Source organism: Vanessa cardui, chromosome 3 (assembly GCF_905220365.1).
Source record: "Vanessa cardui chromosome 3, ilVanCard2.1, whole genome shotgun sequence".
NCBI lineage: Eukaryota > Metazoa > Arthropoda > Insecta > Lepidoptera > Nymphalidae > Vanessa > Vanessa cardui.
Genome location: NC_061125.1, coordinates 7,876,676 through 7,948,764, shown reverse-complemented (window position 1 = coordinate 7,948,764; position 72,089 = coordinate 7,876,676). Strand labels below are relative to the sequence as shown.

Below are 72,089 nucleotides of genomic sequence, written 5' to 3'. Positions count from 1 at the left end.
TTTTCATGATTGACGATTGTCATAGTGGCCACGAGCTCTGGTTCTTCTGGATCTTCCTATGTAATGTATTGATCATTTAAATCTTGTTAAATGAGATCGACTCATTATATAGATATATGTGTACTTCGAAACAAACAAAATAAGAATAATAAACGTTATTTTTTCTCTTGAAGTACGCTGTTGATCACGAAATCTAAGCTCTTATTTATCGTAGAATTATTCTTGCTTATCCAGACACATCAATTCAAATAAGATATTCTAGTTTCGGTAACCATAGTAATACTGTGCACTCAGACAAATTAAAACAAAGCCACTGCTGATACACTCAAAGATGTTTCATAAAGTTTATTAAAATTAAATACACGCTTCTAGTTTTCGAATAACTTAACTATAATACTCAAAGAGTCATTGCTAAATAATAATTTAAAGAATACTATAAGTACTTTCAAATTTCAGATTAAAATACCTCAACGTTATGAAGTTCTGAGTTGAAAGAGACTTACGTCTTATATTATTTAGTTAGGCGAGCATAATAGGTCTTAAAAGTTTCGAGTTACGAAACATTCGCTCTAGTAAAATTGTATAAGTTTAGATTTTTATATCATGAGTAAGATTTTTATTAGTTTTGCAAATATTTTGCTCTCTTGTCACCAGTGGATGTAATGAAAAATATTTAAAAACTTTTTTAAGGAATTACAGCATTTGCTTTGCTTAGAGATGTCATTATTATTTATCGTTGCCTTCATATTATGATGTACTTAAAATAATTTAATTTTGTTATCTTAGAAAACGACGCTAACAATGATCAAAGTACTTAGCGCGAGCTATCTTCCTTCAAGTCCTTCAAGACTTTAAAAGGCTTCTGCCTTTCTGAACAGATACATTGTTTCGGTGAAGTAAAATGACCCCTAGATATAAGACAATATTGTCCAAAATCATTATTCATCTTATTATAACCTACGGTATTTTTTGTCTATAACAATAACTCTAATATGTATAGTAAAGGTGATCAAAAGTATATATTGTCTTTTTTTTTCTTTGGCGGATGAGCAAATGGGCCACCTGATGGTAAGTGATCACCATCACCCATAGACAATGACGCTCTAAGACATATTAATTATTCCTTACATCGTCAATGTGCCACCAACCTTGGGAACTAAGATGTTATGTCCCTTGTGCCTGTAGTAACACTGGTGTGTTACTACAGGCACAAGGATATGCACAACATACACACCATACATACATACACCGGTTTGTAGGGTGAGTGAACCATCACTCACCCTACAAACCGGGACGCAACAATACTGAGTACTGTTATTTGGCGGTAGAATAGCTGATGAGTGGGTGGTACTTACCCAGACGGGCTTGCACAAAGCCCTACCACCAAGTACAAAAAAAGTTATTGTCGTATAATAACGTCGAACTCTCAGTGATACGCACAATTGGCCTACATTAAGACTTCGATATCGATTCAATGGTAAAATATTTGAGGTTTTAGGAATTCTGTACGGTATCTCTGTGGTGTATTTGGAGCGAGACGAATAGCGTAGATCCTTTATCATCAGTTGATAGCATAAGCCAGGATGTAAAGGTAACCTTCCAGAGGGACTCCGGCGTCCTTTACAAAACCTAAGCGATGATCACAATAGGATATCAGTAACTAAAGTCCTCTTTGTATGAAAACATGACATAGTTTCCATTTTAACCCCTTTTCACCAACAAGGAAGATGCCAACTACATGGTGAGAAGTCATCAATAGAGATCAATAAACTTCTTACTCCTAAGTTGAGGTGCAATCTCATACATATTTCGTAAATATCTTCAGGTTGGATGTCAATAGGAGGCTAAGATGGTTCGAATTTCAAAGCGGAGTGAAAGTAAACTCGCAGCCACAGCAAAAGCCAGTAGGGCTAAGAGCAATTTTTTTTTATTTAACCCATTAACAAATTTCCTTAATGCTAATATTCACAATAAAAACATATAACAATTATTTGACTTAGAAAATGTAAATCTAAGCTATTAAAATATAATGTGATATAAATAAAGCATCGCTAAGCAGCTCAATTACTATATTATACAATCAGAAAAAGGCAATCTGGAGAACGACTAAAGACTTTGGATCTAGTTCTGACGCCAGTGGCACCCTTCCTGAACACTTCAGATAATTAACTTAGATGCCGAATAAATTAATTAATAATCTTAATCAGAAATTAGTCCATTTACAATTCATAACTTAATTATTGAGTTAAACGTTAATTTTTAATGTCGTAAGTCTCTTCTAGATGCTTGGTAAAATATGTAGTATGGTACAATCAGTCAAACCTTTAATATTTTAGTTTAGGATAGAATACCACTCAATACGACGATGAACCATTATTAACTATTATATGATAGATTTAAATAGTTTTGTTTTAAAACATGTGATCTGGCAAACAAACGGGCTACAGGATAACAACAAGAACAATAATAACAACAGCCTGTAAATTACCCACTGCAGGGCTAAGGCCCCCTCTTCCTTTGAGGAGAAGGTTCCTTTGAAGAGAAAATATATTACAGGATAACATAATCAGTATTTACTACAACATTTTTTGGATCTTATGTTTTCTTTGCATGTAATTACACCTGCTCAATAACCCTTGAAACCGGCACGTACCATGTTTTTTTTCTTATGCTGTAAGTGGCAAACGAGCAGCAGGCTAATCTAATGGAAGATTACCACCGCCCATAGAGATCTGCTACACCGTGGGGCTTGCAAGGGCGCTGCATGCATTTTGTGAAATAAGTACACTCGTTTCTTGTAGCTGTATCGCTTCGGAAAAACCGAATGGTTTACATTAATAAATATTAATGTATGGTGTTAAAATATGTAATACGTATGTGATGCCTCACCTGAAGGGCTTTCACCAACAGCTACCACTAATTTAATATCGATACATGACTTTTTTGATATAAAAGTACTTGAAACTAAGAGACTAAAACAAACAAAATGAAAGAACTAAAACAAAGTAAATAAAAAACGATATTCTTAAATATTTAGTAACTAATTAGACTAGACTATAATGGTTTGTAAATAAAATATCAATATCGAACCAAAATAATACATGCCAATTAACGCCTTAGGTGGAAATAAAATAACATTGGTTGACAATAGGTTTTAATAACGTTCATACGAATGAGTTGTCATTAAAATTAAGATAAATTAAGACACGCGAAATTAATTAATAATGATATGTATATTAGTTATTAAGATTAATCTATTTTCGGAATAACGATCGTCATTAATATTTGATCTTATTATTAAAATTGAATTCAGAGAGCATCACAATGATTTATTTGACGTCAATCTGCCTTTATAATGCCTAAATCTCACCGAGAATTCCAATTAAGGCGCTTACGTGATGCGAATAATTCTCTATACCCACATTTAAACGAGCAATGGCAATCTATCGTAAATATTATAAGTGTGCGACATACTATCCATCAAAGTGACTTCAGTTGGATGAAATATAAAATTAAAGTATTTATTTATTGAATAATACGAATACGATACACACAATTTATATTTTTATCAATCATACTTTTCATACAACTCTTTTGTACATAATGTTATAACTATACATGTAATAAAATTGGAGTATTTGTTTGTAATATTATAATAACCGCTTTATACTAAGCAAGGTACATATATATGGAAATACCATTTTTGTTTCATTTTTGGTATATCTGTTTGTTTGTTCTGAATAATTTCTAGAATAGCTGGACCGATTTTGACGTGATAGATCAGATAGATAATATAAGAATGAGTAACTTAGACTGCAACAATAACTTTTTTTTTAATTTAAAAGCACTCGAAGCACAACTCGTAATTATATAAACACGAAAAATGTGTGAAAAACAGCATTGAAGTTTCATTATGTAATGAATTATGATATTTCTTACAAATAAAAATAGTTTAGTAGTAAGCGTCTTTTTAGTTTTTATGAAATCTAATATTACCTATCGATTGAAAAATATCTCGCTATAAAGACTTTAAAGTAAATTCACGATAATTTCTAATACAATATTTGACATAATTTTTGAAATAAGACTTGATGACATCAAAGAGATTGTGTTCAGTGTTTCGGCATTCAACTATGCGTCCGAGACATGTCCTAGTTATTACTACAACATGTCTCCGACGCATGACTGACTTATGATAATACTAATATATTATTATCATTGCATACTGTCTGTCTGAGCGTATATAGTACTGAAACCAGGACGTATACACCTATAATAAAATTGGATTGTCTGTTTGTGATATTAAAGAAATCGCTTTTAACTAAATTCATAAATACACGGTACAAATATAAATTTACAATTTTCTGTTTGTTCGTCTGTTTGCTCCAGCTAATCTCTAAAACGACTGGACCGATTTTGATGGGACTTTCTTTGCAAAAGGCTGATGTAATGAAGAGTAATTTAGGCTAGAACAACAACTTTTTGTCAAAATCAAACGCTCACGGAGTCGCGGACACAGCTAGCAAATAAAACTTCTATTAGATAATAAGGATATCAAAGGTTTTCTCAATATAAATTTTAAGGAACAAAATTGTGCTTGAGGTATCAAATGAGCCTCTTCTGTATACTTCAATATAAATTGATGTGATATCTTTAGAAATCATACAGGACCAATCGACAAGTATAATACGAATCACAAAGGAATATGAAGTTTGGAGTACATTTTCTCTTAAGGGTACTTATATTCCGTCTATATCTTCATGTTACCATTATTTCCACAAAATTTTCTTTGTATTTTAAATTGGTTTTGAGTATGTATTTTTGAAAAAATATGCCTCAATGGCTTGAATACGTAAATCATAAGACGGATGTGGGTTCATCTCGTACTCAGTAGGGAAGAAAACCTGGATCTGATAAAATTTATTCAAATACATATGTTTTTGATCGTTCTTAAGTGTACAGCGTGTTTATAAATTTTAAATTTATCGTCTTAAAATGAAATGATACAAACATTTTATTAAATTTACTATTTTTAATCCGTTTAACTTTACTTGATTTATGAGTTCTTAATCTTCTATAGAATTCCAATTACGGAAAAGACTGCGTGAATGGAATGACGCTCAGTACCTAATGAATTGAGACTTTAATTTACTAAATCCGATTAGATGATATCGTATTTCATAATGACTACATTAATATGATTATTTCATTACTCTATCCCTTTTCATTTAATTGATGAACAGTACCGAATATGTAGTACTTGTAGTTACTATCTATATCATCTTATTTTCCAAGGTTGATATTGGTGCATTGGTGATTGTTGGCGCCTACGTGTGGACCTGCACTACATTTATTTTACATGACATTTGGTCTATATGAACCAAGATATTCTAATTCATAAAGTAATCCTTTTTTGTCTATGTACTTAAGTTCCTTCCTTTACATTTTAATTTGAATATCTTGTCTTAGTAATACCTGTATCTTCAGATAAAAGTATTTAGCAAAACCAAAGAAGTTTCTTTAACCTGCCTAAATACCGAACAGTGATCTATTTGGCTTATATTTATTGCAGTGCCAAAGTCTACGGACGTCCGTGAACTTACTATTATATGAAGCATTTGCACGTTAGCTTATTGATAAAAAAAAAAAAAACTTACTTATTATCCTCATAAAGTAATTCTAATTTTAAAAATAAAAAAACACTTTCTATTATATTATATACTGTATAATTGGTTCCAATGATGATGAATAAATTATAATACTGTAATATAGTGTCGGGACGTGTAAATATCAGCAACTATAAGGATCGCCCCTTCTCCGTATAACGCAGTGGACTTAGCCAAACTATTTCACGTAATATTCTTGGTATTGTGGCTTAGACTTTCATAACTCGATTCAAAACATTGTTGTTTGGTTTAAACTACAGAACATTGTTCTTAATATTATTGAAATTCAATAGTTTAAAGTTTTTCGTTTTGAATGTTCAATATAAGTTATTCAAGTTTTACTTTTCATTCCAACAACTCGGTAATTTGTTCTAAACTATGTTTTTACTTCCAAAATACTATAATATGTTATCAAATTATCCAAGATAAAGAGTTATCTCTCCCACCGATTGCACCGATTGATTTGTTTGTGAGATGATGTATCATAAACTGTATTCACACTAGTAGTCGCCCGTAGTTTTGCTCGCGTTTGATGGGTGTTGATTGTCATATGTCAGTTCAAGTTTTCTTGATACCAAATTTCATCAAATTCGGATCGACGATTTGGTCTTGAAAAAGCGACTGACGGTCGGACGGACAGTTACTTTCACATTTATAATATTAATATAGACTGCTATTTTGCAACATATGTGTGAGTTAGTTAATACATATACATATGAATCCTCTTTATAACAGGTCTTTATCAATTTTAGGTACGTTTAATAAAGGCGAGGAATTCGGGGTGGATGGCACGCCGGAGTCCAGAGAGCTTAGCACGTACTATGTTATTGAACGATCATATATTAATTATATAATTGTCTGTATTGAAGCAATTAAAATTTCAATGTGAATAATATAATGAATAAAAAACCTATTATTCCACATACGTACAATTAAAGTAATTTAAAGCTCTCTTATATACTATAAACTATTAAGTATATAGCACCATTTTTTTATAGATCATGCCTGTGAGATGAAGGAACACTAATTGATTGTCGGCGCCGTCTTTTAACAATACGCTGTAATAAATTAACTCAATAATAAAGAAACAACTTGATTGAACTTGCTCTTCTTTCAAATAAATTAAAACATTTTAACAATAAAACATTTTTATAAAAAGCTCCTTCATATTGTAACAATAATTTTTTTTATTATATAAAACGTCACTAAAAAGTAAAAGTGTCAATTCGCTAAAATCCTTGCCGTTAGCTCATTTCCCACTTCCTGTATATCAATGTTAGACCCACGATTCAATTTGGCATTTTCTAAAATTTTAATTAATAAAATAAATTACATTTACTTTAAGAGTGCAGTGAAACAATTGTTAAATTAAATTTTATTCACTAATTTGTTAAACTGTTACATTAAAAAATATTTTTATAATTTTAACTTTTTTTTAATTATATGAGACGTTAAAATTATAACAATATTTTTTAATGTAACAATATGATTTAAGAAGAGCAGTGTATCTAGGTATTTCATATAAATTAAAAGATGCCTACATATCCCATTTTAGTTTGATAAATGACTAACATCCACAACTTTCATCCCTTATTTGACCCTCGTCGGTTATAAATTTATTTTTCTTTAAACGGGAACATAAACACTAATTACTGTTTATCTAGCATAAAGATGACGAATATTCATCACTCATTTCAGGAGTGACTTTTCATAAAATATTAATAAACATAATTCATAAAATTTCCACACCATCCACATTTCTATACTTTCAAATATAACTTCCATTAATTTATCAGGTGTGAGTTACACTCATAGGTGATAAATTATATAAATTTTAATTAATAAGTAATGAATTATTAAAGAAAGAAATTAAGTATTTTAATAATTTTGATGTTACGAAAATTTCTTACCTTGGAAAGACAAATTTCCATAAAAACTTTCATTAAATCCTTAGGAAATGAATTTTATCCTCCTATTTATCCTTTTTTATTTCTCACCTACATATTATATTTCATAAGGAATTCTTGTAAATTTCATTCCTTAGACTCACCAGATTGATCATGATAATACTATATTCATTTGATATATTCAACAATAAATTAAATTAAAATAGGTATGTTTTATTTCAGTAACAAGCACTTTTAGATCATCATTTTAAATAATGACATTAAATGCAAAGCGGTTCGGAATGCAGATCCTTTCAAAACCGACAAAACTCAGTAGCTATTGTTCAAATACATTTAACTAGTTAGTGATTTATGTTTTATGAGTATCAAAATTATCTCTACTCGTAAAGCGATTCCCAACAGCATATACAGTCGATATATATATTTCGAAGGATCAACAGGCAAGTCATATTTCATATCGACGTTTCGGTTTATCGTGTTAATTATTCCGCAAAGCACTAGATGAAATATCTTGTTCGTGCTCGATGAAGGAACACATAACAGTGTGCATGAGTAAGACACTATTTTACCATTTGTATTATATATTCATTAACCCAATTTAGCACCGTTAAATGAACATCGAAAACGTACTTTTTAACTCTGATCTCAATGTAAGTAGCTTAATAACTTGTGTTATGGAAAATCAGATGTCGATACTTTGACCAACAATAAACTTTTTCTACATCGGCCAGAAATCGAACCTCGGAGTGGAGTACCCATGCACACTACTCGACCTCGGAACAACACTTCAAGACCACGTCAAATAAAAGAAGCAAAATATAATATGAAGTATGTTTTAACGTCGATTTATTTTTACTAAGAGTTGAAAGCAAAACAAAGTTACCTCTCTATAATTTTTAAGTGAAAGCAACGTAACTTTATTCTGGAAAAGCATCCGACGTATCCCTTTTATAAATTTAATAATGTCATCATATCAAAGACGTTTCCCTGTAATTGCTCGCTCCATTCAAAGTGCTTCAAATACAGAAATACGGAATATGGATGTTTTGAGATAATTAACGGGAGGAAACGATGTATTTGCTTGCATTTGAATTTGGAGTCGAGTAGCCTTGACACTTGCACACATTTGTATTTGACGCAGCGTGTTAACAGAAATTTGCTTGTCATAAGTTGTACACATATTTAATTAATCTGAGTGAAACAGATGTATAAATATCTTCATAGTGTATGAATGAGATCGAATATTATGGAACTACAACATCACTACAGTCTCCTCTCATAAAATATAAGTAAATTAATAAAATAAATATGAGACAACATCACATACATTACTCTGATCCCAATGTAAGTAGCTGAAGCACTTGTGTTATGGAAATCAGAAATAACGACGGTACCACAAACACCCAGACCCAAGACAACATAGAAAACTAATGGTAATCTACATCGACTCGGCCGGGACTCGAACACGGGACCTCAGAGTGGCGTACCCATGAAAACCGGTGTACACACCACTCGACCACGGAGGTCGTCAAAGTGTATTTAACGAAACGCTATACATGACTGAAAATATAACGATCAGCAAGAACAGTAAAGAATAGCCTCATCTTTAAGAGCGATACGGCTTGAGAAAGCCGAAGTGAGTATTATTTATATTTCATTGCAAAATAAATATTAACAAGCTGAGCTTCCATTTAATATTTCAAATTTATGTTCTTGTAGCATTCAACGCCTATTTTCCTCTTAAATTCTTGTAACACACAAGTATCCGTAAGGAAAGCCTTCTAAATCTAAAAGATATTTATGACGCGCACGTGCTTATAACGTGGCGATGTGCGAATTTCTAAAGGAACGTCCTTAATTTATCTTTATAAACTAGCGATCCATCCCGGCTTCGCCCGGGTACAATTTATTAATAAAGAAAATATGAAGTAGGTATATTATGTTTACTTATTTAGTAGTTTCAAGTAAGCAATATAAATAGTGTCAAAATTGTTTTAGTAAAGATAATTAAAAATTAAAAGTCAGTTATCCGAACACTCATTTTGTGACAAATTGTTGCAATCTTTTGGTTGCGTGTAATTTGGTATCAGTGACACATTTTAAAGTAATATAATTTGAATGATATTGTACAGCAGATAATTTTAATCATCATTTAAATAAACAAGGTAACTTACATGTATATTTTTATCTGTATAAGGATTAATCCTTACAATAGTGTTATTGAAATGTTGTAAATAATAATAGTTTTTAATATTTTAAGTGCAAATTTTAATAGATATGCTTTGCGATATATAGATGCGACTTATGCGACGAATATCTAAAGTATATTATTCATAGATATGTTAGCGTTAGCTATGTTAGGTTACGATAACAATTTTCAACTGTAATCACCCCCATAGAAAAGCCGTTTCATAAATAAATTGCAAACAAATTTAATTAATTACTAGTTTCATTAGTAAAAGCTCGTCAAAATACATTATACGGTTAAAAATTTAACGGATAGTGAGAGAAAGAGAGTTTATACTATTAAATTTACGAATACTTTGTGATATATCTATATGTACAAAAAAAATGTTTCTTTAAACTTAAATCAAAACTTAAAGAAAGGATAAAAAGCTTAACGTCAAACTACGAACGAGATTAGCACGCTGTTATATTTTCTCCATTCTCTTTTTTAGCTTTTTTTGAGGGTCGAAGCTTAAGGCTTGAAAATTTACTTGCTCACAATAAAAAAATCAAGCTGTAAAGAGATTAAATTTGATAAAGAGTATAAATAATATATTTTTAATTTAAATAACATAATCGTGCAAGATCTTGTTAAGAAAAATCGGAAAGTTTTATATATTTAAATATTTCATTAACAATTTTGCACACGATTAAAATACCAGGCATTAATTTGTAGGATTTCATGAAATGTTGCTAATTGTGGATGATTTTTTATTTCATAATATTAAAAAAAAATCAAGAGAGTTACTGACTATATTACTACAGGCATCGTTTACTATTCAATTTACCTCTATAATTTTTGTGATTGTGCAAGTGCGTAGGTATTTAAATTTTATTTTATAAATTTGATTGTATTACTACAATGTTTTAGAGTATGAATTACGCCGATTAACATCGTCCAAAGCTGACAATCGGCGTCCTACGCTGAGCTGGAGCATGAACTTATATTTGTTTTAACATGATCTTACTCAACTTTCACGTTCACTTATAAATAGTAACTCATTTTAATTAAAACCTTTTTTTTCAATAAATCCTCATAAACATCTGTTCCTTGGAATAAAAACTGCACTAAGAAATACGAAATTTAAAAAGAACCTTATAAAATATCGCGTTTCACGGAGCAATTTTTATGCTAAATGGCGAAAACTAAATTAATTTAAAACTAGTTCTGAAACTGACGTTTTCTATTACAATTTTGGAAGGCATTAAATTAGCAGCATTCGTACGAAAGTTGAACTATGTTCTCAATAAGCTCTTGCCAATTCAGAAATGAAACTGCGCACGTTGGACGACCGCCAGCGTTTTACGTTCACTTTACCAAAGAAATAAACATATGTACTGATAGGGATTGTCTATAATGGTCTGTAATTATAAAGATAAAAAAAAAAAAAATCAAAATAAATTGTATTGATTCACTTCAGTGAAGTTTAATATATCCCTGTGTGATTATTTATATAAGATAGTTATGCCAAGCTTAAAATATAATACAGAAATTAATAAAGGATAAATTCACAGAGAATATTAATAAGCTACCTAATCTTTATTCCTTTTATTAATAAAGTAAGTGTATAGGAGGTATTAAGTCAATCTTTAGCTGAAACATAAAAAGGTTTTATATATGTATGCACTATAAATAAATAGGATGTCGTAACAAATAATACTAATTATACTTACAGCTCAATATGATGGAATAAATAAAATCTTTAAATGTTTATCACGAATTTATTATAACATATCGACACTTTAACATCAAGGTTATTTTTCAATTCCGTTATAAAAACAATCAACAAATTAAAAGCATAACAAATCGAATGGAATAAAACTCCTGAAAGCATAAAACATTATGGCATTCTTACTACCCACTTTCTGTTATCATTTCACACAGTTGCTTTGAGGTTGTATTACTGGCTGGCAACTTGCCAGTCATGTTGTACTGACTAACGATTGTGTTGCAGCCATATCTCGCAACTGCAGTGAATTACACTGGCAGTGATTTACCTCTAATAATGAATCAGTGGAAGTAATAATGTCTACTGTGATGTATACATTACATTTGATATTTCAACTCCATTTAGTTTAGGTACCTATTTTATATGATAATTTTATTATAAATTTGTATTCCGTGTGCTTGACTAATATTTCGTTTGGTACTTTGTTCAGTAATACTATTATGGCACAGCAAGGATACTAAGCATTATGGGTATACTATACATTGATCCTCGGTGCTAATCATATATACAGTGCTACCATTTAATAAGGTAGTTATCTGTTATCTGTTGGTTTACTTTAATTATAAATTATTTCATGTTTTCAGCTTCTAAATAATTCCACCATCATGAAGGCCATTTTCTGGCATCCAATGTAAGTGTTTCATTGGTCACACATATTTGATAACATTAATTTTATGACAAAAAAGAAAACGAGATAATATTTAGCATAATTCTCTTTAATCAATTACTCAAGACAAATATGAATAACATTCAAGGTTATTGTACATTTCATAAATGAAAATATTAGAGGATACAATCTATGACTATTTAAAATACATTGAGATCAAAACAATTATAAAGCATAAGGTCAGGTCAAATTATTAAAACTAGGAAGAAGTCTTATTTTTACATAAATTAAAGTTTTAACTACTTTAAATTTTATTTACACTTTAGGCCAGCTAAATTTATAAACAATTCATATTCTATACTATTTTTTTTAATTCAAATTACGCTATCACTTAAATATTCAGCGTTCGAAAACATTTACCGCCTGTTATAGAATATTACATTAAATATATCGCTCAAATCATGTTTTGTCTCTGTTCATTGTGTACAATAATGTCTTAGTAAGAAATGGACAAAACATGTACAAATGTTCTTAATTAATAGATGGCGTGTGAAAAATTTTACAATGATGGATTTCAATGCTTATATAAAACACTTGACTTGAACATAAAGTTTTAAATACTACTTATTTACTTACATATTTTCTATGTATATAATATAAATTAAGTACACATCTTTAGTTATATTTGTTTTTATATAGTATTAAGTAGTTTTCAAGGAAATCGACAATGTCCCTGTTGGGACCTCGTTAAAAATGTTAAACGTCACTGATTTTATAAAAATCAATCACCTGTTCTGACAATTGTGTTATATGAAGGAAAAAATATAAAGAACACTATTCTACATAGAAAATCATATCACATTGTGTACGGTTTTTTCTTCGTTAAAATATCAAACATTGAGAAACATAGGGATCGTATAAGTCATTTAAAGTAGGTACTTGACAACGTCTTATTACCATTCAGTAAGAAAAGCTAATTTACAGTATTTAATTAGAATTCAGCAATTTTCACGGCTATTCATTTCTTTTTCTTCACCTTATCTACAATTCAATTAATTAAGTACGTTTCTCGTACAATTTTTATTTTTGATATTATATACAGTTTCAATGCCTTTTACTTGTCACGTTTCTTTTAATTAATTAGAAATCTCGATACTTCAAATTAGGTACTTTATATTTATTATAAACAAAACATTATAATTAAAATAAAATTTACGAATTCCATTCGAAATATTCTGAAAAGATCTACATTTCATTTTTTCATCTGAATTAAAACATATAATTGTAAACTAAACACAAGTTATAGATTTTAATCATAAACATGTTAAAACATGCATTTTCCGAATTCAGTTTTGTTTACCTGTTTACGTGTCCCGCAGTGTAACGAAGGGAGCGATGCCTGTCACTTGACTCGAGCACTGCTTGTGAGCTTGACCGGCTTTTGGTACAAGAACCATTTGTTCTAAATCTCCCTGGCAGAAAAAAAGGCAAAATTAGAGTTCAATTTTCTTTTCTTTTATAAAACAAAGCTTATTATCTGTGGATTATAACTTATTATTAGATTAAATTTGATATAATACGACTATACGAAATGTTATAAATTTATTTAAATACTAAATTGTTACTTATTTATGGATTAATGACTTGACTAAAAATATTTATTTATTTATGATATTGGTAGGAGGATGAGTAAATGGTCCACCCAATTATAAGGGGTTACTTCCCCTCATAGACATATGAAATATTAACCAGTCCTTAGTTGGCCATGCGGCACCGACCTAGAAAGTAAATATTTTGCGACTCATATCATTACGACTTATATCATACATTTGATCATTTACACACAGTTGCAGTACTGAGCATAGTTGTTTGTTTGTGGAACACAAGGTAATAAAATAGGTAAAAGCTTAAAATTATAAACTTGTAAATTAGTGTTCACTCATAATGCCAAGCTATTTGAATTAGTATTTACCAAAAAACAACCTTCAAATAACTTATACCTTTATATAATCTTGGATCGACCAATCTATTGGAAAAACATTCCGTATTCGTATAACGAAGGCAAGTATATTATAAATACATCGAAATTAACTTTTCAATTTTCTGTCAGCAAATATAATATATAAGCGATATAAATATCAAAAACAGACCTCCAATTTGATCCGCCCTTTATTGGAATTGTCTAGAAGCCTGAAGCGAAGCGAAATGTAATAAAGAATGTTGTTTGGGAGAATTCATTATTTTATTTTTATACATTGTCTTATTTCGAACATAAAAGTCCTTATAATAACATTATAATGAAGTTCAATTTTAAATTTGTGACGTATTACATTGACATAATTGTATTGAATGAAATTAATTCCACGTATTCATAATATATGCTATTTAATTAGCACCCAGTCAGAAGATTCCTAACTGGCTTTCGACAATACAGCAAAACGTCTGAAAGCACTTCGAAACCAAGAGAATTAGACTTGCCAAAGTCAAGTTAGTTGCTTCTAACTTTAGTGCTCACAAAGTTCAGATATTTCGGATTTACTTTACAGAAAAATGTAATAGTTGAAAATTATATTATAATTTTAAATATAATTTAGAGCACTTTTCAACTGGAATAATCTGTTTATTGATAAGCTTAATACGAAATATGTGGATACGAAAAAGGAAAATAAATACAAAGTACGCAAGAATGTAACATATAACAACAATAACAACAACGGCCTGTAAATTCCCACTGCTGGGCTAAAGGCCTCCTCTCCCTTTGAGGAGAAGGTTTTTGGAACATATTCTACCACGCTGTTCTAATGCGGGTTGGTGGAATGCACATGTGACAGAATTTTTATGAAATTTGTCACATGCAGGTTTCCTCACGATGTTTTCGTTCACTGCTGAGCACGACATGAATTATAAAGACAAATTAAGCACATGAAACAGCGGTGCTTGCCTGGGTTTGAACCCGCAGTCATCGGTTAAGACGCGTTCTAACCACTGGGCCATCTCGACTCTATGTATAAATGTAACATAATAAATCAAAATCATAACGCACTTACAAGTTCTTAAATAAATTGTATAAATATCATCCTTACATATTTTATTTACAAGGATAATAATATAACACGACAAAATATGAATGTTAATAAGAATTTACATGACGGTGTAATTACTTTCTGTATGTTGTAATATTTCTTACTTTATTAAAAATAATGTCGAGCGATGGGTTTAGAATATAACTCGATTATATACTATATCTTACACCCGTATTTATAGACAAGTAACTACTTGATGCTAAGTAATTTCTTAATGAAGTCATTACTTGAGATTAGAATTCTTAATTACCAAATTATATTCTATAGTCGAGCAACACCCATTACTTACTTGAGCAAATGTTTAAGTCATACTTGACGTATAGTTGTGAATTCTATGTGGCAACACTTCGCGCCTGCGTTTCGTTTCATTAATAGGTAAACATAAAATCTAGATTATTTAACACGATCTAGCAATAACCTTTTGGATTTTACTTTATTTGATATTCATATTAGTAATAGAGTTATTTAAAGTATATCTATTTGTACAAATTAAATAATAATTTAATCGGTACAAAAAATAATGTTAGGAGAGACAAAAGGTTTGACATGATATAACCTTACCAAATTTAAATGTTTACTTTTACCTCCGGGTTATATGACGACTCGTGATTTTTTACTTAGAAAGGTTATGCATTCATTTCTTTCTTAAAAAAAGTCCCTATCGTGTCGGTGCATTGAATTTATTTCTGAATACCTTTTTGCCAATAAAGTATATCTTATTATCTATACTGCGTTAATTTTAAAATGCAAGAAACTGATAGAAAAAGACCGTTTTCTACTTTAGAAAAGGATTTATTTTTAAATTTCATTCAAAAATATGATACAATCCTAACCTGCAAACAAACTGTCACAACAACAACACTGTCGATTGAGAAATATGCATGATGTCTCCACATACAATTTAGAAGCTTCCAGTAGCATAAAAACGTAACGCAGTAAGCAACTGACACAGTGGGGTTATAGGAAGCCCTCTTTGTGTCTCTGATTCTAAAAAGCCTAATATTATTGGTAAAATTATATGAATCACAACATTTTTGCAGAAACGAAACCTCTTCTTAAAACAATCCTCCGAATAGTCATTAAATGGATCCACATCACGAAAGTAAACTTTGGGATTTCTAGGTTCAGGCACTTCTATTTCTTCTAATATATTATTGTCTACAACAGCAAAAACTTCTTCGATGCCATCCAAACTTTCCATTTTTCAAAATATTCAACAAAATAACCTCAAAACGTACAGAGAGAATAGTACTTCACCTCAAAAGTAATGCTTGAGTAAAGAAAACGATGACAATTACTTGGCTGAGAATTCTAACTTTTGACAGTTCTATCTTCGATCAATGACTTAACTATAGAATAAAAATTGTTACTTAAGTAATTACTTTTACTCAAGTACTTACTTTTACTTGTCTATAAATACGGGTGTTAGTGTTGTTGCACGAATTAGGCTAGGTAAGATCCGTGTGACGAGCTCATAAAGTAATTGTAATTTAAATCGTAGCAGTAAAATGATTCGATTATTTCATTCAATTTATTTTAATCGATAAAATTTTGAAATTATATTTTTCTATTTTTACTAATATATTATTTTAACTGTATTAGCAACGAAAGAATAACAAATACAGTCTGCTGAAAGTTCTTAGCAAACATAAAAGAGAAATTAACGAAATGAATAAAAAAAATACAATCTCACGAGACAGATAAGTTGGAGAAACATTGACATATTAAAACATTACGAGGGCTGTACAAATATTTGCCGTGTCCGTTTTATGGTCCGTTAGTTTTTCTATTGAACAAATTAGGACGACATCTTTGGAGTGTACTTTGGACGGAGAAATTCATTTTTTTAAGGGAATTCTTTGACTGCAGCTTAAAAATAACATACTAACACGATGTTTCACATTCAGAGTGAAACGCCACTATGGTTTATAACTGTTTTCTGTGATAACGGTCAGGAGTTTGATTCCTCTGTTTAATGTTTTTGTTTTTAATATAGAGGATTTTATGAGTTTATTGTTGTGTTTTCTTAGGAATAATTAATACGGTGCTTTCTAGCAGTGACATTCAAGTAAAATTTAGTGGTATATTACACCTAATATATAAATAAAACCAAACATATAAACTAGTTTTGATCTTCACAAATCATTGCTCGAAATAAAATTGTATTTTTTTTTATTAAATCTACAGATAAATATATACTTACTGAAAAAAGATAGCCGATAATGAGATCAGCGTCCCTCGGTGTGTCTAAGGCGTCCTTTTCGAGGACGTCGGTTCTCAGCCAGCGGCAATCAACGTAGATTCGAACCGTGTTGTCATCGTGAACGCTAATTGGATGAAGTAATACGAAAGTTTTATCAGCAAAATGGTTAACATTGTGTATTGTAAGGTGATATTAGTTTTGTTATTATGAAAGGACCTAATTAGCCTTAATAATTTTAACAGTATACGGGTCGTCTGGGAATTTAATCATTGGTTCGTTCTCGACCACTCAGTTGTTCTTAATACAAGTTTTTCGTTTAATTAAAGAGCAACATATCATTAGTTCTTAAAACACTGCTGTACGAGGTTCTTGAATTTAAGTATTTTCAAAGTATTGAAAATTTCCTTGCGGCTATTGAGAATTACCTGACACTAAAACCCGAATACTTTTTATTGGTGCCACTCGGAGTTTGCCTTTAAAAGCTAGACGAGACAAAGAGGGCTGGAAAAATCTTATAAAAGAACCGCTACATTACTCGCTCATAGTATTAAACCTTTTTTTATTTTTACTTTGGACGCCTAAATAAATCTGAGAAAAAATAAATTTGTCCTGGTACACAGCATATGAAGGTTACATTGATTCAACTATAAGATTCTTGTTATTGATATACGGAATCTGCCACGAAACTTACTATAATGCTAAACCAAAACAAAGTATACAAATTATCATTTCTGTTCAAATGTATTCAAAAATTATGAATGAACAATAATTTTATTACAATAAAGTAAGCTATCATATACTCAGAAAAAGAAACCTAGGTAGCCTTTCCTTTAAACCTAGCTTTAAAAAAAACCCAATTCAATACAAACAACACTTTTCATCCCAATAAGGATAGTAATAAAAAGTATGTTTGTTCTTAAATCATATACTAAATAAAATTAAAATTAAATCATGTTTTTATACTACTAAATGACACTTTAGTAAATAAATCGACGGCAATAAAAACATGTCTATGTAATAATACGTAAATAAACATGTATATAAATAAATATATTGGGCTATAAAATTTCGATAAATAAAATATTTACATAATAATTTACTACATAGTTTGTTCTCGGAGGAGCTTAAGCACGTCGCAATCTTAGCACTAAAAATTTCAAGGAGTCTTTATAATGTATTCATGATATTACATTTTCCATTTTGTTAAACGTTAAGATGCTTCTTTATTCTGTTATCGCATCAAAAGACTTACTCTTCTATATATAATATAATTGTAAGGTAAAATCTTAATCTCACCTAATGGCAATATGATGCCATCTGAAGTCATACAAAGGTACGGCTAAGTAAATAGATCTGGAAGATCCCCCACCCGCGTGGACGAGGCGAGCAGCACCTCTACCGGCTAGCTCGAGTGATAGGAATGAACCCGTTCGACGACGAGAACGGAGAGAGAATAGAGTACCTTGCCCATAACCGCCACTCTGAAACAAAATATATTTTGGTCAAATTTTGGTTGAAAATAACAAAAAAAAATGTTTATATTTGAATCAGCTTTTACATGATACTATCTTTTGGACTTATCTTAACTTGTTATTTCCTAAACTCCTACGATTATACAATATGCACATTGAAGCCTTTGTCCTTATCATAAGTGTATAACTACAGTCATGTTATACCGAGTCATTGTTTGATAAAATTAAGCTACACGTGTACAATTTTATGTTATCAAGCTGAAGACAAGACTGGGATGTTACATCTTATTAAAGTCTGCATATTTTATAAGTTATAACAAAGATTTAGAACAAAACCTGGGTACTAAAATTTGCTTTACGGTAAAAATGAATTAAAAGTAAAAAAAAATTAATTATTTTATTTACTTGTTTATCTACACAAGTAAAAATCACACATGAAGCTTCCATATCATATGAATTGTGTTAAATCTGAAATGACGTTAAAAGTTGAATGTAAAAGTTTATTTTTCTTATATTAAGCACATCGTAGTAAAAAATTGTTTTTAAAAAGGTTTCTTATTTTATTTTATTTTTTACTTTTTTGTAATTAAAGCCGCATACGTATTCTCAGTAAGTCCTTTCATTTGATACCCATTGTTATCGGCAAACACAAAAACCCCACTCCGCCATATTGGTTTACAGTGACGTCGCTTTATATATAAAAAAATATTCAGTAAACCCTATCATTTAATACCGATATTGTAGAATGAATTAAAATAATAATCCAGCGTCTTGAATGTCAAGCATGCAAGATATAGAATAACGTCAAATGCTCAACCATGCATTGTCATTCAAATTGTACGTGTATATTTGTTGTGTTTGTGTTTTACTTGGGCCTGGGTAGGTACCACTCACTCATCAAATATTCTACCGCTAAGCAGTACGCAGTACTCCACCTGTATTTTTTATGATATGCAATATTATAATCAATATTTTATTATTATTATAAAAAAAAACCGAGTTTTATGTAATCATTTGAAGCAAATTAACTATCTAGTTCATAATTAATGTTTAAAATTTATCTTACTAAAAGTGTCACTTTAAAAAAAAATCTTTGAATGCTTGTTAGCGACAAATTATCATTAAAATCACAGAATCATTAATCACAAAGGTGCGATGCTATATTTTGTCATAACATCATTATATTCTTTAGCTTTATCACTTTATACTTGGCATATAAAATTTCTTTATAGAGGGAAATTCTTTTTTGGGTCCGTAATAACTGCTATAGCCGTAAATTATGTCACGCTCCGGAAAATTTTTCTGCTTACAAAAAAAAAAATCTATTTTGTAATTCGTTTCTCATTCATTTTAATTAAAGCTGTGTAAGTTAAATAAGTTTGCTGTTAGGACCGAATATTTTATATAATTACGTAAGGGTGGCTTTTAAAAATAATTTAGTACACGTTAGATGATTAAGTTTTCAAAGTATTCGATTTCATTGAAATTGAAAGTCGTCGCTTTAGTCTGTAGTCTTATAAAATAACGTACAATAATGTATTTTTTTTTGACACTTCAGATGAAATTAGTACCAAGACGGTCCTTAAAACAGGTTCAAATATTGTTCATAATCAAATGTAAAATTACGTAAGTTACAAAATAAGTAAAATAAAATTTAATTAAATAGCAAAACGTTGCTTATTAAAATAATATATCTACATATTTCATTTATAAATAAATGTATTTTTATAATTTTAAATAAATAAAAATGAAAATAAGTGTGATTTCATTGTTTTTTTCTTAATAGGCGTGATTCATATTCATAGGCATGTATTTTAGTTCATCAAAAATCATATAGTAAGTGAAGCTACCACCGGTTCGGAAAATAGATACTACCAATAAGAACCGGCAAAAAATTCAGTAGTTACTCTTTTTCAACATTTAAAAATACAATAATTTTAGTTAAATACAATTACATATGTATTTAATTTTCCTGCCTGGAAGTGAACAAGTATTAATTCCACGCTACCGATATTAGTATGTCGAAGTTTAAAGCTAGCTCTTTTTGGGATAAACATGAATGTTTTCTACTTTTAAATCAATAATTTATTTACAACACAAAGTGGACATTTAGATTAGTTTTTTTATTAAATTGACATTGTTGATTCATGTTTAAAGTTTCAAACAAAACATTTCTATTTTATTCTAAAGAAAGCCGTAAATTTAAACAACTATTCAACTGTCTACAAACTTACTTACCTCTGGCCTTAACCTCAAAGAAATGAAAAGCGTGAATTCCCTTGGAAATGTCTTCCCTGAGGCGAATAGTTCTGATGACGCAATCCAGATGTATGAGTTTGGTCTTAAGCTGAAAGCATGAGGTCGGTCTGGTACCGGACCCCAGCGCGCCTGCGCAGGATGGAAGTTACGTCTTGCGCCCGGTGCAAGAGGATTTATAGTACCTGCATAATTAATTAATATTGACTCTACATAGTTTGGTGCTAAAGTGGAAAATTTAGGAGTTCAATAAATTAAACTGTAATGGAATGGAGTGTTTGAATTAGGCACATATTCTAGGGAACTAATTCTATTAGCAATTAAGTAACACGTCTGTGTTTTGTTTAATTTATATTTAACAAACTACCTACAACTACAACAGTTGAGTGAGTTAAGCAAGCTGCTACTTTTAATTTAATTTAATTAACTATTTATTCATTATTTGTCTTATCTCTGAGTAGATAGTTTTTTTAGATGTATGAATTACAGATTTTCAGTCATAAAATATTATTCAACACAAGAATCTACAATCGGATAAGTCATCTAATAAATTGTTAGTAAAAACAATCTATTTGATTATATATTCATACTGGTGTGTTTATATAGTAAATCTGCAGTTTGAAATTAATTTCTTTTTTTTTTTTCCACTCTGCTTTGAGGATATTACGCTCAGTGCTTATTTAAGGCTCATTGACATGTGGCAGATTTTCATCCACGTGCAGTTTACTCACGATGTTCTCATGCACCACCAAGTACGAGATAAATTATAAACCCATGTAAATTCGTAGTGATGTCTGTAACTTGACTTAGAATCATCATTTAAGATTTACGTCTTTTTATCACAGGGCTATCACGTAAATGTTAAAATTAGTTATTGGTAACATTTAACAAGTTCATAAAAAAGGACATTAAAATCACCTAGCAATTTTAAATTTTTAATATGTATGTAAATAACAGTTTCTCTAATACTTAATTGAATTGTATTTGAACAAACTTTTTCAATTAATAAAGCAAACTGACCCTCACAGTCGAAGGAGTTACAAGACCTCCCTTGCTCGCCGTAGCCCTCACAAGACGGCTTAGAGCAGTACCTCCTGCGTATTTGTCTCCCTCCCCCACAGGTTTTACTGCAAGGTCCCCACTCCCCCCATCCTGCCCAACCTGCAACAATATAATCATAACAATAATCGTAAAACACGTATTTCTAATGGACGCTTCACTCCATTTCGTAATTAAGTCGTAATATACCAAAGATTTAACAGGACGATAAACACATGTTATTGATGATATCTAATAAAGTGTATATCAGGTTCATAAAAATACTATATATTTACGTAATCAAACTATTCACTTGATATATATCTCATAAGCCTTACAACTCAATCGACAAGACTAATCTTGTTAACACATTTGTTGCTTATATTAACAGGTGCCTGACCAAATAGCCGATGCAATTTACAAACGATAAGCATGAGTAGTATTCATTGACTACACACGACAAGGAAATAGTTTAACAGTCTTAAGATTAGTATATAAAAACAAAAACGATAATAATATTTTATACACTTAACAGATTGTGTAAATTTTTCGTAATAAATTATTTTGTCTACTCAACAATTTTATACAAAAAATCAATTGTGGAATGTAGAACGATATCTTGCTAAAGCAATTCATCAAATCAATAGATAAGTTAAAGATTGGCTAAGCGATTCAGTTTGCGGTTTATAGCAAACAGCTTAGTATTTTTACAGAACGTTTTCAGAAATATTAACCTTAAAAGTATATTTTCCTTTCTCAGAATAAGATAAATAGATTGTGTTTCATTCTTATCGAATATATAGTTAGTTCTATTATTATTTTAATTTGTTATGTCTACTTTAGATATAAAATAAATAAAATAAGTAGTTATTTTATTGCTTGTCTAGCGAGGTACGTTTGTTACAAAATAACACCGTGCATATTTCAGCTCTTATGATATGTGTACATTAATCTTTTTAACTCTGCACAACAGTTGTTCTTTGTAACTAGACATCCAGACTTACTTTAAAATGTATAACAGCATTTGTTTCAAAATATTTAGACTATTCTTGAATTTTATTTTTTACTTCAAGCTAACAGTCTGTTCCAAACTTTATTCAGTTTTCAACTGTTAATAGTTCAGATATTGATAGATGAGCTCGCTTTGGGATGTTGCGAGTGTTAAACTTTAGTTTTAGTTTTTTTGGGAAAAAAATACAAACTTACATACATTTCAAATATATTATCATTCATCATTCGCTTAACCAAAGTTTATTTGCATCTTATACATTGACTTAGACCATAAAGGAATATTCAGCTACATTTAAAATTTACAGTATTTTATTTTCGATATTCAAATATTAAATCAGTAAAATTTTATTTCTTTTAACAATGAAAACAAAATACATACCAACAGCATTCCATATAGCTATATCAACACCCAGGCTCCAAGGAACCGCAGCAGCAGTTGCTTCTAACCATGGGCCATCAGGAGGTGTGGTTTCTAGGTCCACTGCCGGATCACTGACCCTCGCGAAAACCACCAATTCACTCTGCGGTGCCATGCTCCAATTGAAACAATTCTCTAGTTGAGGACCTATTTTCAGATTCACCTGTCTGAGAAGCAAATTATTTAGTTCTATATATGCTCTTTTAAAAGGCAAAATTACAACAAGATAATGAGCTTTCAGTATGTAAGGATGTGCTTTTTATGATTCTCAAATCAAACCCAATTGTGTTTTTTTAACCTTGCTTTGAAATATAAAATTAAACTTCTATTTGACTAAGTATTATACTGAGAAATGAATCCTTTCAGATTTATCTTAGTATGTATGAAAACGAAGTGATTAATAGCCATTCAGACCGTTTCCACTGACCACATCGTGTACCATTTTTCAAACAGTAATGTTTTATTCGAAACAAAACCCATTTTTATATATGAAAAAAAAATAGAAGTTTCTCTTGAAAATATTACGTTTCTAATTTAACAAAGATAGTTGGATAATCGTTTCCCTATAAATAAATTCAAAAATGGTATTTAGTTTTTAGTTCACATAAAATTCAATTAAGACTTGAGTTTCAATAAAATTCTGTTTGATGACCGTCTCTTATTTTTTACACGGAACGAGAATTAAATAAAACTTTTCTTATTAAATCTTTTCTCACTAACGAGGCTTTTACATTAGCCCCCGAAGGAGCAAATTGAATTTACAAAAGTAAATGTTAAGGGCATTCACACGTGCGCCGTGAGTGCCTACATTCCAATCACGAAACACTTTTGCTGGGAAAATTTAATTATACGGATCGCGATCTTTGCGAACTCCGTCGGTTTAATTGAGTTCCACACTAATCTTTAACTTGCCCCTGCGAAGTTTGTGAGGAGACCAAAAGGAAGCTTACAGCGGATTATTACACCAATCCGGAATGTTATATACTATTCCGAGTTTATAAAGATACGTGCTAAGTATAAATAAGATTCTGTCCGCAGAATTTCGTAGAAAAACAGTTATCAATATTTTCATAAAACTTTATTAGCTTTCTAGTTGTAGGCTATGTAAACAAAATTAAACTGTAAATATTAATGTCGGTTAAGACTGTTCAATTGCTATGACAATTTAATGATAGATTTACTTATTTATAAAATTATTGAATTTTCCTGTATTTGAACTTAATGGTAAATATATTTCCTGAATCTCTGTATTGTCATCTTAAAAAATATAAGCACATGTTATTAAGAAATGTATCAGCAAACACCATGAACAACACATTTAAGCAAACAATTTAAGATTGGGTCGCAAACGCTATGCGCTCGTAATTTTTACCGTCTTTAAAAACTTATGCGTGTTTCCAACACTCTTCTTGCAGAAGTTTTGTACTTTTAGCACTACTGAAGCAGTTATTGCCTTTGTTGTTTCAAACTATTTTCGACCTAAAAATACTTAAGCCAAAAAGAAGGAATAGATATCGAAGTTGAAAATTAAGTTTAAGTTGTTCTTAAGTTCGTATTCTTTTTCGATCAACCGAAACCAAACGTCATTCTAAGTTATATCTATAATTGTATTATGAATGCGAAAGTAACTCTGTCTATCTGACTATTATATATATATACATTAAATATAAATATGAGACAACATCACATACATTACTCTGATCCCAATGTAAGTAGCTAAAGCACTTGTGTTATGGAAAATCAGAAGTAACGACGGCACCGCAAACACCCAGACCCAAGACAACATAGAAAACAAATGATAATCTACATCGACTCAGCCGGGAATCGAACCCAGAACCTCGGAGTGGCGTACCCATGAAAACCGGTGTACACACCACTCGACCACGAAGGTCGTTAAATATACTATATGTAAACTTTATCCTTTGTGTTCAGAAATATTTGTAAAAGTGCAATCTTTGTAAGCATGCTTTTTATACATAGTCTTCTTTTGATTTTTTAAAGTTTAATCCTAGTATGTTAAGCAAATAAATTAATTCTCGATATCTTTCTGAAACCCAACACACTGAAAAACCACGAGCCCGCTCTATGTATGAAACTAGTAATGGTCTCACGTTTTTTTAACATAAAACATTAAGCGATCTAGGTACAAGTGAATCCACTTATCTATTGTATTCTTTATTGACTGAGAATGTATTTCTTATATACAAGTAAGATAAAGTCTAGATAGATCTATTGGCCTAAATAAATACCTGTCTGTGGTATTGTACGGTGAACCAGAGTATTGACTGACGGATGCTAGTTCCACTCCCCCTCTATATATTGACACGAGTGCCAAATCTAGCGTTTTAATCTGAAACAAAAAAAAACACAATATTATAAATAAATAAAATTAAAATTAACTTATTGTTTTACAAATGGGATTCAAAAAGAACCATCCCACTGTGTCTTGCATGGCATACAAGGCGACTGAAGATTGTATCTGAGGAAATCCCTCTGTAATGTGATCAGAACACCCAACATCTGAAGTTTCCTCAAATAATATTCCCACGAGTCGACGTAGTAACGGCTTCTTGTGAAAGGCTTCCAGATATTTCAGCAGTATGATTAATAAAGAAAAGGAACCATCTTTGTCAATGTAGTGCAACATTTTTGGTATTTTTAAAGAAATAAATGCGTAATTTCATAGATCTCACCATAGGTAGGTACGGACAGAGGTAAACGACTATGTTTTATAGTATTCAATTATTATTGTCCTGGATGCTTAAATTTAATTTTTAATTTCGAAAACATAACTTCTTTTCGTGTCGAGAAATATCAGGCATGGTTTGAGTAATCGTACATTTGGCAAGTACCTTGACTTTTTACTGCCTGGGTAGTTAGTTTTTATAAAGTTCGTAAGTTAGAACAATATCACAGCTGCGTAAATGATTTCGAGTCACGTCGACCCACAGTATATTACGCCTACAACTTTTTTATTGTTACAAGCGAGAAATAGTTTTCCACGGCCGTGTTCGTGTAATGGAGAGACGCGGAAAAAATATAAACGCTTCTCCAACTTCAACGATTACGAAACAGAAAGTTACACGAAAGTCGACCTTATTTCAAACAGCTCAGTTCTTAAGTGTCTCGATCATCTGATATAACTTACGACGTTGTGTTATTGGGGTCGATTTATTTGACGTTCTCGGACGTCTTCAAATGTTTAATATATTTGTATAGATCCATCAATCCCTAAGTCCTTCATATATATTTAAATGCTATTATAAGGTTAGTATATGTATGTAAGTAAAATATGTATGTAATTTTATATACTTTAAAATCACAATATACTGTACAGTCAAATATTATTTCAGTGCATTTTATTTATTTGAGATAATATTTTATAAACAACTTACAACCCACTTTTTTCTTTTTAAGTTAGTCTGCATTATAAATATTCTTGTTATATTACACGGAACCCAAGCAAACTATTGATTTGAATTGTGATAGTTATCCTAGTAGTCAAAGCCAGCTTGAAACCGGTTCCGTAGCTAGGCAGCTATCAATATTTATATTTATGACAATGTCAAGTATAATTAATTAGTAAAACATAGACCAAACATAAACAATACCTATAATAAAGTGATTTATCTTTTGTCTTAGTTATTGTTTTTCTTTTTTGTACTTTTAGGCAATTCGGCAAATGAGCTATCTATACTAGTATATACGTATATAGTGGTAAGGCTTTGTCCAAGTCCAACTGGTTACCACACACTCATCACATATTTTACTACCAAACTGCAGTACTCAGTATTCTTGTGTACCAGCTTGAAGGGTGAGCCAGTGCACTCTTTGAGGTTGGTGGCGCATTGGCGATGCAAGAAATGATTCATTATAGCTTACAGCGCCGTTGTCTATGGTTGGTGATGACCACTTACCATAAGTTGGCCTAGTTGCTCGTCCAATCTATATCATAAAACACTGATGGCAAGTACCACTGAATAAACTTTGTTCATTCTCTATATTATAAACCTGAAAATCTTATAGTTTAGGCATTAATAAATATTATGACTTGAAATACTCAAACATTTCGTATATATATTCGAGTATGGAACATTCGCATTCACATGTAGCCTAAACCAATTTATTCAATCGAAAAATATGATGACCTTAAAAAAATATAAATTTCTAAAACTTTGTAAACATACATATGTATGTGTACTCGTATGTACATAAATGTTGATTATCTGAATTTCTAAATATGAACAGTATTATAAAAGAATGTGCTATTGCTATAAATATTAAAATGTGAAACTATATAATAATTAAACACTGAAAACATAATACTGATGACGTCATAATGATGTGATTGTAAATAATAATTATTATAGAAATGTTTTATTCTAATGAATAAATATATATTTTTAAAGCAATTGATTGTATACAAATTTATTTTAAACGCTGTTTGAGCCATAATGAAATTAACATTTTTTTTTTCACCTTGTCATATTAACGATGCCACCAACATTGAGTATACCGATAAAGATAAAAAAATGTTGTTTATATGAATTTATAAATACGTTCACATAACATCAACCACAGTCATTTTTCTTTATGTCAAATTCTACACAAATTACTTCTAGTTTTCGCCAATCTTATCATTATCCGACTATTAAAAAAGTCACCTTTATTTTAAAATATCAATATATTTATATGATACGTAAATATCGCAGGCAATTGCTTAATTAGACATGCCTAGACACTACGGTGCTGTTTAATAAGCGGCTTCAATGACATTTTTTTTTATTAAAAATCTCGACGCTGTTACTCTATTTGGTCTTATTGGTGTGACCCCTAACCTAAAATGCTCCGTTCCTGAGATATTTTAAAAGTATTATAGTTTATTCATCAAAAATACCTTGAACTTCGACACTATAACATATGCAATACCGAAGAGGCGAACACTTCGATCACTTAATAATCATTTTAGAGGTGAGATCGATAAGACCGTATTGAGTCAGAATTAACAGAGTTAGTTTTGTGATAGTATTTTTATTTATATGAGATTCCCTGTTCTAATGGAGTGGAATGGAAGATTTACTGGCCGGTGTCATCCAGGCCGCTGGTTGAACGGAGCCCTTTTAGTAAAGTGTTTAGGGTGCTAATAAAAGGCTAATTTAAGGAGTTCTCTTCGACATTAACATTGTGCCAAAATTAGTCAGTCTCCCCCATAATTAACTGTAGAATGGTAATATTTGTTTTCCGTCGCTATCAGCAAGACTTTATATAATAAAATACTCAGAAAATTATCATATATGTATACTCATGTGGTTGATTTTAAATAGGTATACTTAAACAAATATCTAGATTTTTCGACGTATAGTTAAATAATAACTATTAATAAGAAATATATATATTTAAAATCAGCTGGAAGGTAACGCTTTCTACTGAGATAGTTTGTCTCGGGTGACTGAAATAACACGTAGTAGAAGTACAAACATCCCGATCACGAACAATAGCGTGCCAGATGTCTTGTGCAAATATTCGACACGAGCGCTTAGACCTCAATCGCGTGGATTCCTTCGGGTATAAAGTGACAGACTTAGCCTATCCCATAGAACTTCTGTAACCCATAGTACTAAATGATTAATTTTCATATATTCTGATGTGAAACGTGAAAATGTGAAGTACCGTCACACAACGCGGTTTTCAATAATTTGCGCTTAAAAATACCAAGATTAATAAGCCAGTGTGTCAACACAATGTGAAACCGTAATAATGAACCTATCTTGGCCTTATTAGTTGGTTTTAAGTTACGTGACTTTTTTTGATCCTCCTGACAGCAAAACCTTTCATTGGATATCCATATACTGGGGGGTGGATTTCAACGCTGTTTCACAAAAATGTCCAAAATTATACCTGAAGCGATGGATCCGTAATGTAAGAAAAAGAATCAAAGCATTTAAAGCCCTGAGTACTACCAGAAATGACGCATTCATTTGGTAAATGACGTAATATTTACTTTGTACGTAATATGTTTTCATTGAGAGATTTCTTTTCATATTCGCGTTGTGTATTATATCTCTAATCGGATTATAACGATGATCTTTCTTTACTGCATCTCCCGATTTACTCGGCTTTGATTTATGGACTTTGTGTATGCTGATCTCGACCACCTTTCCGTGATGGAAATGAAACCTTGACAACATGAATTTTGGTTTATTATGAACGTGACTGCCAAAACAAATAAATTAAAAACCTCTCAAATAGCTATTTTTAATATCACATCATCAGCCTGTTTTTGTCCACTGCTGGACATAGGGCTCTCCAAGTGCACGCCACTGTGGTCTTTCTCCGACTACTCGCATCCAGCTCCTGCTTGCCGCCTTGCGTATGTCGTCACTCCATCGTGTCTGAGGAGTCTTTCTTAGGCTACGTTTACCGAGACGCGGTCTTCACTCTAGAACACGTTTTCCGCAACGGTTGTCGGTTCTAAGACAAATATGACCAGCCCACTGACACTTCAGCATACTAATCCGGTGGGCTATGTCGATGGCTTTGGTTCTTTGACGGATCACCTCATTTTTGATGCGATCCCTCAGAGAAACGCCGAGCATAGCCCTTTCCATAGCACGCTGAGCGATATATATAGTAATAATAATTATATGCAGTGATAAATTATTTTACAGATATAAAAACGTTGAGTGGATATGGTTCAGTGACTAGAAAACTACGCTCAATAATGAGCGCAGGCCTACGTAAAGCATTGTTAAGTTTTCATGGGCTTAATTTGTACCTACAATTTATCTCAGCGATGAAACAATATGTGAGGAAAAAAAAATAATGTGTATTATATTTTGTGTATACCGACCCTTAATGAAGAAGCATTATGAAAATATCTTCGAAATTGATTAATACAGGAAAAGGAAGACTTTAGTCGAACGACCTTTACATGTGTTGCATTGTCTAGTTGTAAGTATAATATCTGTTATAAAAATATTGGTACATCACTTATTTATTTTTTTATTTATTTATTTAAAATACTTTATTGCACAACACAGAAATATATGGGAAATACATTAGATACATATTGCGCAATTATAATGGCATTCACGAAATTTATTGACTGATTATTAGACACTGTGTTAACAAAATAAATTCTCATCAATAAATATGTTGTCCCGGCGGAAATCGGTTAGGTAAACAATCCTTAAGTAGACCAGCCCGAGACTGAATGTAGTGCACAAGTATGCTATTATAAGATTTGCCAAAACAATCGTGCTCTCATTGTTCCCTTACTTTCGTAATGCTATGCTGGGACACATCCGATAGGACTGGAAAAAGCTTAGATACATTACACGGTACAGGCAGCTTTCAGCCAGGCCGTGTACATATTTCTAACTAATAGACTCTGGGCTTATTGAGAAATTATTGACGGTAAAATCCATTAAAACTTTTATCGTCCTGACCTCCGGTTTGAAACCAGAAGCTTGGAATTTGTAGCCTCATATTTAGCTAAACTATACACCTACACATAACATTCTTACGATCTCTGGATATCTAGTAAGCTAAAGGATTATTTATTATACGAATTCATGTATCATCTATTACTAGTGATTACGACGGCGTCACTAGTAGAAGTTCACCTTTTTCATGACTGGCATAACGAACTACATACTCTACAATGAAACTGAATAATAAAATTTGTCTCTACTACTTATTGGTACGTATGTACATTTAAAATCAGCCTCGGTTGAAAGGGCGCAACTCCCTGCTCTCTTGCACTAAGAAAAATTCGTTTTAGCGAACGCGAATCCCCTATACAGAGCAGGTGCCCTAGCCACCGCTATTGTCAGTATTTATTTAGTTCTTTGTTGTAATACTATTAAAATTTACTTATATTCACAAACATTAACTTAATATAGAATTTTAATTATGTTGAAAACAGAACATTGATGCGACTAGAAATCCACTTAACCCCAACTGCCTTAGGTTATTCAAAGCTTAACACAATTAACCCTTTTCCCAGAAACAACTATCAGTTCGACCAATCCCACAAATTAGGAAGAACATCGCTTTGGAATGGACCGGTTACGATGCTGACTTTTCACAGAATACTTGGCAATATAGAGCGTTGTAAATTAGTCAAATATTATGATTTTAAGTATAAAGTTGAAGAAAAACCATGAAATAAAATTGTATGAAATTTGGTAATAAGATAGCTTGAGCCCTAAAAGAGAGCCATATATTGGCTACTTTTATGTACTCGAATTTATGATAGTGTTTTCGATTACGATTTCTGCCTTAGGCACATTCAAAGGAGACTAGAAAAGTGTTTGGGGTATATTCAAGTTTATAAGTTCTCACTCTACTTATCCGATGTGATGACAAATTTAAAAAGGTCAGAGTGAGTGCAGATGGTGAACCAACAACTTTACAGACCTTAATTATAATAAAGCAACACAGTAACTCGAATGAAAAACAAATTAAATTAACTATTGATTGGCATGTACTAGATTTTCATTTGAGTACTCATATATTTCTATGACTTCGCCACTAGATATGGAAGTAGGTATTGAAAGTAATGTGAATCTAGTCACATTGTAAACACACTCAGTTGTCAACTGAGAGACTGCTACGGAATCGCTACATTGCCTTAGAATAGCCGTCAGCGGTTTGCGGTCTCGTTTATCCGTCTCAGAGTATTTGCTTACAAAACATCAATATAAAACATATTGAAATGATTCTTTCATCGAAATAGACTTTTGCAAGAATATTTACAAAAGCTGACGATCGTACTCCAAAATGAAAAACGGAGGGTTTTTTTTAGATTATATAAGTTTTTATTATGTTTTTATAGGGTTAGTAGCTGTCCATTTATATACATGGTTATATGTACTATGCTCCAAAAGCTACCCCTTAACTTATATATCCTTGCGCAGGGTTTTTAATGATATCAAATTCGTATTAAAGGAGATAAGTTATTAAAATATAAAATTTAAATATATATCTTTACAGAATTAGGATTTTTTTTAATAAAAAACCAGAAAAACGGAATGTTGTTAATTGTATATGTCGTATTATTAAGGAAAAATGTAACTACTGCAAGGAAAGGTTACATGTTTCCTCAACAATTTTATATGAATTGCTCTAAATTTAAATTTTTAAATACATACAGTATATACGAAAATATATTCATGTACATTTATGACTTGTTTAATTAATTATTAATAATACAAATATGCAGAATTAATCAATGTCGCACTGTTGATTATGTCTAGTTTTTCTAGAAATATTTTCAGTACATCATTGCGTCTGATAAAAAGCAGCAATAAAAAATTTAAAATAATAATAATAATAATAACATCTTCTTTCGAGTACAATATAATAAAACGTACTTAACAACGTACATAATAATAAAACATCCATAAAGATTAAGTCGTAACGGTTACTTATCATTATTTTGGGTCATAGAATCTACTCGTAGTTTATGAGGAAAAATGATGTCTCTAGCTGTATAAAGAAGTTCCTTACTTACAAAAATTTATTTATTTCAAGAAAGATTCATTGCATTCATCAAATAAATCTTTATAAAACAACAGAGTATTTGAAATATTAAGACAATGTTTTATGATCTAAGTAGAGCTTTAACAAGAAACAAACTTTATAAGAAGTAAAGATTTTTGGATTAGTATATTGACAGTTATATCTATCTTTATAATTAAGTCTAGTACAATATCTTCTGTAAGTTATAATTTACGAATTCTTTCACTTTTTTTTCTAATGGAACTCTTCAATGAACTTCCATTTTTCCAAGAGTATAATATATATTGAATAAACATGTGTGTAATGGTAAATACCTTATAAAACCTAGCGACATATTACTGCATAGCGCGACATATTTAGAAGACAGCTGGTCTAATCGAGAGTGGATGGCATAAACTTTGTGAGAGCGGATCTCGCGTAAATGAAAAACAATAATGAGGCCATTTGTCTGGCGTACCGTGCTATCATGTAGTATTATCTTGGAAGAGAGTAAGAAAATTGTGTTGGCAAAGCTTGACTCGCTGTGATAGGCACGATTTGTCATGTAAATTGTTAGGATGATTGAGTTGGATATTGTTGGGCCCTCTGACCTTTATTTTGTATGTTTGACAGTCAGATGAGCTTTGGTTATCAGTTCAACAGATTAATTTGAAGATATTTTTCTAATTCAAAATATTTCTTCCATAGTATTCACATCGATACAATATTTAAATTACTTATATCTAGATTGGGGTTGCTTAATTAGATCTTCGCTAGAATAGAATTAAGACAAAGCTTGCTTGTGCCCAGATCAGATCAGTTAGGGCACTAGTTATCAAACTCTGTAATATTATATTTAGCGTGTAAGAAATAAATTTTATATTTACGTTCAACACTCTCATTTATCAAATGACATATTGACGTTTCATGTTATATAAAATTAGATCAGAATATCTAAGTCGTAATAACCAATGTCTATACTGTGTCATATTATATTTAGTAGTAATTTGTTTGATTTTACGTAACGGGTAATCCCTGATTTGGCTCTTCCCTAAAATTGATTTATAATATGATTTTATTAAATTAAATTTTTTTAATTTTACTCAACACTCTATCCATTTAAAAAAACGTCATCAAAATCTGTTGCATGTTCTTAAAGATCTAAGAATACACATGGACAGACAGACAGAAAAATATATATATAAACTATGTAGTGATTAGATGGATAGCGTCTCAATTTATTTCGCTCGCCTCATCTGTCTCGGTTTTATAAGCTGATATTTCTTAAAAAAAAGATATACGAAAGTGATTTAGTTTCCAAAAATAATCAAAAATAAAAAAAGACAAAAAATCTGATTAGAAGCGGTAGTTACTCTTAAGTAAGAAAGAATATACGCGTATTAAATAAAACACTATTAAAGGACAACGCCAAATAGTCAATAGAACCTTGTCTAACCCATTAAAGACGATTTACAAGCATGCCAGATGTACAATTTTATTGCCACTTTATTACTGATAACCAAAAATATGCCTAAATGCTTTTAGGACTTGGCTATTGTGTAAATCTCTACACGATTATTAAGACATTTTGGCAGCGTAAGCTTAGTTAACTTTACCTAGATGGAACTGTTTTTAATCAAACATCAGTGTTTCTATTTTTTAGAATACGAGAATCACCAATAACATGTACTTGTTATATGCTGGAAGTACAAAATTAGTCTCTTATTAAAATGTACACTATCAACTACGTAAATAATTCATTTATATTTTGCTACAAGAATTTGCATTTCTATTTTGTTTCTCAGATACATTTTTCACGCGAGATAATGGAAGGGGTCAGTTGGCAAATTATGTACTTTAATATAATTACAAGTGGATTTAAAAAAATATGTAATCTTTTACTTAATTTTATATGGATAACATTAAATTCTAGGTCAAATCAAAAATTAAGGTTAACGAAAGACATAAGGTTTTGTGTTTTTGTTAAAGCAATAATATTTTGTTGACCAAATATTTTTATGTAATTTGATAGTTTACAATAACAAGATAACCATACTCAATACGAACCATAGATAACTACGCAACACTAATTGAAATATTTATATGAAGATAATTATTAATAAACTTTAATGACTACAAATTTGTAGATATAATAAGTGTAATTTTTATTGAAATAATATAAAAAAGAGCCGAGATGGCCCAGTGGTTAGAACGCGTGCATCTTAACCGATGATTTCGGGTTCAAATCCAGGCAAGCACCACTATACATATATATACATATGTGCTTAATTTATGTTGTCACTATATATATATATATATATATGTGCTAAATTTCATCTAGTGCTCGGCGGTGAAGGAAAACATAGTGAGCAAACCTGCATGTGACTAATTTCATTAAAATTCTGCTACATGTGCATTCCACCAACCCGCATTGAAACAGCGTGTTGGAATATGTTCCAAGCCGTCTCCTTAATGGGAGAGGAGGCCATTAGCCTAGCAGTGGGAATTTTACAGGCTGTTACTTTACTCTTTTTTAATATAAAAAAGGAGTAAAATATAGTTCTTTCAACTAAAAAATAAAAATACTTTAATTGCTCTTATATGTACATAGGTTTTTCCACCGTGTAATTTATTTTGTCTTAATTCTTAATAAGACATTCAAGACAATCAACAAATATAGATTTAAATATTCTTACATCTTTTTAATTTTGAATATATTATGTATACATTACCATTCATAACGATGAACTATCAAATATAATGGGTGGGTTTAACGAACGAACGTTCTAAAATGTCAAGCAACGAAAATAAACCGACCCGAGTGCAATGAACCCATATTTATTTTACTAACGTAAGACATTGCAAATCTTTTGAATATTATAAATATAATTATTTTCGCATTATCATAATATGTTAATTATGAATTATATTATTTTATAGAAAATTCAATTCATTTGTTAATTTAAAGATGCAGATAATATCAGAAACGTGTTTTTATTTTTTACCTATTATTATTTGAATGCTTTACAATCTGAAATAAAAGGTACTTATGTATATAAATAAATACACGTTATATGCGTGAACTAGAAGTAAAAATATTCATTGTTATTAATCTGTAGGTATAGTCGATAATTCTTGTTATAGATGGGCATAGACAACAACAACAACAACAACAACCTGTAAATTCCCACTGCTGGGCTAAAGTCCTCCTCTCCCTTTGAGGAGAAGGTATAGACAGTTGGTCATTTTTATGTCTAGCTGTTATTGTATTGTCTTATGTGTGTATGATGGCGCAATATTTTCTGACCTTTAAGAATTACAAAATGCCGTATAAACTTACATATGCATATGATATTTATATATTATATATTATAAATTATTTTTATAAACGGAAGTCAAAATTTTAATTTAATTTGAGGATATAATTATGAAATAAATTATTGCGAGATTCCTCACGACAATATATTTCATAACGATGTGTATAAGTCGGATTTAAGTACGCGACATGAATATCCATCAACATTTACTGAAGCATCGTAATAAAATAATATTTTCTTCCTAAAAAAAGTGGCGAGGCCAGAGAGTGGATCTTTACGGGTTTTTGCTTTTTCACTAATCAAACAGAGGGGTAAAATTAATTTCAATATAAACCTAAATCTACAATTAAATTAGAAAGGTGGCAAAATTTTTATTGAATCTGTTTCCAAATTAAAGATTCCAATAACTTCCTGATGTAGCAGATAAACCTACTACGAAGTAATCACTTCATTTATAATTCAAGATAAACTGAGAAGAAGCAAGCAAATATTATACGTTTTAAAAAAAAAATTAGTAATTTCAATAAAGAGCGAGAACAACCAACTCTCCACTAAACCACTTAATATTTTCAGTCTGAGCGGATTGTCTCTAAATATAATTGATTGAAAATTTATGGTTTATAAGTACATAATTAAATAATTATTGTTATATTTAGAACACGAAGTAACAATTATAATCCATCGAAAACAATTTCACGCAGAATTGAACGCCACTGATTACGTTTGCTTTAAATTCTGTTTTCATTTTCACTGCATGACGTTATTATGATTCAACATTCAAATTATATTGGGCGTGAGATAATGTACTGAATAGTGTTTAATACGTGACAAACAAATGAAATTCGTGCTTGTTATATCGTTTTGAATTTTGTCAAGTGACGCGTTTGATAGATAGATATTATAATGTCGCTAAATTTGTTTTTTTTTTTTGACACAGCTACAATAATAATTATATTATACAATCACATTCAATATTTGATTGTAGCAAGGAAACAGTTACATAATTAAAAATATTATTTTGCAAATAATGACAGCGTGGAATGGTGGAAATAATGCTAGCAGCGTTTCCTTGTTGAAACGCAATTCCGATTCTCTGGGTGAAAAATAAACCAGCCTTCCAGTCGCTGGGGGAAGCAATAAGACGGGGTACAATATACTTTATTGTACACCAAAACAGGAAAAAAAAGAAACAAGAAATACATAAAGGAGTGGTACAAAGGCCGCTTTTGTACCACCTTTTTCTCAATCCCGTAACAGCAATCTATTGGAGAAAACTTTTAGGCTTATGTAGTTAAAAGGCTTACGGATTTTCAACGGTAAAGAAAAAAATGTACCTGAAATTAATTAATAAATACTCATTTAAATTGGATATACAGGTATTATTTTACATTGGTTTATAATGATGTATACATAAATATATGTTAACAACAGCACAAAAATAAATACTGGCAAAATACAATGATATTTTATAGTTAACAATATGTCATTGTCATGAGTTGATAAAGTATAATTATAAAAAAATCTGATGATTTGGTCATGGTTTGGTCATCGTAGATTTGAAAAATCCGTCTTGACCGAAGGTTGGTTCAGAATTGAAAAAAGGTTTTCCGTATCACGGCACGTTTCCATATCATCAGCTCCATCTTACTTCCACTACATTTGTACATAAACAGGTGTAGTAATGGCAAACCAAATCTATAACAAAAGTTTTTTCAACAGCAATTGACGTCGGTTATAAATCTGCCTAGTTCTTTTATTTCATGCAGAGAAGAAATTGTATCAGGCGTGGTAGTATACGCGAATGATGATGTGTTGTAATGTTTAACTTTCACTGTCTATTTTTTAATGGTATGGTATTTTGTAATGGTTCTAGTTAAAATTAATACAAAGATATCTAAGGGATAAAATTGATATATATTTAATGAATAACCTTATAATAAATCATCTAGATGTACTTTTTAGTGTTTATAAGTATACGATAACACTCTTTTACACACAAAGATTTATAAGAATAGTATTGTTATATTAAGTGGTATAAAGTTTTACATGATGAATTATTGTCTAAGGAATAAGCAAAACGTTTCAACTGACCTGATAATTTGTTTGTACCACCACAGCTCTAAAAACTATGGAAGCGTCTTGAACTCTTGTCTCCAAAGGTCTCTCCGCGAACTTCGGACACTGGCTGTCACAAACTATTGTTTGACACAAAAACAAAACCACCAACAACAAATCTCTATTGGAAATTTTGCCCACTGGGCATATGAAATACGATGCCATTTTCAACTTTGTGCGTACAAAATTAAGTCACATATTCCCTTGTCGAACTCATTTCACTGCACTCCGCTTCGGTCTCCGTTTCTTCTGACGTTTTCTGCTCTGCATTTTTTTTATCTGTAACAAGAAATGCGATTGGTTATTTGTTGGAACAATGGAAGGATTATTTCCAATCGGGTTTGTTTATTTTTAATTTTCATCGTATTGTTCAGTCTTGTTATTTTAATTGTTTTTTCATAATACAGTTATGAGTACTAATTGAATTTTATCTTACTTGGAAACAGGTATTATTTTTCACTGTGTATTTTATAAAATACAATTTTTAGCACGTAGACAAGATATTTTCTAAACGTTTAATTGGAAATAAAAAAAATATTGACACAACACAGTATATAAAGTTAAAATTTATAAAGTTCGCTTTAAAAAGTGTTGAGATATGTAGCTAAAAATTGCTCTCACAATTTTACGAAACAAAAAACCCCACTCTATATTTTTTTAAAGTGGCGAATCAAAATCATATCCCTAACAGAGATAAAATCATATAAACGTATGGACAAAATAAAAATGATATACAATATTAAGATATTCCTCTTGTGAACTGGAATAGTTATGGCATAAGGCATAGATAATTTTTGTGTAATCTATAAACTTAATTAAATAGATGCATATGTCCTCAGTTGATGATATTAAGTCGCATTTTATTAAAAAAATCTAGCTAGTAGAGTCGTTTTAATAATATTGTCCATGAAGAATGCGTAGCAAATTGCTACGAAGCGCTACGTCGTAGTCAACATAAACAATTTGCTTATAAATTTCTACGAATTAGCTATCGGAATAATTATTTTTCGTATCACTATTTTACACAGAAATATGGTACATTAAAACCATGAACTTCAAAGCATTTTAAATTTTATATTAAACTTCATATTTACGAAAAATAATTTGAAATTCTGGTAAAGTAAATGAATTTTTTTTAGTAAACTGGCTTAGATGGATTAAAACCATAATTATAGATAACTTAATATTATACTTATTTTTTGTATGGTATATTTACTCCAAACTAAAATAAACGATTAAGAGCTCAAATTGACGTGCTAACTATTGTTCACAAAGCGTGAATTTTTGTACTCAAAATATTTTATATATTTTACCCACTACAGTATCTTCAGATCTGACTTCAAAATGCTAAACTCGTATAACTGATTGACTAAAATTATTAAGTAAAAATGTCTTATGAGTATAGGGTGTGTTGTGTTTATTTAAAACGAATTAAAACTAACGATAGCCAATCCGCATCTGCATCATTTGCAAACGCCAACAACGTTGTCAGTTTGCTACAAATATAATAGAATATGTAAAACGTTATAAATTGCTTGAATTTATAGGCATTACCAGACCGTAACTCGACACGTATCATGAAGCATTCAGGCTTAATATGTCAAACTGAAGCTTCAGACGCTTTGGAAACCGAAATCCTTAAGTATGTTCACCCTACATATCATATCATCATTAATGTACAGCGGTAACATACGTTGTTTTTGAAAATGCTCATACTTTTAATGTGTTTTAAAATATATTAAGTCATTCTGTATTCTTAGAAGACTACATATATCTCTTAATGATATTAAAATAAAAAAAATGTAATCGTTAATCTGTTACAAGTAAAGTTACAGCATGATTTTTATCGGACAAGTTAACCAAAACTTTTAAATTAAATTTACTTAACAAATTTCAAAAAATCAAAATTGCGTTTACGAGGAGTCATAGTGATGTCATATCGACATTTTTGGGGTAGGGTATACCCCAAACGCAACATGTTTTCTGTCGAATAAGTAGACCACAATATTTAAATCATTTTTATTAAAAAAAAAGACCAAAGTTGTATACGTATAATCGTATAGTGAGACTTATATTGACGTCATGTCAACAATTCCAGGAATCGAGTATTCGAAAACGCAGCAGCGCCGAAATTTTTCGCATTAGAAAAAAATGTCGGACTCATCGTAAAAAAGCACTCACAAAATTTTACATTTGTATATATTAACAAAAATTTATTTACTTATATTTGGGACTATATACCTTTTAAATTCTTAATTTTTTGTACATACTTCAAATACGTCATTAATGAAATAAAAAACTAGTAGGTTTTATTATACTATAGTCATAGTATTGAAAAAATGAACGGTTTATATACTTGATATAATTCGCACTAATCATATAATTTTATTAAAGTAGGCAATACTTAGCCGTGTAAACAGAGCGTAACAAGACACGACTTATCCACTATCGGTGCTTAATACATCAAACGGAGTCAAAGTCGGTTCGGCTTTCCCTAAATCACTTAAGCTTAATTCTCTATAAGCGAAGCTATTCACATCAATGGAGTAAGTTGAGTGACTGTTGACTATATAACCTTACGTGCTTTCAAAATTATTAATAAAATATGCAAAGATAAATTACATAACTAATTTCATACCTATATCTGAGATAGTAAAGTGTAGTATTAAACAAAAAAGGCACATTATCAACTTTTAAAATAATAAATTTTAACATAAATATTTCAGTTACTAAAATTCAATTTGAATTTGATTAAAAGTAACCAGAAAATATAATGACAATAAATTCATTTTGCACCTATCCTTTTTAATTTTATACAATAAAATTTTCAAATAATTCATATACTACTTTGAAAAATAATTATAAAAAATTACCTTATTTAAAAATGCATAGTATCACATTTATAACATTGACCTATATAGCATAAACGTTGTTGCATAGGCAATATAACTCAGCAATCAATCGGACTATCATCACTACATGAAGTAATTCTGAGCAAACAGTTGTATCTTGTAGTAATTACTTGCGGTATGCGGTTGCTGTGGTTTGCAATTATTCTTTATGATTACTGCGTTAATTGTACGTATTGCAGCTTTGTTCTCGATATGAGCAAATCATTGGAGAGTTTCATTTTTAATTGATGTAATGCCCATTTTAATTTATCAGAAAATAGTTTTGAACTTTAATCAAAATGTTGAGTTTTTTGTCACAATCAAATAAATCGATTATATTAAATGTTTGATATCAAAAATGGTCTTTAAATATCTGAATAGTATTCTTATTTATTTATTTTAAAATGTCTATAGTTTTCTTTATTAAATTAAAACATCTATCTTTATTAAAAAATATATAATAAAGTACAAGTATAAAAAAACGTTTTGGTTTGAAATCATAATTTATTATGTATTTTTATTATATTAGGAACTAGAAATAACAGATTAGAAGTATTGCAATAGATAAAAACTCTACAGCTTTAGACATAATCCAAAAAACAATAACCTAAACTAAGGGCACTGTAATAGAAAACGTATTTCATTTTATATATAATATTTTGTTACAATAAAAATTCAATACATTTTAACAAATACGGTCTGAACGGCGTCAAACTCAAAAAATACCAAACGTATTCCCATACTATTTTTACCAACGTACGGAGTAATTCATGAGATTAAATATACCATTCGTTAGATTTTTTTTAAATTGGCTCATGCAAATGTAATGTTTGTTGAGATGGTAAACATCATTCTGACTGGGAGATTCACTTGTGTGCTTAACTTAAACCACTGGTTATATGTGTAAGACGGTATAAATCTTTTATGAAGACCCTTATAATATTCTTGTGAAGCTGGTACGAAATGTGTAACAAATAACTACTATTAATGTTTATATAATATTTATTTTTTATATAGAATTTTCTGATATGAATCATTTTATAACATGCTTAAAAGTGACCAAATAAATCAACACTAAATAATACTTTTCTCATTAAAATTCCTTCCAGAAATGTTTTTTGTTTGATGACATTTGTTTCTTAATTCATGTATGTAATATGAATTAGGAATTGTTGATTATTTTTTAAAGATATACAAACCATCCCCCATCTAAACATTTATTCAATAATTTCAAACTATAATTTCCCTGATATATTATTTTACACAATATTGGCTTCGAGGTTCAAACAACTGACATCGGTTCATCCATTAGTAAATGAATACTTGGATACAGTAACGTTAGAGAGTAGTCTTCAAACGAGATAGGTAATATACGTTGGAGGGATGATTAAATTACATTAATATCTAACCAAATACAATGCTATATTTCCTTCATAGTATTTAATTTTTGGTTATATAACTGATTAAGGGTACACTTTCTTTAACGAGATTGTTGTGGCTTTTAGTGGAATAGAGCCACCATACTTCAATAGGTATATTTTTTTTGTTATAGATTTTCACCAATCGTTGGGACTAATCTGGTATCAAAAGCATACCTAAGGAGGATTGGTGTTTATCGGTAAGTCTGGTACAAATCCATTCCATTCAGTAAACACACTGTGCTGATCACAAATATAATAAGGATAGATAGATAAGGGATAAGAATAATCGAGTAATGACAACATCATCATCATATTCTATCTAATTTTAAGATTTCTAGAAATATTTCCATGCATTGCGTACAAATTAAGAAATATTTTTAGTAGAAAATGAATTTCTTACAAATAAGTTGAAAGGACTTGTCAAAGAAGCAGAGGACAAAGGTTATTTGTCACTCCAATTTCCTTTCTTAGTTGATGTAGAAGTTTTAAAATTTTTGTGCAAAATTAACGAGGAAATTACAATGTCTAGCTCTTCATAATTTGCTAATGAAGCGTAACGTTTTAATCCTCTTAACACATATATTAGACATAAATAAAATCAGGAATACATTACTAATTCGATACTTATTTGACCACTAATATAGTAATGAGACTTTATATTAATACATTTTATTTCAATATTCTCAAAATTCATATTACGCTGATTATTTTTTACGCTAAGAATATATGTCATGATAAATAATAATAATATATAGGATTTATTTTAACCTTTTAATGCCAGATGTGGTAATGCCATTTCACATTTTTCAAAACTATAAATATTGTTAATCTAACTTCACATTAAAGATTTATGAGATAATTAAGATATTTTTGTATGTATTTTAAATGTAAGGTCATTGCCTAACATTGAAATCATTATCATTATGTTGAAGTCAGTGATATATTTTAACAAGGAAATCTATAAATTAAATCAAGTAAATCGAAATTCTTAAAAATATTTCAAGCATTTCGGTTTCTATGGCCAAGTGAGGATAGAAAGCTTTGATCTGGTCACCGTGTTATTCAACACACATGTACATATAGATGTTCTAAGAAATTACTTTCAAACTTTGACAACTCTCAAAAGTAAAACCTACATTGAAATCTAATAGATATATCAAATTACCGGAAATTACGCGCCACGGAAATTAATAATTTTTTTTTTATGATAATAATTCAAGTTCTACTAAATGTAAATATAGAATAAATTCATTTCGAATATTACTAAGAAAAAGGTTAAATTAATCGCTATAACTTGTAAATGTTAGTCTTAAAAGTGGTGGCCTACCGTGGTTAGGCTAAAGGGAAAATAAATCAAGTTATCCTTTTTTGTTGCGTTTGGTTTATTTTATAGAAGCTGTAATTAATGAAAAGCACCCTTACTTCGGAGCGGTTTACCTCTTCAAAGGATACTTATATAACTAAGTATTCGAAACTCAAATTATCAAAAGCTGTAGAGAGATCGAAATTTTCATAAATCAGTTTCACAATACTTCAGAGCATTAATAATTAAATTATACAGATATTCTCAAAGAGTGGATGTAGTAATGTTAAGAGATACCTATGGCTTATCGTTGTTACTCGTTCAGAATTTAGCCACACATAGCTATAATTATATAGTGTTAACAACATTAGAGCAATTTAAAAAATAAAAAAAATAATCCCTATATAAATCCCTTCTTTGAGAGACGGGTGTTGACATAATGTTATAAGTTAAGAAGATAGGTAGTTACCGTAACTTTTCCCTCGTGTAATAGCATCACAACACTCTTAAAAGAGCCTTAATGCTGACCAACCAATTTATATTACACGAGACGCGTGTGAAATAAGGTCATTTTATTCTTCTTTTATTTAATACTTTAACACAAAATATAAATACATTATTTATAATAAAAAATACACATTGGTGATTGGTGAACTCGAAATGAGTATTCAAAATCCCTGATTTAAAATATAACCTTACAAGATATGGTTTGAAAACCGTATTAAGCAGTTCAAAATTCCATTGTGATTAATATTTTTGTTTATTTTGGGAAAAAAACAATTGCTTGGAAAGTAATAAAGCCTAGCAACCAATCCAGACGAAATTGTATCTAAATATAACTATATATATCTATATTCTTGTTGTATGTATTCTATTGCAGACTACATATGACAACGCGTTTCGAATATTTCAATAAATAATATTAATGAGTATATCGGTCTCCATTAGCTAAAGGTATTAAGCAGTTCTAAATTATTAGGGTATATAATTTTTAGTAATAATAATAAGATCCATATATCGATGGTGTAAACACACAATATATTTCGCATTAGACTCTAGTAATAATTCGAAAACATTTGTATAATTTCATTGTTGAAATAATAAAGGTTTACGATCTCCAGCGAATTAATTACGTTTTGAATAAATTAATTCTATTGTATTGAGAGCATGATCTCATTCGATTGAAAGTACTTCAAACAATTTATATCAGTTATTTTTTATAATTTGAAGATGCTAATATTAAATTCAACCATTATATAATCTAGTTAGATATATAAAAGTTTTACTAACGTGTATATACGAAAAAATAACAGAGATTTTATGAGAAAGTGTGATAGTGTTGGTACCTTGAAACAAACACAAAGTTGATACTCTTGTTACTCGACTGGAGTTAGTAACTTTTTTGTGGGGCAATATAAGCGGTTGTACAACAGAAAAAAAAAATTATAGAACGCTTGTGCACAAAAGGTTACAATTAGTGAGTTTTAAGGTAGTTTACTTCTCAATAAAACGTAACCTCATGTTTCAAATTGAATATTTGTAAATAGTAAAATTGACAAAAAATAAATACCTCCGCTGAGTTTCTTTAGACGGTTCCTCTAAGGTGTTTTTCCTTTTTCCGACGCTGTGGTAGTGTTTAATTTGACAATCAATAAGTAACTGTAATGCTTCGATATTGAACAAAGAAATTTGATTTGATCATAAAACTTTCTATTGTATATATGTTTTTATAAAATTATAAATTGAGGTCACTAATGGGCTACCTGATGATATATGGTCACCACCATACACCATCAGCCTGAAATTCAAAAGCTTACAGCTTTTGTCCATTATACCTACAGTTACATGTCAAATCACAAGAATACTAGACAATGCTATTTGACGGTTGAATATAAAGAAAACTATCAACTATCATATGGGCTTACTCGGAACTCTAGCACTAAGTAATTTAAATAATTCAGTAGAAAATGTCTAAATAATAACAGCTTACAAGAAGCTATTTTGATTAAACCAATTTTACAATTATAGTATCAATTATAAAATACCTTAACCGGTTTTATGTATGCCATAAATAATTTAATGAATATTGATTCCAATCAATAAATTGTAAATTGAGTAACATTAAAGGTAGTACAAGTTCATTATTTTTATTTGTTTGTTCTGATCATGTTTATATGAAGCTTCTAATATAATCTGTAAGGAAAAAATATATGACAGCGTTGTGATACAGGATGCCTGTCTGATGTCCACCCTTCATGCTCGTGATTGGTTGGTTAGTTCCAAAAATAATAATAAACAATACATTATTAGTGAAATTCAATAGTTAAGTGGTCCAAAGATTTATTTTATCCTATTGTCTTAAGAATATAATGAAGATTTTGAAGTGAGACCAAAAGGCCTCTGAGAGACGTGCTTTTTTGTCCGTTGACGTCATTAATCAATTTATCACCGAATATGAAAAGAAATATATATATACATTCATAGCTCTTTATATCACTGAAACATAAACAATTCAAACGCGAAAAAGGTTTATTATACTGTTGAATATATTATTCTACTCGAATTGTTTCTAGACAAGTCCTACTTAAAAGTTAAGTGTTTTATGAATCTGAATTTAAATCAGGGATGAAATAGTGCAGATTTATATGTAGAGTTTTAGAGTACTTCTGCTTCATAAGATATATATAATATTTAGTAAAGTAGAAATACAGACGGTATCATTATTCATTTAAACTAACTTCATGCGTTTTCATGAATGCTCATTATACTTTAACTCTTATGATCACTTTTCCAAAGTAACCTATTTAAAAAAAAGGTTATATATTATATTCCTAATACTATTACCCATAATAAGACATGGTATTAAAAAAATAATTTATCCTTGTTACTAGAAAGTGATGCCCATTATCGTTATGCTCGTAAAAGTGTATATTTTCAATTAAAAGCATATCTCAAGAGTATACTTATTTCAATCACGCCTGAGATAAACATAAAATGTTCTCATTATCTTAATTTAATTTTATAAAAAATATCTTCAAATTATTTTTCAGTATGTAAAATACATCACAACAACTTTTTTAAATAGAGTTTAATAAAGTTATTATTACTGTCACTTATGTCTAAAAGAGGACATGGCCCAGTGATAGAGCCGAGATGACTCTGTGGTTAGAATGCGTGCAATTTAACCGATGATTGCGGGTTCGAACCCTGGCAAGCACCACTGAAGATTTATGTGCTTAATTTTGTTTATAATTCCTCTCATGCTCGGCGGTGAAGTTTGGAAATTTACGGACTGTTGTTGTTGTTATTGTTGTTGCATGTTTAAAAAACTAAAATTTTAGTTTTATGTTCAGTGATTAAAATACGAGAAATTGATTGACAGTTAAAATCCAGTCAAGAACCAGTAAATTGACTTCTAGCTATGTATTATTTTAGTTTATGTCAAATATAGTGTAAATATTTTTCACTTTATAATTAGTATACAATATTAACTCGCTTTTGATTATATTTTCCACTAACACACACCCACAGATGACGGAAACATTTTTTTTATAAACAGATATAAATTTTCGTATTAACATTCCAATTATACTATATAATAAGTAACATACATTCAATAAAATCAAGTATATTAATGATAGTTTTAATTATATGGATATTCTGTACATATTCAAGATTTTAAGATTAATCGCAACCTCAAAAGTCAAAATTATAATTCGAAATTTTTAGAGAATCAAAAAAAACCGCTGCTGGCTTTTTTCTTTAACCTAATGGGTTTGTTAACAAAAGAATACATGTCATTTTATTTTTAAAATGTGCTAATCCTTTAATAACTTTTCACCAACAAAGTTTTGCTAAAATTCGTTAATAGAATGAATTTTAGTTTTTGATTTCATTTTTATATTAACAAAAAACTAGTAATAAATTTATCTTTTTTTAAAAAAATAAAGTGTATTTCTGTTTGATATATGATAATTCAATTTTCAGTTTATATTTATATATGTACAATTTTTTGATTGATAAATATTTTTAGCATTTCCCGTAATTAAATACTTGTATATTTTCGATGAGGATCATTTATGGAAAGCTATATTAATTTATTTATACAAAATTGAAATATGTGGACTAGATATTGAATTGATGAGCACATGTAGGAACAATTAATGATAGCGTGGTTTCATTTTCATGAGCCTCCGGCTACAATGTGTTTGTGATCATTTATTCTAGATTAAATGACATGCAAATAAAAGAACCTTTCAATGGCGAGTGAATGAAAATGTGCGGACGTCTGCACCTAACAATAGGGGACTGTATAGCTTATTGTGTTTGAAAGTATAATTAATAAAATAAATGAGATGTAACAATTTCAAAATAGAGATACTGTTCAAAAACTTTTTTTACTTGATGGTAGGGCTTTGTGCAAGCCCGTCTAGGTAGGTACCACCCACTCATCAGTTATTCTACCGCCAAATAGCAGATCCAGTATTGTTGTGTTCCGGTCATAAAAAAAATAAAAAATAAAAACAGTCATATAGTTTGATGGATATTTGATTTAATAGTGATAACATTGATATGGTAATAAACTATTTTAGCAAGCTTTTAACATTTTCATTTCATGTATAATAAAATCAATACAATAAAAGCTGTTAAAGGACTCTTAATATGTATAAGTGCAGTGGTAAAATTAATTGGTTCAAATTCGAATGTCACGATTTTAGATATAATTTACCACGCGATTGTGCTATCGATTTTGACAATTAACCATCTGACCCGTATAACGTTGTAGGACCACTACAAAGTTTCATCGCATAGTTTCAAATATCTAAATTAGTACGGCCCATTTAACCTATTTCAGGAGCGAAAACTGAACTCAAAACCCGATAAATGATTATATAAATTGAACAAGAGATACAAAGTTGCTGAATTATTTTAAAGTCGAAATTCCTTTCTTGAGCGAAAATACTTCATGATTGTTTTGTTTTCCCAATAATGGCGTTTTTGTTTTCTTGATATAAGATGCCTTTAGAATTTTCTCATTAAAGTTACAAAAAAATCACGTCTTGTAGCTTTAATTTTGTCTCTTTAAGGCCGTTCTAGCAACTATATAGGAAAAAAACTGTAACACATACCATACATACATACATACATACATACATACATACATATTTAGTTTTTATGAAATTGGAAAGTTATGTTATATGTAATTATAATATTGTTATTGTAAACTAATTTACATCTGACTAGTTAGTCACGTAGGATTGACGCCAAGATATTTTCATAAAATTGGGCCACCTGAAACCGTCATCGATCCATTTGCAAAAATTTCTGATTGTTCCAAGTGTCTTGTCAAACCCTATTTGAATTTTTCAAGTCGTACGGTTGACGTCTTATGGCGCCCTTGCTTCCATCAATTCTTGATCACGACAGGCGCAACTGTCAAATTGCCGAGCAAAATAATTCAGAGATTGAGTGGAAAAACATTTCCGCATGCTTTTCTAAGATCATATGTTATAGATAGAGCGATCGTGCAAAAATAGGCACTTAGAAGTGACCTAACTGATAGAAAAATTGGCACAAGTCCGATATTGTTCACAGGCTAATGGTTAGTTAAAAAGCAGAGAGAGGACGATTTTCGAAGATTTGCAACAACAACAGCCTGTAAATTTCCCACTGTTGGGCTAAGGCCTCTTCTCACTTTGAGGAGAAGGTTTTGAAACACATTCACCATGCTGTTCCAATACATCTTGGTGGAATACACGTGTGGCAGAATTTCTATGAAATTAGACACATGCAGGTTTCCTCACGATGTTTTCCTTCACCGCCGAGAACGAGATGAATTATAAACACAAATTAAGCACATGAATATTTAGTGATGTTTGCTTAGGTTTGATCACGTAATCATCGGTTAAGATGTACGCTGTCTAACAACTAGGCCATCTGAAGCTCTAGTAAATAATAATGAACTCAAAGCATTGGACAAAATCAATATTAAATTTAAAAGATAAATTCAAGTTATAAATTCACAATTAAATATTTATTAAATATATCTAACAATAACAATATTGTTTAATAAACTTACAATTTAAGATGCTTGTGTGCGAACAACGTACTATTTAGCCTTATAAAATATAACGCTCACCGTTCACGAATAAATCTGTCTCAAAATGAAAGCTACTTGATTAAATACAAAAATCTTGTATTAAAAACATTGAATTAAGTACACAATAGATTATTCGGTTTCCAATTTTGAAAGCGTGTTAACAATATATTGGATGTCAGTTTGCCTATCTACTTAAAAAAGTAATGGTTGTATTTGGAAATCAAAGACTTAGTTTATTTACTTTTCAGCTAAATAATGTTGATCGTCTTCACTGCGAAAAATGTGACGGTCAAGTGTATCGAAAAACTAACTACGAGATTCTTTGTTATTGCAATTTTGATACTTTTCACTTTCCAGCTTTATACGTCACATAAAACTAAAGCAATTACATGTATTATTTTTTGCTAACTATTTTTATTATTTGTGTTAAAAGCGTGTATATGGAATCAACGAAGTTTTAATTATTCCACAGATAAAATATCGAATTCTTAATTGAGCAGTAAATTAATAAGAAATCTTAAAACACCGTTTAATACACCTGTTGATGACACGAATGTTTCCTCGAAATTTCAAATCTCTCTGTTTTATTAGTTTAAATTGAGCCGAGAGTCAGTCAATCACAAAATAATTGCCCTTTATATATTTAAATTAGGAGCAATCACGATTGACTGTTATATTAAAATTGTTGATTAAAACAGTATTTCAATCAAGTTATATATTTTCGATTAAAATCTTCTTGAAAATTAAAACAAATGAAAAAAGAATATCGTATTTGTAGTTTCAAAAGAACTAGGTTAAAAGGTACAAAAGCAGAAAAATTGAAAATATGATTACAACTCGAACTGGTTCCAATGAGAAATAGATTTTCTCAGCCCATTTTTCTTCCTATTAGATGTGGGTTAGTAGTCAACTGTCAAATCCTCCGGGACCATCCCAGCTTATGTTCAATTTGTGGTGGACAGTAAAGGTCGCGCTCGCAATGTAGAAGTTATATTAAAGATACTAAAAGACCTTCATTAATTTTATATTAGACTGAAACTTTTATTTTTAATATTAATATATAGCTGCATATACTTTTTTTGTTATTTTACATATAGTGAATATTTTATATCCGATATTCTTGACTTTTTACAATAGTAAAAACGAATGAGATGCGTAGTGACACATTATCGACTAGATTGTTGGTAATTTTTTTTACTATTAAATGCACAATGTTTTATAGAATACTTTTTATAGAATTTCTCTCATTATATTTATGAATAATAATATAGCACACTTTATTTTACCCTAAACAATAATAACTGCAAAAAAATGAGAAATATCAAGTTATAAATATGAAAATTTATGAGAAAGGGATACCTTGTTACCCGGGTTGTCACCTACCTGGCTTATTACAAATCCCATTGGTATAAATTACTATTTGATGATGATGTCTTCATTTCCGATTTCAGCCACGACGGCTTTCCCAAGAGAGATACTCGCTAACTACGCAGCACTTGTTATAGCGCACAAAAATGTGCACTTCAATGTACAAAAAGTACAACCCTTTTCTGATATAATCATCATAATCTAATAAAAAGATAAAGATCGGATGCAAGGCCACCAACTCCCGACGGAAACACAATATTAACACTTATTAACTTCCAAATTATCCACTACATGACTATTCTTTTACAAAAATTGATAAATTTGCTTCGATACAGAACCAAAACCAAGTTTTGGTCTGAATATATATTCCTAATAATATATAGAACCTAGCCTTATGGGACGCTAAGCGAACTTTTAGTTTTTGATCTAGTCGCACAGCTGGTGACCACGTTTAGGGTAAGATACATTAGCCGTCGGAAAAAGGATGTAAAAAATTGTCCATATGTAAAACTTTTAATAATATATTGCAAATAAAAAATTACAGTAAGTGTTCAAGTCGATAGATTTTATTTTATTTTTAATGAGTTTATATGCAAAGAGGTACGTTATTTTACGAAATAGAATATATATGGACTTTAGACACGTTTTGAATGCAGAATAGAAATAAAATAAAACCGTATCACTATAAGGCATTTCAAGTTGATTCAAAGGAAATGTGGGAAATGTATTTTCTACACCTATTTTTCTTTCGATTAAACTCGATGCGGGCTGGAAGTCAACTGTCGATTCCTCGGGGAACGTCCCAGCTTATGTTCAATTTGTGGTGGACACTGTAAGTCCCTTCAAAGAGTTATATTGATGGAACTGGAAAACTAACACTTCGATTTTGCTAATCCAGTTACGTTAAGCTTAACTCTTTAATTAGAGAAATTAAAATTATTTTTTTTTGTAAAGCCAGAAAAACTTGCATAACGGTGTGCTTTTAGTTCTTTAAAGCATATCCGGCTGCGGACACAAACAATGTAATAATTATGACGAGAATAAAAAAATGAATAATTATATTATTTATTTTTGCCATCGATCTCACTTTTTTCACTTTTTAATTAATTCTATAAATATACCGTAGGTTAACTAATTATGATTAATGAAAAGTGCATAATAATCTAGTTGAAGTTTTAGCCTGTTCAAATCACTGAGCATAAAAAATAACTAAATCGAATAACACATACAATCATATATTGTCGACAAACCGTCGGCTGTAATTGGTTTCAGCGCTAATATTCTCTGGTTAGCTTTTCATTCATGACATATATTTGTACAGATGGAAATAATTGCGTAATTGTTTTTACATACGCTACACTTCTGTTATTAAAACAAATGCACATATTATTTTATTGATTCATAGCTAAGCAAAAAAATGTGACTAAATATATTTTCAGCGCATCGAGGCTTCAAAATATTTACCATGTATTGAAGATTTTAATATAATAAGATGATTATAAGCTTACCAACTTCAACGGAAATTTCGATTCTTTGTTACAAACAAATGAGGTCGTTTTGCTTTTATTAACTAAATAGAGCAGTATCACAGTTTAAACAATAATCTAATATTTTTAAATATATAATTAAACCAACCACAGCGATGTAACCATTAATTGTTTTGATTAAAAACTCTCAGAAGAAGCACTTTGAGGTATTTAATATTAATGAAAATAATAAGTTTTATAATAAAACACTAACGATTTCTAACAGCAAGTTCTAACAAAGAATAAGTCTTAATTTGATAATATAAATTATAAACTTATTTAATTAAGTTTTATGTTAAATTTTAAATAATAATCTTTTTTATTATGTAAATTCGAAGTTATAAATACTTCAAAATCATATTATAAAAATACTTACAAAATAAAACAAAATCCGAAGTTTAAACGTGCACAAAACGTCACACAAAAGAGCACAGCGTTTACCACAGAGCTCGGTCCGATTCAAGTTTTCATTGAGATATATTTGTGGAAAAACGGAACAGAGCTTCACGTCCGTTCGTCGCGACGGCTGAAGGAGGACTGAGGTACACTGTAATATGCTATCAAGCCATAGATTATAGCGACATTAGTCATTACAGAGTGGCAGGTTAACGACATGTTGTGTTACTCGTTGTAATGCAATTATCTATGGATGCTGGTTTCGACTATTCATTGTCTTAATATAATTGTTTGTCGATTCCGTTCATAACAACTCTAGCCATTTGTCATGTTTATTTATAATGTTTAGGTTAAATAAATTATGTTACATAATTGTGACAAAAAATAAAGAAATTATTTAATAATATCATATTTCATATGATTAATGAGTTATGAAAAATTTGGGTAGTCATCAGTATCAACATGTGTCATTAGATTACAGGATTATCCAAAAACATTACTGGTTAATATTGTAAGTAACACTTGAATACACTAAAAAATAAATATCAATTTAATTAAATAATTTAAGTTAATGTTTTATTTTTTAAATTTATTACAACTATGCAAAAATATATTTAAAGTTGTATTCATTTGCAGATAAATTCAACTAATGATTTAATAAAAAAAGGGGGCAAGTGCGAGTTGAACTCGCGTGAAGAGGGTTCCGTACGATGTTACCTATATGTTTTTTTTAAATCTGACCCAAATTTGTTTGTGGTAACTAAAAAAAGTATGAATGGTCCCTGATTGGAGAGGGATATTACTAAATATATTATCTATTGTTGAATTTTGTCTTGTTGTATATTCTTGAATACGCGGAGTAAGACCGAGTGACAGAAGGTATTCTGATATTTCATTTTTTGATTTGTCCTTAAAATCAATATTAAAGTCACCGGCAATAATAATCTTTTCGTTTGCACTAATAGCCTTTTTAATACATTCGACTGCAATTTTCGGAAGACATCTTGGTGATTTATATACGGTTAAAAATTGAACACCAAATGCTTTGAATTGAAGACATTCACAGTGTCCACCTCCTGGACTATCTATAAATAAACCTTTATTGGAACCGTCATCTAATTCATTGACGTAATTACAATTTATATATGCTATTGCACCCCTTCCGGGATTTGCATTCAATACATTGGGACCGTCTATTCTGCACACTTGCTCAAAACCTTCCAACTCAAAATTGTCGCTTCGAGAGCCCCAAGTTTCTACGAATAATGTAATATGAGATGAATGAATTATACAATCAGCTTTTACATCTAGTAAATGTTTACGCAATGATTGTACATTATGAAAGATTATTTGAATTTCATCTCCTGGTGACTGTAAAACTTCGAACTGGGGTATCAATTTATTTTCTAACAGTCTCATCATTTCCAAATGAACTGCACTTTTTTCTGATACCTTTGCTGGGGGATTGAAATTACCATCTGATGTAACCAAATAAAGGCCACTAGCTGAAGTAGCTCGAGAACAGGCTACATATAACATTGATCGCTTCACATTTCTACTCAAATGAACAACTATTTTTTCCATAGTGCAGCCTTGAGATTTATGAATCGTCATTCCCTCAGCTGGTACTACTGGAAATTGAGACCGATGTACCTTGAGGTTCGATGACTTCCATTGTTTCACTGTATACGTAGAAGTTTCTAGCGGTGTCCACTGAGATTCTATATATGCATGGTGATTCCGGGTATGAACCTCAAATTTATTCCTTGTCGCAATACCGACATTGTTATCAAACTGTAACCACAATCGCAAAGGTCTTCTTTCATTAGTAGTGATATGGCGACCATATTCTATAGCTTTCAGTAATCCTGTAGTGCCATTAACTAGTCCATCAGATGTATCTAGATTTACTGTTATCATATATCGGGCACTTATTTTCACATACAGTATCTTAGGCAAGCCGTATGTCTTCATTGTTGGTAATGCGTTCACTGATTGTAATGCTTTTTTTTTTGCTATCGGATTGGGTGAACCGGAAACTATGTCTATAGCCTTGACAGAACAACCTTCAGTATTCATTAGTGATAATTTTTGTTTGTTGTAATTGTCCACTTCTTTGTTACTTGCAAATAAATGTATAGCACCATCAGCATCAGCAGGTAAGCTGCTCATTTTGAAACACCGCGACTTGATAAGTTGAATATCAATGTGATTCATATTACCAGTAGCCATGTTATTCAAAGCAATAGCAAAATTGAGATCATCCCTCTGACGCATTATTTTAGTCATCGGAAACAGCCGAAATGGTTCCCACAATGGTGCACCAGCTAGAACTGCCATCGGATTACGTCCTGTATTAGGCTGAAAAATCCAGTTGTCTCCAACTGGCGGCAATTGATTAAAATCTCCTACAGAAATAATAGATTTACCAGCAAACGGGACGTCTGTATGAAAAATTTGCTGTAATCTGCGATTAATCTGATTGAAAGTCCTACTTCCCAACATAGATATTTCGTCTAAAATTATTAATTTAACTTTACATAGCTTACTAGCTAATGTGTTAGCCGTGCCTGCCGACAAAGACGGCATAGTACTACCACACTGTGAAATTGGCAAACAGAATGCGTTGTGAACAGTTTGTCCTCCAATACCAAACGCGGCTTTGCCAGTAAAGGCGCAAAGTAATATTTTTATTTCATCTGGGTTAGTTCCAGGCTCACGATTAAAGATTAACATTAAATATTGATAAAGGGCCTTTATCAGCAAGCTTTTACCAACTCCAGCACCGCCGCTGACAAAATAATAAAATGGGAGCTCTAATTGTTGCGTGAACAGATTTCCTAGGTGCAAAACAAAATTTCTTTGGTCACTATTCAACATTCTTAGTAATGCGAGCACATGATCTTCGTTCATTAATAATGGTTGAGCAATTACTCTACATATCAAGTCATTGCCTTGTTCCCCTTGTAATTGCAAACAATGGTCGGGATCAATTTCTTGGGTCTCCAATTCATATTCACCTAGAGCACAGGCTCTTGCTTCAGCTCGATTGTTATCATTTTCTTCATCATCATTTTCTGCATTTCGAACCGCTGCTAATAACGCTTCAAATTCTTCTGGCCCTCCTAAGGAATTGAACTGTATACTTTCTGATTTTATCATATTACATTTATTGAGGAAAATTTCTTCTAAATTTAATTCGTCATTTACAAGCTCTGACTCTTCATTCCTCCAAGGTACATATAACATAATCTGCTCTCTATAAAAGTTATCTGGGTCCTGCTCACGATTATATCGTCGAAAACGTATTATTTTAGGCTTTAATCTTCTTCGTATGTAGCCGTCATTATTTAATAATTGTATCCAGCTACCAGTTGTTCTATCTTCGGTATTTTCTTCCATATTTTCATTCTCGTACGATTTTGATAGCTTAGTTGAATAGGTATAATAGGCAGCAAAATATGCCAAGCTCATTCTTTCGAAATAATCATCCTGTGGTCGATTGATGTAATGGTCTAACAAATTTTTTTGAAATATATCAGTAGAGGAAGCATTCAATGACTTCAATGTTTCCATCGGCTTTAGAATACCTACTCGTTCGTTTGGATGACCCGTATTAATATAAATATCAGCTTCGCTGGCACGAGACAAAGGCAATCCTGCGAGGCAGTAAATAGCTTCTTGCGCAGAAATTTCTGATGAATTGAGAAACACTTTAGATATCGCACGTAGAGATTCTTTTATATTTGCATTACCATTTTTAGCTTCCTCTACAGCAGCTCTAAGTAAGTTGGACATACCTCTGTCAGTTTTATTAATGTAGTCTACAATATAAACTGAACATGCAAAAGGATCTAATATAAACTGGCAATCCATATTCGCCTGCTGTAGTTCTAATATTTTTTTGCAAAACGGATTTAACAAGATATCTTTGGGTTTTCTTTTCAAAAATATTTTTGGTCGTTTGAGTGTAGCTCTTACGGCTAAAATATATTCGGATATAGTTAATCCAGTGGATTTCAAGTAATCATCAAATGTGATATCATTAGAAACATTAGATAGGTCTTCTTTTAACTTTTTAGAATTTTTTTTCCATTTTGCTGTGGAAGGATCGTCTTTATACAATTCAGTCAACAATCTTGTTTTGTCCATTGGAAAGAAAGGTATTCCGAATCTGCATGGTCGGTCTGGTTTTGGGTGACATGTGTGAGTGTGTTTGTGTGTTTGTATTGCTACAAGATCGTTACTTATTTCATTACTGTCACAAGATACGATCATATCAACAAATTTTATGATATTTTCAATAGAAGTTTCGTCTTCGGGAGTATATATTGGTGCACCTTCTATCCACAACATTATGTGTGCATGTGGCGATCCACGATGTTGAAATTCTATCCTATGGTACTGATGGCTAATCTTATTGTCCCCAAATGGTCCTGATGGAACTAACCATGTCTTCATCAATTCTTTAAGCCTTGTTTCAAAAAATGTGACACAAATAAATGGGTCTGATTGAATAAGACGTGCCTTTTCCTCATAAGAGATAGATCGTGCCTCTTTAAGACTAACTTCTCCCTTATCAACAGTTTTTTTAAGTTGTTTTATAAGTTCTGGCCATTTGGCCTCTGCAGCTGACACAGTAACAAAAAGGGTTGGCACTCCGAATTGTCGAACCATAGCGAGTACCTTTTTTTTTTCGTTTTCCCAATGAGCTGGTGAATTTCTCACGTCGCACAAAACTCTATACCCGTCATCATGCTGTATAAGATTATTCAAATACTCATCTTTCAGCAGATTGGAAACTATAATAGGTACAGAATTATTTACTTTTTTTCGTAAGCAGGTCAAAATATTATTTCGCAGCTGTAACATTTGTTGTTTTTTCAACAAAGTAAATAAATAGTCAGCCCTCATGGCTCTCCGGTCAAATCTTGTTATCTCTGATTTCATAATTTCGGAATTACTCAAATTTATTTTGAATTTCCGCTCAACCCCTCCGTGTATTTTAATGAAGCCTAATTCTTCCATATATTCATCATAAATTAGTGACCTTGGTTGATTACCTTCTCCTGGCGCCATTGTAATAGTAACATCTTTTTCATTATCTAATAGAGTTTCTACATTTCCAGGGTTAATATTTTTTTCTTCTTGTGCCAAAACATCACACGTACATTTTTCGAGACAATTTTCGTCATCGGATTGGTCATCGTAAATCCACTCTTCATCATATTTGATACCTATTTTCTTAAACAAATCAGTTTGCACTAAATACTTTGCAGCTTCTCTGATTACGTCCGGCCGGATTCGCTCTTTTCGACCATGCTTATAACACATTCTCCGTTTTAATTCTATTGTAATAATGTGATTATCAGATGGATGTCTAGGCAACGCTGAAATCATAGTATTTACATCCACAGGCACGTTAACAACTCCACCTGTTAATCCATGTTGATAACCAAGGCCCTGCCCTTTTCTTACTATTTTAAGGAATATATGTCTTGGTGAAACCAATCGCTCCTCAAGTGGTGTAAGTTTTTGTAAAACGTCAGGAATATCAGGGAACAGTAAACCATTACTCATTGCTAATCTCGGTATTTTTCCCGCTTTCAAATTATTATGACAAGTGTAGCAAAACATATAATTATTATTATCAGAAAATGTACTTAATTTTATGTTTCTCATGACTTCATCTAGGAAAAAAAGGGGGCAAGTGCGAGTTGAACTCGCGTGAAGAGGGTTCCGTACGATGTTACCTATATGTTTTTTTTAAATCTGACCCAAATTTGTTTGTGGTAACTAAAAAAAGTATGAATGGTCCCTGATTGGAGAGGGATATTACTAAATATATTATCTATTGTTGAATTTTGTCTTGTTGTATATTCTTGAATACGCGGAGTAAGACCGAGTGACAGAAGGTATTCTGATATTTCATTTTTTGATTTGTCCTTAAAATCAATATTAAAGTCACGCAATAATAATCTTTTCGTTTGCACTAATAGCCTTTTTAATACATTCGACTGCAATTTTCGGAAGACATCTTGGTGATTTATATACGGTTAAAAATTGAACACCAAATGCTTTGAATTGAAGACATTCACAGTGTCCACCTCCTGGACTATCTATAAATAAACCTTTATTGGAACCGTCATCTAATTCATTGACGTAATTACAATTTATATGATGCTATTGCACCCCTTCCGGGATTTGCATTCAATACATGGGACCGTCTATTCTGCACACTTGCTCAAAACCTTCCAACTCAAAATTGTCGCTTCGAGAGCCCCAAGTTTCTACGAATAATGTAATATGAGATGAATGAATTATACAATCAGCTTTTACATCTAGTAAATGTTTACGCAATGATTGTACATTATGAAAGATTATTTGAATTTCATCTCCTGGTGACTGTAAAACTTCGAACTGGGGTATCAATTTATTTTCTAACAGGTCTCATCATTTCCAAATGAACTGCACTTTTTTCTGATACCTTTGCTGGGGGATTGAAATTACCATCTGATGTAACCAAATAAAGGCCACTAGCTGAAGTAGCTCGAGAACAGGCTACATATAACATTGATCGCTTCACATTTCTACTCAAATGAACAACTATTTTTTCCATAGTGCAGCCTTGAGATTTATGAATCGTCATTCCCTCAGCTGGTACTACTGGAAATTGAGACCGATGTACCTTGAGGTTCGATGACTTCCATTGTTTCACTGTATACGTAGAAGTTTCTAGCGGTGTCCACTGAGATTCTATATATGCATGGTGATTCCGGGTATGAACCTCAAATTTATTCCTTGTCGCAATACCGACATTGTTATCAAACTGTAACCACAATCGCAAAGGTCTTCTTTCATTAGTAGTGATATGGCGACCATATTCTATAGCTTTCAGTAATCCTGTAGTGCCATTAACTAGTCCATCAGATGTATCTAGATTTACTGTTATCATATATCGGGCACTTATTTTCACATACAGTATCTTAGGCAAGCCGTATGTCTTCATTGTTGGTAATGCGTTCACTGATTGTAATGCTTTTTTTTTTTGCTATCGGATTGGGTGAACCGGAAACTATGTCTATAGCCTTGACAGAACAACCTTCAGTATTCATTAGTGATAATTTTTGTTTGTTGTAATTGTCCACTTCTTTGTTACTTGCAAATAAATGTATAGCACCATCAGCATCAGCAGGTAAGCTGCTCATTTTGAAACACCGCGACTTGATAAGTTGAATATCAATGTGATTCATATTACCAGTAGCCATGTTATTCAAAGCAATAGCAAAATTGAGATCATCCCTCTGACGCATTATTTTAGTCATCGGAAACAGCCGAAATGGTTCCCACAATGGTGCACCAGCTAGAACTGCCATCGGATTACGTCCTGTATTAGGCTGAAAAATCCAGTTGTCTCCAACTGGCGGCAATTGATTAAAATCTCCTACAGAAATAATAGATTTACCAGCAAACGGGACGTCTGTATGAAAAATTTGCTGTAATCTGCGATTAATCTGATTGAAAGTCCTACTTCCCAACATAGATATTTCGTCTAAAATTATTAATTTAACTTTACATAGCTTACTAGCTAATGTGTTAGCCGTGCCTGCCGACAAAGACGGCATAGTACTACCACACTGTGAAATTGGCAAACAGAATGCGTTGTGAACAGTTTGTCCTCCAATACCAAACGCGGCTTTGCCAGTAAAGGCGCAAAGTAATATTTTTATTTCATCTGGGTTAGTTCCAGGCTCACGATTAAAGATTAACATTAAATATTGATAAAGGGCCTTTATCAGCAAGCTTTTACCAACTCCAGCACCGCCGCTGACAAAATAATAAAATGGGAGCTCTAATTGTTGCGTGAACAGATTTCCTAGGTGCAAAACAAAATTTCTTTGGTCACTATTCAACATTCTTAGTAATGCGAGCACATGATCTTCGTTCATTAATAATGGTTGAGCAATTACTCTACATATCAAGTCATTGCCTTGTTCCCCTTGTAATTGCAAACAATGGTCGGGATCAATTTCTTGGGTCTCCAATTCATATTCACCTAGAGCACAGGCTCTTGCTTCAGCTCGATTGTTATCATTTTCTTCATCATCATTTTCTGCATTTCGAACCGCTGCTAATAACGCTTCAAATTCTTCTGGCCCTCCTAAGGAATTGAACTGTATACTTTCTGATTTTATCATATTACATTTATTGAGGAAAATTTCTTCTAAATTTAATTCGTCATTTACAAGCTCTGACTCTTCATTCCTCCAAGGTACATATAACATAATCTGCTCTCTATAAAAGTTATCTGGGTCCTGCTCACGATTATATCGTCGAAAACGTATTATTTTAGGCTTTAATCTTCTTCGTATGTAGCCGTCATTATTTAATAATTGTATCCAGCTACCAGTTGTTCTATCTTCGGTATTTTCTTCCATATTTTCATTCTCGTACGATTTTGATAGCTTAGTTGAATAGGTATAATAGGCAGCAAAATATGCCAAGCTCATTCTTTCGAAATAATCATCCTGTGGTCGATTGATGTAATGGTCTAACAAATTTTTTTGAAATATATCAGTAGAGGAAGCATTCAATGACTTCAATGTTTCCATCGGCTTTAGAATACCTACTCGTTCGTTTGGATGACCCGTATTAATATAAATATCAGCTTCGCTGGCACGAGACAAAGGCAATCCTGCGAGGCAGTAAATAGCTTCTTGCGCAGAAATTTCTGATGAATTGAGAAACACTTTAGATATCGCACGTAGAGATTCTTTTATATTTGCATTACCATTTTTAGCTTCCTCTACAGCAGCTCTAAGTAAGTTGGACATACCTCTGTCAGTTTTATTAATGTAGTCTACAATATAAACTGAACATGCAAAAGGATCTAATATAAACTGGCAATCCATATTCGCCTGCTGTAGTTCTAATATTTTTTTGCAAAACGGATTTAACAAGATATCTTTGGGTTTTCTTTTCAAAAATATTTTTGGTCGTTTGAGTGTAGCTCTTACGGCTAAAATATATTCGGATATAGTTAATCCAGTGGATTTCAAGTAATCATCAAATGTGATATCATTAGAAACATTAGATAGGTCTTCTTTTAACTTTTTAGAATTTTTTTTCCATTTTGCTGTGGAAGGATCGTCTTTATACAATTCAGTCAACAATCTTGTTTTGTCCATTGGAAAGAAAGGTATTCCGAATCTGCATGGTCGGTCTGGTTTTGGGTGACATGTGTGAGTGTGTTTGTGTGTTTGTATTGCTACAAGATCGTTACTTATTTCATTACTGTCACAAGATACGATCATATCAACAAATTTTATGATATTTTCAATAGAAGTTTCGTCTTCGGGAGTATATATTGGTGCACCTTCTATCCACAACATTATGTGTGCATGTGGCGATCCACGATGTTGAAATTCTATCCTATGGTACTGATGGCTAATCTTATTGTCCCCAAATGGTCCTGATGGAACTAACCATGTCTTCATCAATTCTTTAAGCCTTGTTTCAAAAAATGTGACACAAATAAATGGGTCTGATTGAATAAGACGTGCCTTTTCCTCATAAGAGATAGATCGTGCCTCTTTAAGACTAACTTCTCCCTTATCAACAGTTTTTTTAAGTTGTTTTATAAGTTCTGGCCATTTGGCCTCTGCAGCTGACACAGTAACAAAAAGGGTTGGCACTCCGAATTGTCGAACCATAGCGAGTACCTTTTTTTTTTCGTTTTCCCAATGAGCTGGTGAATTTCTCACGTCGCACAAAACTCTATACCCGTCATCATGCTGTATAAGATTATTCAAATACTCATCTTTCAGCAGATTGGAAACTATAATAGGTACAGAATTATTTACTTTTTTTCGTAAGCAGGTCAAAATATTATTTCGCAGCTGTAACATTTGTTGTTTTTTCAACAAAGTAAATAAATAGTCAGCCCTCATGGCTCTCCGGTCAAATCTTGTTATCTCTGATTTCATAATTTCGGAATTACTCAAATTTATTTTGAATTTCCGCTCAACCCCTCCGTGTATTTTAATGAAGCCTAATTCTTCCATATATTCATCATAAATTAGTGACCTTGGTTGATTACCTTCTCCTGGCGCCATTGTAATAGTAACATCTTTTTCATTATCTAATAGAGTTTCTACATTTCCAGGGTTAATATTTTTTTCTTCTTGTGCCAAAACATCACACGTACATTTTTCGAGACAATTTTCGTCATCGGATTGGTCATCGTAAATCCACTCTTCATCATATTTGATACCTATTTTCTTAAACAAATCAGTTTGCACTAAATACTTTGCAGCTTCTCTGATTACGTCCGGCCGGATTCGCTCTTTTCGACCATGCTTATAACACATTCTCCGTTTTAATTCTATTGTAATAATGTGATTATCAGATGGATGTCTAGGCAACGCTGAAATCATAGTATTTACATCCACAGGCACGTTAACAACTCCACCTGTTAATCCATGTTGATAACCAAGGCCCTGCCCTTTTCTTACTATTTTAAGGAATATATGTCTTGGTGAAACCAATCGCTCCTCAAGTGGTGTAAGTTTTTGTAAAACGTCAGGAATATCAGGGAACAGTAAACCATTACTCATTGCTAATCTCGGTATTTTTCCCGCTTTCAAATTATTATGACAAGTGTAGCAAAACATATAATTATTATTATCAGAAAATGTACTTAATTTTATGTTTCTCATGACTTCATCTAGGAAAAAAGACAGATGATTTACTTTTAATGACTTCAGGGAGTTTCTATGCCACAATCTTCCGCAGCACGAACAAATGCTTGTGTGGCCATGTAAAATAGAATCAAAGAATTGTTTTTCAATTTTGTCCCAATCATTTTCAATATTCTGATTTCGTATATTTCGAATTTCGGTTTCACGAGTAGCGTATTCTGGATTTTTACGTGATAAACGATGCGCTATGGTATCACGTTCCTGTTCTAGCGTTTTATATGCAGGATCCTGACGTAAAATATGGTGTGATGCAGTGTTAAGTACCCGTTCGCGTTCCCTGTAAGTACGATCCTGACGTGAAATGCGACGCGAAACAGTATTGCGTTTTTGCTCCGTCTTGCGTCTACGAGGTACTGAACGTTGCAGTTTTTTCGACTCTTTATCTCGCTCTTTTTTTCTATTTTTAGTGTCATCACTACATCTGGATAATCTTTCTCGTTTGAGGTTATTCTCTAATATCCTTGACGATTTTCTTTTACAAGCAATAAGCGAAGTACTTTTTACTGGGCTGAAATTACTATTTATAGGGGCGTTCTGATCATACGAACAATTAGGATTTTCCAATGTTTCATAGGAAACAGGAATAGTAATCGAGAGAACAGTTTTCCCTAAAACCTCTATTTGACTACAGTTCGATAGTTTATTGATTTTTTGGCGCCTTTTTTTGTTTCTTTCACCAATACGTTTTCTTTCTAACTTAGTGCCACAGTATTTGTTTTGGGGACGTCCACCACGATTAATAACTGTAGACGGAAATTCTGTTAGCCTATGTGTTAAAAGAATGTTTAAAGTATGACTTCTTAAAAACTCGACATTGAATTTAATATTACATGGATCAAGGCCTAACACAATTGAAGTACTAAATGCTATTGCGTATAAGCCGCAATCAATCAAATTTGGTTGTTTTTGTACAACAGGAAATATGATTTCATTTTCTAGAATGTAAGGAAACAATTTTCTCAAATACTCTGCCTGTATTTCACTAAGATTTTTATACAAACTATCATAAACTTTGAGCGTATGAGATGAATAATAGACACAAACCCAATGCCCAACTTTCGAAAAATCGTCAGAATCAGGACGAAATAAAACCTGTAGAAAATTTGAGTTCGGATCAACAGGGAGAGCTTTTTGGCGCAATCTCTCTGTTGTTATCTCATAAACACTTCGGTTTTGATACCCATGAACTACTCTAAGTAAGGAGTTAAACTCCTCCACAACATCTTCTTCAACATAACTACCATTATCCAACAGATAGTTATATGATAACTGTACAGAAGTCATTTTCAATAGGGAAAAATATTTTTTGTGAAATATTTTTTTTTGTAATAAATCTTACTACGATAGAAACGACGAAAATTATCACATCAATATATAGAAGTCTGGGATACGTCTGCAGCATAGGGAGCCGACCGCGCGAATGAGCCGCGCGGGCCTTGTGTCTGTGACATAGACTCGAAATCCCCACCACACTCGCAGCGCAGCGCGCATCACATTAATATTACTCCAGCCAATACGTCATTAAATGCTTCAAAAACGTTCGATTTTTAATTTTCTTTCTTTAAATTATTAATCGAATATGAAAAACAAACAACCCCTGAAGAAAATTATAAGACTTATTGTTTAAAAAACCAATTGCTTAAACAATCATTTTATTACAATATTTTGTAATATATTTATCAGAGATCGAGACATTTGTATAACAATAGATTAATTATACCTCGAATTTTTGACGCTATAAAGCAATGAGAATGTTAAATTTTAATCGAGTGTAATCGAAATATGTTTTCTTTTCAAACTGTGAAAATTTTGTATTTGATAAGATTACCGACCAATGAAAATATATATAATGTAGAGATGAATTTTTTAATATATTTTAATCACTTTGATCGGACTGACTAGTGGAGGGCACGACCTTGGGGAAATCTATTGAGATGAAAATGTGCGTAAAGGTAGTATTCCAGGTATATATGTATATATTACCTGTATAATATATGTATATATGTATATACTGTATAATATAGGTATATATGTATATATTATTATTTATTTATATTTTCTTTCATTGATTATAAAAATAAAATGACTGTTTCTTAGTTATTCTTTATTATTAATTTTTTCCCTTTTATTTTTTGTAAATTTCTATTTATTTATGATCTGCGGTGAAAATTAGAGGTAAGTAGAAAATGAAATATAATCTCCCATACGAAATATTTTCAATTTATATTTTATAATGATTATTATTCGGAAGCATGTACCATTTGATCATGATTTATAATTAAATAATATTTTTAAATAAATTAAAAAAAAATCGTATAACACATTACATTTTATTTTTCACCTACCTATAATTTTAACTGCAAATAATAGATGAATTAAAATTTACGAATAATTGAAGGAAAAAAATAATAATAAAAAATAAAAAAGAATCAGTCACATTCTTATAATTAAAAGAAAAAAAAATATGAATAACTTAAAAAAAAAAGTTTAATTATGGACTCGAATACTACTTCTATGCACATTTTCATCCTGATCGGTTTTCCCATAAATTCTACATTTAAATTTTTAATTTTTCTAAACGATTCATACTATAACACTTTTATGTCTTCATTGATTTGTTTACAACTATATTATTGAAACAAGACACTAGCGCACAAATCTGTCTCAAGTAGAGCAACGTGAAGGTCATGTCTCATAATGCCGTAGTAAGGGCCCGCGCCTTACTAAGCATTTATTTGTCATACCGCGGGCGGAATTAAATTGAAAAATTAATTAATATCTCCTAAAACATTGGTCGTAGAATGCTCATTATGGGCTTATTTTTTTCGTTAAATATTCATCTACAAACCGATTTAACAAAACTTAACATTGGAGTTAAAAATATGTTCTCCCACACATTCCACCTGCAAATGTAAGTTGGTACGCACAATATTGAGTGATTTACCATGTTATTTTAATATCATGGACTTCTTATAGGTTTTCCTATAATCTATAAGGAGAAAACTAATTTCTGTATTTTTTTCAAAATTTTAGGTTCAGTAGTTTCGGAGATAAGGGGGGGGGAATGGTCGATTTTCGTCTATTTTCTTGAATAACTTGGAAACTATTTATTTTAAAATTACAAAAAAAAACATTTAAGATCTTCTCAACAAGACCTTTCATTTGATATGCCACACGATGCAGTTTTCAGATATTTTTTTTTTAATTTTCCCCTTCCCCCCCAAAATGACCCCCCATATACAGATTTCATCTACTCACGTCACACCTCTGTGTTTGGGTTACAGGAATTGATATGTGTACCAAATTTCAACTTAATCGGTCTAATAGATTCGGAGATAATTGACTGTAAGCGACGGACGGACAGACACACGAGTGATCCTATAAGGGTTCCGTTTTTGTATTCAGACGTACGGAACCCTAAAAAATAAAAAAACTTTGATTGTATGAGATGTAAATCGTTATTTTTTCTGCCGAAAGTAATTTATTCTCGACATACATCATTCATTCATTTAACATAACGTATTTTCACTGGTAGGAAAATGGTCATCTATTCGGCATTAATATTCATACGAATTAACAGATTGCATATGCAACTATGTACAAGATACATATGCTTACATTTTTATTTTACCTCTGATATATTGTATGTATGCATTATATATGCAAATGCAAAACGAGCACCTGGTTTAGATTATCAACATCGGGATTTGCATCTCAAACGTTCTGTTCACGAACTACCTAGACTTGAACACCATTCGCCTTTTGTTTGTAATTATTTATCTTTACGAACACTTTTATGTTATATATTTACATTTACTTTAAATGATTTTATTTTTGTAACGTCATAAGTGTCGTGATTTAATACTTTTATAAAATTACAAAGGCTTATATGCCGTTTTAATACTTATTTTGTCATCGTGCCTCAAAGATTATTTTAAAATGGTACCTGTCTCTCTTATTAGGTTGTACACTTGCTTACAATATTCCCTATAACGTTAATATTATAATCTCGTATAATCAAATTTGTACCTTGATTTAAAAATAAACATAAAAAATAATTTAAACGGAAAACCAGATTCTCGTAAACAAGGGCAACGTTGATTCTATACTAAAGAAAATGAAAATCTGTAAATATAATAATTTGAGTCCTTAAAGATATACAAATGTAAATTAAGAATATACTGTTAAATCTGAACTGCGTAGAATGATGGTAAGAATGCTAGCAACATTTTCCCGTTGAATCGCAATTTCGATCCTCCAGGCAAAAAACCAACCAGCCTTCCTGTCACCAGTGGGGGCAATGAGGCGAGGTGCTATCCTTTTAATGAAGCTTTTTGCACCACTACTCCAAGAGCCAAATGTTTCGACAGAAAATGGGACAAAAAGTAATTTGACATGAGACACGTATTATTTTTATCAATATTCTAGTCTAAGTAAGAATTATAATTGGTGCAACATTTTCTTTAGTTAATATTAAGTATATTACTTAATTTAAAATAGCTTACGGTATAATACGAGTTGCATTAAGTAGATGCTATTTTAATTGGAGCATCTTAATTGAGGTCATTTGGCAACGATCTTGGAATTCTTGTTAATCTAGCAATCTTTTCGTCTACGAGTTTTGCTTTTATATTAAGAATAGGACAAAAGCTTTAGATATTTGCTTTTTTTGTGTCGAGATTAGTTTCTTGTTACTAATTCCCTTGAAATAAATACATTTTATTTTCATTTATTCGTGTTCATAAAAAAAGTATATTAAATTTGTTATGGTTGACCTTGAAATATTAGATATAAGACTATGCAAAATCCTTATATACTTTTATCGAGAGGGTTTGAACAAGTTCGTTATATTACAGTGTTATACAATACTAGAACTGTTTTGCTTTTTGAAAAAGGCCAGCAACAAACAATAGTTTTAATAATTCAAAATTTTTACACTTACATTTTTAATCAGACAGTTACAAGACCAGTTGACATCAAAATTTTATTGTAGAATAAGATGTAAATTAATGATAAAAGGGTTAATTTTTGACAACTCGATGTCTAAGACAGTAGAACAGCTAGTCTCGAATTCTAATTAAGCCGCCTAGATGTTTTAGAAGAAGAGGTCATTGAACTATATACTGTGTGGAAGGGTCGTTAATTATATTTATTTTCTTCTTTATACCTAGGAGTATGTCATTACATACATACTCCTTGGTAATGAGCAATAGGTATTTATTTAGTTATCACATAAAAATCTCTCTTATTATTTTAGCTAACAAAGGTAAATTGATACCTATACTATTTTGGGAACACTAAGTCTCCCAAATCAACAATGAGCTGACACGTCGAAATCGTATCGGCAAGTCAGGGCTTTTTGCCCATCTACGAAAATACTTGTAACGAACAAACACTACTTAGGGTTGATTGTTCAATCTTCGAATATACGAAATAACTAATTAGCGAATTTACATATCTGACTCTTAAATGGCTAAATAAAATTGACTTATTTGTCAATAGTCAGGTAACAATGCAATAGTTATCTAAGGATTTTTATTTCCCAAATCTATTGTATGAGTGAGAACAACTTATATGGTGTAATGTGTGTTAGTAAAGAACAGCAAATGCTTTGATTTTCGTTTATTTGACGTTTAAACAACCTATTATCATATACAATTATATTTCCATGATACCTCTAATCATTCTTTTTTTTCTTGTCAATTATTGTGAGTGGTAATTTTATGTTTACATAAAAAAATGTAATAATAATAATTTTTACAATGTTTTTAATCTATATTCCATTGCATTAAATTGCACTGTAGTATACTACAGTGCAATATTGGCTTTCAAAACATATAGATGTCGGCGCAAATAATAAAAAGGCGCTGAATTGACTTTTTAAGAGGCAAAGTAGTTGGCCGACAGATGGCGTAGCAGTTTGCAATGACGGAACGTCGGGGCCAGCGCGAAGCCGACTGGAGTATTTGTCAATCGACAACCGTTTGGTCCACTCGTATTCCCCCGACGAAACTTCTGCCTTTGTTGCTCTAAATACTTAGATATCTACTTAAAAGACGTGTTTAAATTATTAATATCATTGTGATCACAGTGATTAATGTACTTAATGTGAACTATATTAAATTAGGTAGACAATTATTGTGTTTGTGTTACTTCATATCCTCATAAGTCGATTTTATTAACATGTCTGATGCGATAGATGACTAAAATCGGGATTGACTTCCCACTTATATATTTTTTAACTACGGCTTGACCGGCGTAATGTCTTAACTTTCGTTTTGTCTTAACAGCAAAGGCAGGTAAACTAAAAAACATTAGGCAGTTTGTATATACTAAACATTAAATTGCGTCATAAATAACAAAGGCTCAGTACCTAATTTAATATTTTAACTGCTCTGCTAGTATAATAGGCACTTATGAAACCAGGTGGAAGTTTTATTGTAATAAAATTATATTTATATTTTGTTTTCCATTTTTATATTATTTATCTGTACTTAGGTCTATATCGGTACTTATTATAAAATTTATAGGATATACAATACAGACGTCAGTCGGTTGTACTATATTACACAAGTGGTACGAAGTGAATTATGACTGAATCATACATTTTTGATGCTATGAGTGGCAAACATCTGATGGGAAATGACTATCACCGCTTATGGATATCTGCCACACCAGGGTCTTACAGGTTCTTGTTTCTTGAAGATTATTAAGTCGTATTACTTCAAAAAACCGCTGGTGTAAATTACTTCCTATGGAAGTAATTTACACCAGCGGTTGTGCGAAGCAGGAATGATGATAAATGACTTAAAATCGCGCTGTTGTGGATTTATTGACAAAATCAAAATAAACTTTATTCAAGTAGGCTCTTACAAGCACTTTTGAATCGCCATTTTACAATTAAGTGAAGCTACCACCGGTTCCGAAAGTAGATTTTACCGAGAAGAACCGGCAAGACAGTCAGTAGTTACTCTTTTTTAACATTTAAAAAACACAAAGCCATGTTAGTTAAATTACAATATAATTGAAATTAATATATCCTGCTTGGAAGTCAGGTATTATTATAACAGGTATTAATTACAGGTAATCAGGTATTAACTCCACGATTTTTTATCATCCATAAAATCTTGTATGTTGACATCTAAGTAGATGCTATTCAAATATTATCATTAATTATAAACTCACATACTTACTTTTACATTTTTTTGCTATGTCGAAATGGTCCTCGAATCAAGGACTAATCATCTACAGCCACATAAACCAGTTACTATTTCAACGAAGTTGTTATGACGGTCTATAAATATGAGTAGGTAGGTACCTTCTATACTTAGAAAATGTTTACGGTACTGGTACTGTGAAGAGTAAAACATTATTGGGTGTTAAGTTATAATCTCGTTCCAATCAAACTTCGCAAAGTTCATTATTAAAGTTGGATACTAGGATTTTTATGGCAAGTATGTAATAAATATTATATAATTGGTTGGGATTATTAGAGTCGAGATGGCCCAGTGGTTAGAACGCCTGCATCTTAGCCGATGATTGCGGGTTCAAACCCAGGCAAGCACCGCTGATTCATGTGCTTAATTTGTCTTTATAATTCACCTCGTGCTCAGCGGTGAAGGAAAACATCGTGAAGAAACCTGCATGTGACAAATTTCATAGAAATTCTGCCACATGTGTATTCCACCAACCCGCATTGGAACAGCGTGGTGGAATATGTTCCGAACTTTCTCCTCAAAGGGAGAGGAGGCCTTTAGCCCAGCAGTGGGAA

General features: G+C 31.1%; 1 protein-coding gene across 1 annotated transcript; it reads right to left on the bottom strand.

Moving 5' to 3' along the window:
- Window positions 1-13,399: 13,399 nt before the first annotated feature.
- LOC124543922 lies at window positions 13,400-53,683 on the bottom strand. The gene is made up of 9 exons (XM_047122248.1): window positions 53,539-53,683; window positions 38,530-38,832; window positions 25,867-25,967; window positions 23,579-23,784; window positions 22,171-22,311; window positions 21,133-21,335; window positions 18,719-18,903; window positions 17,423-17,546; window positions 13,400-13,608 (listed from the first exon to the last, which is right to left on the bottom strand). The coding sequence occupies exons 2-9, from the start codon at window positions 38,716-38,718 to the stop codon at window positions 13,501-13,503; spliced, it is 1,257 nt and encodes a 418-aa protein (XP_046978204.1). The 5' UTR covers window positions 38,719-38,832; window positions 53,539-53,683; the 3' UTR covers window positions 13,400-13,500.
- Window positions 53,684-72,089: the final 18,406 nt, after the last annotated feature.

Bases quoted from the DNA above. Each gene is read 5' to 3' on its own strand.
- LOC124543922 (XM_047122248.1), bottom strand. From the start codon at position 38,718: ATGGCATCGTATTTCATATGCCCAGTGGGCAAAATTTCCAATAGAGAT. The intron at 22,312-23,578 runs GTATGTATTTTG...ATATTGTTGCAG, and splicing joins AGCTATATGGAATGCTGTTG to GTTGGGCAGGATGGGGGGAG. The intron at 21,336-22,170 runs GTCAGTTTGCTT...TTAATTATGCAG, and splicing joins TAACTCCTTCGACTGTGAGG to GTACTATAAATCCTCTTGCA.